This window comes from Chenopodium album, chromosome 8, assembly GCF_948465745.1.
Source record: "Chenopodium album chromosome 8, dcCheAlbu1.1, whole genome shotgun sequence".
In the NCBI taxonomy this organism is placed as follows: Eukaryota; Viridiplantae; Streptophyta; class Magnoliopsida; order Caryophyllales; family Amaranthaceae; genus Chenopodium; species Chenopodium album.
This window is the reverse complement of record NC_137841.1, coordinates 34,884,500-34,956,588: the sequence shown is the minus strand read 5'-3', so window position 1 is coordinate 34,956,588 and position 72,089 is coordinate 34,884,500. Positions and strand designations below refer to the sequence as shown.

The 72,089-nt window shown below is 37.2% G+C and overlaps 2 protein-coding genes, 2 long non-coding RNA genes and 1 other non-coding gene across 5 annotated transcripts in view; 3 read left to right on the top strand and 2 right to left on the bottom strand.

Annotated features, from left to right (window-relative positions):
- LOC145641819 (adoMet-dependent rRNA methyltransferase spb1-like) overlaps positions 1 to 1,376 on the top strand; it is a 9,790-nt gene extending 8,414 nt beyond the window's left edge. Inside the window, exon 11 of the mRNA XM_081692788.1 lies at positions 188 to 1,376. Within this exon, the coding sequence (XP_081548914.1) occupies positions 188 to 1,219 (1,032 nt within the window). The 3' untranslated portion in view covers positions 1,220 to 1,376. The remainder of the gene's footprint in view (positions 1 to 187) is intronic.
- Positions 1,377 to 23,274: 21,898 nt separating this feature from the next.
- On the bottom strand, positions 23,275 to 23,381 carry LOC145557004 (small nucleolar RNA R71). Its single transcript, XR_014092087.1, has one exon. It is a non-coding gene; the product is annotated as a small nucleolar RNA R71 (small nucleolar RNA).
- Positions 23,382 to 35,726: 12,345 nt separating this feature from the next.
- On the top strand, positions 35,727 to 36,741 carry LOC145556020 (uncharacterized). The gene is made up of 2 exons (XR_014091677.1): positions 35,727 to 36,169; positions 36,309 to 36,741. It is a non-coding gene; the product is annotated as an uncharacterized LOC145556020 (long non-coding RNA).
- A 4,357-nt stretch (positions 36,742 to 41,098) lies between these two features.
- Positions 41,099 to 43,237, bottom strand: LOC145556019 (pectinesterase 1-like). Its single transcript, XM_081617709.1, has 5 exons — positions 43,101 to 43,237; positions 42,243 to 42,591; positions 41,738 to 41,944; positions 41,384 to 41,625; positions 41,099 to 41,278 (listed from the first exon to the last, which is right to left on the bottom strand). The coding sequence occupies exons 1-5, from the start codon at positions 43,235 to 43,237 to the stop codon at positions 41,119 to 41,121; spliced, it is 1,095 nt and encodes a 364-aa protein (XP_081473835.1). The 3' UTR covers positions 41,099 to 41,118.
- Positions 43,238 to 46,043: 2,806 nt separating this feature from the next.
- On the top strand, positions 46,044 to 46,715 carry LOC145556018 (uncharacterized). The gene is made up of 3 exons (XR_014091676.1): positions 46,044 to 46,382; positions 46,456 to 46,509; positions 46,581 to 46,715. It is a non-coding gene; the product is annotated as an uncharacterized LOC145556018 (long non-coding RNA).
- Positions 46,716 to 72,089: the final 25,374 nt, after the last annotated feature.

The following is a 72,089-nucleotide window of genomic DNA, read 5'->3' as shown; positions in this document are numbered from 1 at the left end:
GATGTTCCTTTTCTGCAAATCATTAGTTCATTTTTTGGCAACATAATTTATCTGTATTTGGTGGTGAACGAGGGGTGCTTTCTGCGATGTTCCTTTTTGCAGTTGATACCAAAATTTTGTTGCTTGGCTTGTGTGAGTTCATTTAATACTTGATTGACCTAAGATATCTGTACAATTGTTTGTGCAGGGTAGTGATGATGATAATAATGACGTAGATCAGCCAGATGACGATTCTGACAATGGTCAGGTTGATAAGGAAGCGAATCCTCTTGTGGTTCCTATTGATGAAGATAGAGAACTAACCCAAGAGGAAATCAAAAACAGGTGGTATAGTCAAGACATTTTCACTGAAGCTGTAGAGGGGGGAGATCTAGGCAAGGATAGTAGTGATGAGGATGAGTTGCAGATAGCTGTACAAAAGAAGAAAATTGCCCTCAGAAACAAAGCTAAAGATGGGTCAAAGCCTCATTCTTTGGGCTCAGAAGCACCAAAAAATAGGGCTGCAAAGATACAAGATTTAGAGGTTGTTCCGGCTCCTGTTACTGATTCAAGCAGTAGCTCAGATGATGAATCTGAGGACTATGATACTGACACAAAGTGTGAGGTGTTGGCTGCTGCAAAGAAGATGCTTAGGAAGAGAAAAAGAGACGAGATTTTGGATGATGGTTACAACAAACGTATATTTGACGATCAAGGCTTGCCTAGCTGGTTTGCTGAAGATGAAAAGAGGCATAACCAACCATTGAAACCTGTCACCAAGGAGGAGATAGATGCTGAAAAGGCTCGATTCAAAGAGATCAATGCACGTCCTGCTAAGAAGGTTGCAGAAGCCAAAGCTAGAAAAAAGAGGGCTGTAATGAGGACCATGGAGAAGGTACGAAAGAAGGCTAACACTATCGCCGACCAGAATGATCTTCCTGATCGTTCAAAGTCACGGATGATTAATCAACTCTACAAGAAAGCAGTGACACCCAGAAAGCCTAAGAAGGAATTAGTTGTGGCTAAAAAGGGGGTCCAGGTTAGGGCAGGGAAAGGAAAACTTCTTGTGGATAGGAGGATGAAGAGCGATGCAAGACAGCAGGGAATGAACAAGCAAAGTAAGAAAGGTTCAGGCAAGGGCAAGGGAGCAGGCAAGGGCTCCGTGAAAGGTAAGGGCAAGGGCAAGGGCAAGGGCTCTATGAAAGGCTCGAGTAGGAGTGGCGTTAAGGGTAAAATGTGAGCTATATGGGGTTGTGGAACATTGTTTCTAAGGTTTTGACAATTTTGACCTAGATTTGAACTCCCTTCTAGAAAGTAATTTCTTTTGTATTGAGACGTTGAGTGCACTAGTGATATACGAAGTATTTAGTGCTTATATGAGTTGTTCCAATTTGTCACATGAATATCATGCCGCTTAAACAGATTTTTCCCCTATATTTCCCATATATGTTTTGAATAGGTTTTAATAAAGGAAAATGCTATACATAACCCTTAGACCATCATCACACATGGTATAAAAATTTATACCGTCCCTCTCTCTCTACCACTTTCTCACTCCTCTACATCATCTATACCACAATATAATATACTTTCTTCAAAAATAATTGCACCCATGGTATAAAAAGAGTTAACCACTACACTTTCTCTCTCCTATTTTTATTAATAATACACTTAATTTAATTATAATTATATTTCATTTTATTATTGGAAATAACTAATTAATGTTTGTAAAGTTAATTAAATAAAATAAGCAATTCACGTAGTAAAAGCGAATTCGAAAAAATATATAAAACTATATCAATATGGGTGTTTATGTGTAGATTTTGAAAAATTATGAACAATGATAATTTTTTCATAATTTTTAACTTTATAATTTTTTCTTAAAATGCAATTGAAAAAAAAAAATACATAATAACCAGGCCACATGGCGTGACCTGGTTGGTTCATGTTTCACGGGGATCGAAGCAAATGTTTACCATGAGATGGTATATACCATCAAATGGTATACTTTTATACCACCAATGTAGTGAAAAATTGCAAGTTTTTGATGAGTTTTTACACCGTAGTATAAAATTATACCACGAGTGTTAATGCTCTTAGGGCTACATATAAGCATTAAATTTACGCTTGAAAATTGTAAATAGTTAAGAAATCATGAAAATATAAACACTAATTATACTGATTTACGCGTGTTTTTGTCATGCATTCCTAATTTTATACAATTTTAAGAGTATATTTAATGCTTATATATAGCCCTTAGGGCTACATATAGAGGGTTTTCTTGGTCTCTGCTCACCAACCTTTTTGGAGGTATTCAACGAACTTTTTTGTCTTTTTTGTTTGGCATAGTTATTAATGTCGAAGGTATACCAACAACAACCAAGTCAAGCCTAGTTGATATTCTTTTTGGTATCAACGAACTTCTAATTGGTATTTCCTTTTGATACAAACGATCTTCTAATTGGTATTTCCTTTTGATACAAACGTACTTCTAATTGGTATTTCTTTTTGATACCAACGAACTTCTAATTGGTATTTCTTTTTGACGAACTTCTAAATCATGCTATTTATAAATTAATATTAATTAATGTTCACTTGTTACTTGATTAATGACTTTTAACGGTACTAGTTATCACAACTTTACTACTTATACATCAAAATGAATTATTTAAACATTTTAAAAGCCCACCATGCTTCGCAATAAAAATTCTTTAACTAGAGAGTTTTGACCAAAACCTGAACATAGTCAACAATGGAACCTCCGGCGTTCTAAGCTTCTGGCTTTACCAAGGTAGCTAACCCCAACCCTTTCTTCCTTAGATCAGGCTCAACACAGATCTAATTCGTTTTCTACCTTAGACCGTAATCTCTAATTAAACAATCCTTACTGTGTTTATTTGACGGAACTTTTTAAACAGAAAAATAACTCATTTGATATATAAGGTTCAAGGGGATAACGTCGAACGAAACTTTTATTTAATTTGAAAAGATTACAACACTCATATATTACAATAAACACACAAACTGAAAGCTTACACAAACATAAGCTGAACTAGAGTTTTCTTTACTTTAAGAAAGATGGAGAACCAATCTATCTCTTAAGGTGAGTACTTTTCTCTACAGGACTCTCTAATGCTTTCAGAGGAATTATCTAGCTAACTCTTCCAACTCTTCCTTCACTTCTTTGCCTAATGCCCTTTATATAGGGGAAGACTCACAAAGGTCACCGACACTTTCTTGGCTTACAAAAAACTATGACTCAGCAAGTGAATATCGTTCACTACTTTTATAAAGATTCTTTAAAACAAATAAAACGTGCTACAACAATAAAAGTAGAATACATAATTGCTGGTGTGGGCTCAGGACTCTATCATATCTTGTAGACCACCTTTGTTGTCCTTATTGTCTTCATAATGGACATACATTTGGTTGTCTTCTTCTATACCTAGATCCATTACACATTTAGCAGCATAGGATTCATCCCATGCAATAAAGATCTCTAATAAGTGATCTTTTTTCCCTCTAAGGATAAATATCTCCCAGCTTCAACTTGTTCGAGATAATCATACACTGATTCATGATGTGTCTAATTTATACAGTATTTTACCCCCATCCCTTGGTCATAATTAGTAGTGTTTTTGGCTCTTTAGAGCCACTTTTATTACTGATTGGTGTTTTCTAGTGTTTTTGTAGTTTTGCTTGAGTTTTGTTGGAAATTGCATTTTTGGAGCATTTTCCCGGGTTTTCATGGAGCAACTACGGACATTGGAGGGGCACGACCGTTTTTGAAGCCCAAGGCCGGTTAGAGTCATCAAGCCAGTGATTAAGGGCTCGGTATACGTGATACCGGGGCATTTGGACCAAGTATTCAAGACCCGAAGAGGAAATCCGGATTGGGCCGAAGAATCAAAGCCCAATCGAAGTCCAAGTCTCGAGGTGGTATCGGGCCCGATCGGGCAAGCATACGCCCGATCGGGCGGGCGCGCAACTATGTGCTGCTAGCAAGGCGCGCCCGATCGGGTGAGAATTAGCTCGATCGGGCGCAACTGCTTTGAAGAGGGTGCGAAGAAAAAGGCGGGCCCGATCGAGCGGCCCTTCGCCCGATCAGGCGCGTGTTTTTGGAACACCTGATTTGCCGAATTCTTAGTTTCTAATTAGGAATGTTTTAGAGTTTTTTTAAGTACGATTTAGTACTTGATTTTTGTTTACTTCTTTTCTTAGACTTTCTCTCTCTACTTAGATTATTTTCTCTCTCTAGATTTCTATCAACCTTTAGTCTTGTTCTTGACTCAACTTTGTAGTTCCATTGATTTTTGTAACAATTTTTTCTTTATTAATTTCAGCAATTATATTCCTTTATTCTCTTATGACTTGTTTAATTGCTTTATTTAGTTTAGATTTAATTATGTGTGAGTAGTTTTATTTCTAGGGTTTATGGGGATCCAATAAATAATATGAAGGGGTAATTTATGATTGTTGATTGTCAATGCTTAATTATTTTCCTAGTGATTGATTTAATGCTATGCAATTAGATTAGGCCTGGTTTAATTGTATGAGTTTAGCAATATTGATTCGAGATTCGAGAGATGAGAGTTGATGTTTAGGCTTAGTTTCAATAGGCAGACTAATTTATAAATGGTTAAATCGAGATTCGAGAGATGAGATTTAATACCGGTAAATTAACTCTGTGATTGTAATACGTAGCGAAAGCCCTTTATGATCTAATTAATTGATTCATTGATGATTGATTGTTATGTTTTACCCTAGAATATTGTTTATTGGTGAACCTATGCCGTAGGCTTTTATTTCATTGAATTCCCACCTACTTTAATTTCTTCCAACCCTTACTCTTAGTAGTTTAGTTACCCTTTATAATAACAATTTGGTTACTTGATAATTTAGATTAATTAGGAATAATTTAACTCGTTTCCCTGTGGTTCGACCCTTCTTCCCTATCTACATAGTTAGTGGATTTAGGTATTATTTTTTATTGGGTGATTACGACTTGACCATGTCAATTCACCATGTAATACTCCTTCTAAATAATTTCTTAACCATTTTGGTGCTACTATAGTAGTATTTCCCACATGTATTATGACTGGTGGTTCTTCTTTTAACGCTATAAACTGGTTAAGATACTGAACAATATAGAAAAACCCATAAGCTCTTGCCTCTGTAGGATCTTTTACTTGTCTCTGCTGGATACAGATTGGATCTTTAAGTTTGTGATGATGAACGTCTCTAAACATGATCAGGAAATGTGGAGAGTTGACTTTTCCTTCAACCATTTCAATGTTTGCACTTTGCACTTAGTACAATACTATGAGCCATCTCATAAACCTAAGCTCTTTAGTGCTCTGCTACATATGGTGCCCTTCATTCCAGGGAATGTGGATGAATTGACACAGTACCCACTCTGGAATTGGTGTTGAATATTATTCTACTTCCCCGTATATCATAGACATCATACATCTTGTATGACCTTGATACAACTAGATCATACCAAAACCTAAAATTGTTATCTTTTATTTTATTTAGTATGATATCCTAAATATCAGGAATGAGTCTCAGGATAATGACAATCACATCGTACATTAGGAACCTTCGAACTAAAGAATTATTCGATCCTTGTATGTGTTCAACAGTATAAAAAAATTGGTTAAGCCATAATTGCCAGCGCAGGAGTCTTCCTTGCGCTTGCATATTAAACAAATTCTTTTTTAACAAAACCGAGTATGCCTTTGCAATCCGTTCTCATTAAGAACTGTTTAGGGGCTAATAAGGTTAAGAACTTCTCGATCCCTATAATAACTGCAAGGATTTCCTTTAGCATTGTAGCATAATTTAACTCAACTTTATTAAAATTTCCACTGCTATATCTGCAAAGTCTTTCTCCTTCTCTTATTTTTAACACAGCACTCCAGTGCTCATTACTAGCATCTATTTCAAGGATTAAATCATCTTCACTAGTAGGTAGTGTTAGTACAGGAAGACCTTTACATATAGCTTTTAAATCTTGAACAATTTTGGAATTACTTTCCTTCCAGTTCCAAGTTATTTATTTCTTGAGTTTTTGCTGTAATGATTTTCTTAATAAAGCAAGATTTTCTATGAAATCAAAAGCACAGGTCAAACATCCTAGAAATCTTTCTAGTTGTTTTATATCTTCAATTTTATCTAGGAATTTTTCAATCTTTTTTAAAATATGCTTTTGTAATATTATTTGTCATGCTTTAATTTCTAATCCTAGAAACTCAATTTCTTGTTTAGCATAAACACATTTATCCTTTCCAAGGATTATACCATGCTCTGCACATTTTTGAGTTATTGCTTTAAGATCATTCTTATGTTGTTCTAAATCTTTTGAGAATATTAGAATGTCATCTATATAGACCAAACAACAATGATTAAGTTCTCTAAAAATATTATCCATTCTTCTCTGAAATATTTGTGGAGCATTTTTTTTAATCCAAAAGGCATTACTATCCATTCATAATACCATGTTCTCTTCTTCCATTTTAATTTTCCAGTAACCACTCTTACAATCCATCTTAGAAAAACATGTGGCTCCTTGTATTATATTAAATAACACGGTTTTATTAGGAATGTAATAGTCATCAAAAACAGTATTGTCATTTAACTGCTTATAGTTAATGACTATTCTAGCTTTACCTCTTTTTTCTTCTGCATGATTTCTTACCATAAATGCTGGACTATTATGAGGACTCTTGCTATTCCTAACTAGATTTTTATTAAGAAATTCTTTTATTTGTTCATCAAACTCCTGTATATCTTGGTAGGTATAAACCATTTGTCTTACTCTAATAATCTTATTAGGATTTGTTAGAGTTATCTCAGCAAATGCCTTAGCCTTTCCCCAATGTTCTAAAGGATTTGTTGAATATAATTTTTCACATAATTTTTCTTGATGCTTATTTATGTGATCTTTAATGATGAATCACACTCAGAAATTCTAAGTGCAACCTCTCGTTGTGTAGGAGTAACCTTATCACCACGCTGGCTTCACGTAAATTCCATTGTCTGATGAGTATAAGCCTTTGTTATTTTATGTATAGGAACATAATGACCATTAATAGTAAATATTATTTGATCAATGGTTTGAGTGCATGGAGAGTATGATCTTTGAAAATTATTTCCTATTATCATATAATGACTAGGTTGATCTCGATAGGCCCGTATGTCCCCTGGTAATGGATGGACATACGGGGGGGGGGGGGGGGGCACGAACTCAGTAGGCCCAACTTGACTAAAGCAAACCAAAGTGAGTAAAATATCACTTAGGGGCTACTTAGCAAAAGGTAAAAGATGAAAATCATACCGCCGCCTCCTTAGACAAAACAGGGGCCGGAGCTAACAACGGCAGTAGCTCCTCCTCATAACACCGCCCTGGGATCGCATGAGATCGCCAAGGGGTACCAGCCCTCTCCGACATGCTAAGCAGTCTCGCTTCATTGAACATGTGACGCGGTGGAGAAGCAGGGACGACGAAAACATCCTAGAAGTGCTGAATAGCAACCCTCTCTCCCAGGTATGCCACCGCCCCATACGTCCCTAAGAATTAGCGACGCTCAGGAGTGTACTGCGCGGCTAACCCAGGGACAACCAAGCCGTTCCACGGCCGGTACTGCACATCAGGCTCCTGCGAAGAATGCTTATGAGATGAGAATCTACCAAAAGCAATACCAAAGTGTTTAACTATGCAAAAAATCATACCGAGAGAATCTGCTCTCCAACATGGGCAGTAGACTCCCAAACATGGTGGCCTCCCTAGCAGGCGCTCACGGGAAACCCGCGTGGCGATGGTCTCGCCGGCGCGAGTGAAGCAAAGTACTCGTAGAACCAGATCTACAAAAACAAAAAATATCATCAAGTGCTAACAAAAGCTTGGAGCTAACTTTATAGGAGATAAATTATACCTCTACGACTCTCCAGAAGCTGGAAAGAGCGACGTTCCCCGTGTAGGACCGATGTCGACACGAGTCTCGCAACGCCCGAACAAAATCAGCATAGGCCAAGCTGGCCCAGTCGTAAGTCCCGATCATGTGAAGATCACGGACTGCAGGAAGGTAGTAAAGCAGCACTCTACTACCCTTGTCAGGGGAAAACGTCCCTGACAGCAAGATAAGCGCAAAGATGCGCACCCGCTGCTCTCAGGTGGTCGCATTATCCTCGAAAGCTGCCGCCAGAGTCGACCGGCGAATACCCTTGGCGCTGAACTGAGATGACTCCACCTCAGCACGGGCCCGAACAACGATTGGACCCAGAAGCTCATCAACCTCAGGAGAGTAGACGTTGATGTTGCTGTTGAACGGCAACGCAGTAGAGCTGAACTCCAGTCTCGTGATGAGACTAAAGTCGGTTGGGGTGACCATCATCTCACCCCAAGTGTAGGGAATATTTCAAGCATTATCCCTAGCTTGAACCCCACTGTGAACATACACTAAAGTATGGTGGCCTCCAAAGGGAAAGAAGATAGAGCAAAAGAGTAGCCAACAAGTTTTAGGAACTTGTAAACCGTTCACGAGGTGAAGGTTACACCCCTTAACGATCCAAGAGATCGTCAACTCCAATAGGTCTGGAACCATGACTGGTAGTTTGGGAATGAAGGTACAAATCCAACCTAAAAGAGATTGAACCTGCCCTAATAACAGGCCTCTACTTTATTCTGATCATATTCATGTGCGCTTTCTGACTAACATGCAATCAATAGGATTACCCGTAAACCTGTTTATCTATGTTGGTTGAATATTAATGCATAAATAAATCTATTATTGGCGATCACTTGAATTATAATTAAATTAATCCTAAACAAGATTATTAATTATCTTATTAAGCGTGATTACAAGTACAAATTCCCTTTAAACATGCATAAAAGGCGTGATCAAGCAATAACAATAAATATCAAGCAACATAATAATAATCATAACAATTATTAATTATAATAACAATTATAATCATCATCATAAAATAATCATGTTAAAGCATAATAATAGCAAGATCCTAGGCATGATACTAAGAAGATTAATAACAAACCCTAGCATGATACTAACATGAATATTAGAAGAGAAAATAGGAAGCATCATACTTTTAATCATATTTGATATTAGGAATTTTTAGTTGTTATCCTAAACATGATACTAGGAAGATCAAAACACCCTAACATGACATTAGGAATCAAAATAACAATATTTTCCTTAAAAACACTCTTTTATTCTGATTAAAACTCCAAAAAGTTAAAAAAAGTCAATTTATCAATGCTAATTGAATTAAAAATGAAAAGAACCTTCTAGAAGAATCTAGAAGACTAAAATCAATTCTTATTGCATTAGGAATGATAAATCCATATTAGGCCCTCTTCTAGATCATTGGGCCGCATATAAGTACAAACCGGGCCTAGTTTAGTAATTTGGCCATAACTTCCTCATTATTCATTGGAATTGGGCTTATAATATATCGTTGAAAAGCTCTTTTCAAGCCCCATCCAACTACACCATTATTGGATCCATACTATGGACCAAACCAAACTGGATTGGCTGTTTTATTAAAATAGGTTTTCAAAAACAGAGAGAAAAGAAAAGAAATTAAAACTATCCACAACACTAGACTTTCCACACTTTCACTTCATTCGATTATGATTCGACGCGAAAGGTACTCATCATCGGGTTTGGTTTTGGGGAGACACAAATGGGTGTCTACACCAAGGAAAGTGGAAAGTGTTAGTGGTGTCCCAGAAAAAATCCACCAGGGCGCGAGCCACGCGGTGACCCCCGTCAGAAGAAATCATGGCCTTCAAGACCTCGAACAGGGAAGTCAACCCACAAGACTCCCAAAGAAGTCTCAACTCTCCGTCGACGTTGATGAACATCATATACAGATTGCCCAGAGTATCGTTTCCCGAGCCATGGCAACGTGTCCTACCAGCGTAATCCCACGACGCACCCTCTTAGAAATGTAGTGGTCGGGGGAGAAGTACAAAGTCCGCTCATCCCACTCAGGGAGGGGACCAAGAGAAGTGGACGGGTCAGCGTCCTCCTCTACGGGCTCATGCTCCCTTCGTGTGTCTCGGGACCGTGAACCCGAACCTCGCTGTCTAGCCATAATACATTGTGCAAAATCAACATAAATTAAGGTTCTATAGTATCTAAGGATCGCCTAGCCGCATGATGCAATGTTTGCAAAAAAAAAAAAAAACAAAGTAGTACTAAAACAGAGCACAATTTCAATTTGAGCATATACGACATTTTCAAGCATCCAAACAATTTCTTGCAATACTATGATAATTATTGTGACAAATCGGACAAGAATTGTTAACAAAAACATCAAGAACAAGCCACATTGTCTTCCCGACCTCAAGGGGTCCAACAATGGTGATTTATTCGTTTCTTCACCAAATTGAGTCAAACAAGTCTCAAAACACTCCCAAGGAAATATACAAACATAATCAAGCAGTTTCATGGCATAAAATTTGACAAACAAAACGAATTTAGCAATTTAAGGTTTGAATTTTTCTAAATTTGTGAACAAGAATGCCAAATTCATCAAAAACCGGGGTGAGTTTGAAGAAAACTTACATATATTGGAAAATGAGATGAATAAAGCTTTGATTTGCAACAAATTTGAGCAAATTTGGTTGAGAAACGAGCAAGAACGAGTGAAGCGAAGTTCCGCGGCGAAATTTCGAGCAGAGCAGCAACAACGGTGAAATGAGGAAGAAAAGGGAATATATATGGAATTCCCGACTCTGGAGCCAAATGACAGCTTTGGCTTCTTTCAGCGCCTGGCTTTAGAATCCAGCGACCGGCGACAGAGATAAATCGTGGCGCCAGCAACGTTTCAGCGGCGACAAAACGCTCAGCCACTCAGAACGGTTATTTCGACCTCTTACAGCAATTTTGGGTTCCTTGGTACGCCAATTAGCCCCTATAAGCAATTTAACATGATTTAGTAATCGGCTTGGTTACAATCGCATTAAGCGATCGGCCTAATGAATGATCGTCTCACTTAGCTTAAACCGCCTAAACATTGGCTTAGACACCGACATAATGGTTCATACATTGGCTCAGGCACCGACATAATGGTTCATACATAAACGAAAGGCACCGACGTAATGGTTCACAACACAAAAGGCAACGACATACTGGTTCATGATTTATAAGCACCGACATACTGGTTCACAATTCAAAGGCACCGACATACTGGTTCACAAGCAGCAAAAGCGCCGACGCACAGGCATAGTAAAAGCAAAAGATCGACAGGAGTTGGTCTTCGGTGATACTCTTCAGGGTATTGTCGCAATAAATGAAGATAGTTTCAGGCGAAGCAATCTTCGATCATGTTCCCTGGCTTGCGGAAGATGGTCACAAAGCGCTAGAAGGTTGTTTCAGGCGAAGCAATCTTCGATGGGGCTCTCTAGCTTGTAGAAGTCTATCACGGGGGAATTGGAGGCAGTTACAAGGACATCAGTCTTCAGGCGGTATTCTCTATCTTGCAGAAGATCGTCAAAACAAACAGCAGGATGGCATTCCCTAGCTTGCGGAAGGTTGTCACAACAACAACAAATGCAGCAACAAACAGGTTATCTCCAGAGACGTGTGCTCGACGGTGCAAGATACGAATTTCTTAACTCTCTTATCTGTTTAACTAAAGCTAGTTTTGCAGGTATCAACGTTACAAGAATCGTTTAGGATTGCAGAACGTTATGAATCATTCTCCGTCCCTATCGATACTTTGACTTTTGTTTTCGAAACTTGCGTTTTCCAAACTCGGTCAAAGTGGGGGTTTCTGTAGACACCCATTTGTGTCTCCCCAAAACCAAACCCGGTGATGAGTACCTTTCACGTCGAATCATAATCGAATGAAGTGAAAGTGTGGAAAGTCTAGTGTTGCGGTTAGTTTTTATTTCTTTTCTTTCTCTCTGTTTTTGAAAACCTATTTTAAGAAAACAGTCAATCCAGTTTGGTTTGGTCCATGGCAAGGGTCCAATAATAGTTTAGTTGTATGGGTCTTGAAAAGAGCTTTCCAAAGATTATTATAAGCCCAATTTTGATGAATAATGAGGAAGTTATGGCCAAATTACTAGGCTAGGCCCGGTTTGATGTTTATATGCGGCCCAATGATCTAGAGGAGGGCCTAATATTGATTTATTATTCCTAATGCAATTAGAATTGATTATAGTCTTCTAGATTCTTTTAGAAGGTTCTTTTCATTCCTAATTCAATTAACATTGATAAATTGACTTTAGTTGACTTTTAAGAGTTTTAATCAGAATAAAAGAAGTGTTTTTAAGGAAAATACGATTTTTCCCTCTCGTACAGCTAAATTTTATCAAATTAAGAAAACGCGTGGAAATTTATTTCCAGTGTCTGACGACAGGATCAGCGCCTGGCGCCATACCTGGCGTCTGGCGCTAGAGTCCAGCGTTTGGCGCCACGCGTTTGTTTGGCGTTGCTGTCATGTTTTATTCTTTTCGAAACTCTGATTCGTTTTTTATCACATCCGACTGATTTTCTCTATAAATAGCCTCCTAAAACCTCCGTTTTCCATCGCCAACTCTCATCAAGAATCTCTTGATTACTCTCTCTCTCTCTTTTCTAAATTAGTCTTTTGCATACAAAATTCTGCATTCACAAGATCTAGAAACACCTAGCCAAGTTCGAAGTTGCCTTCGCCCTAGACGTGAAAGGTTTTAATTTTCGAGGGTTTGGTCCCAAATCTCTATTTCAATTATTTGATTTAATTGTTTGTTTTTTTATTTTCCTTTAAGTTACTAACGCGTGTATTTTGATACTAGAAAGAGGTACGAGGCATCCAAGTAAGTGCTTTAATTGTTTTATTGTTATTTTGATATAGAAATCATGCTTAGATTGTTATTTTGATTTCTAGTGTCATGTTAGGATGTTTTATTGCTTCCTAGTATCATGTTTAAGAAAAAGGTTATAATATCAAATATGCTTATTATGATCCCTGCGATGCTTCCTATTTTCTTTCCTAATAGCATGTTAGTATCATGTACGGGTTAAATCTTTGATTTTTTATTGTTTAGTGACATGCTAGGTTTTGTTATTAATCTTGTTAGTATCATGCCTAGGATCTTGCTATTATTATGCTTTAACATGATTATGATTTTTATTATTATTGTTGTTGTTGTTGTTGTTGTTGTAGTAGTAGTAGTAGTAGTAGTAGTAGTAGTAGTAGTAGTAGTAGTAGTAGTTGTTGTTGTTGTTGTTGTTGTTGTTGTTGTTGTTGTTGTTGTTGTTGTTGTTGTTGTTGTTGTTGTTGCTGTTGCTGTTGCTGTTGTTGTTGTTGTTGTTGTTGTTGTTAAGCATGTTTAAAGGGAATTGGTACTTGAAATCACGCTTAATAAGATAATTAATAATCTTGTTTAGGGTTAATTTGATTATAATTCAAGTGATCGCCAATAATAGATTTATTTGTGCAATAAATTCAACCCACATAGATAAACAAGTTTAGTGTAAACCTATTGATTGCATGTTAGTCAGAAAGCGCACATGAATACGATCAGAATAAAGTAGAGATCTATTATTAGGGCAGGTTCAATCTCTTTTAGGTTTGATTTGTACTTTCATCCCCGAAGTACCAGTCATGGTTCCAGACCTATTGAAGTTAACGATCTCCTGGATCGTTAAGGGGTGTAACCTTGACCCTGTGAACGGTTTACAAGTTCCTAAAACTTGTTGGCGACTCTTTTGCTCTAGCTTCTTTCCCTTTGGACGCCACCATGCTTTAGTGTATGATCACAATGGGGTTCAAGTTTGGGGTAATGCTTGAAATATTCCCTACAACTGTAAATAAAACTCTTTTTAGGAAATATTCAAAATATTACCGCCACCGTGATAATGGCTAAGGCTATTTTTCAAGGTCACACAGCGGAAATTAAAATAAAAACCAACTTTTAAAATAAAACTTGAGTTCACAACCTCCAAACAAAAGTGAAATTAAATAGTTCATAAGTTGGAATCAATCCAAACATGGTCCTTTTAAAACCAACTTAAAAATAAACATAACAATGTTAGTCCATAAACAATAATATAATAATTCTAAACATAAACTAGGAAAGTATAACAAATAACTCTCCACACTCGTCCCCATCATGCTCTTCATGCTTCAAATATCAGTCACTTCTTTATTTCAACCCTCTACTCACCATATAAATGGGTAGGCCCAACTAAAGGAAAACCAAACACAAACACAAAAATACGATTCAGGAAAAGCTGAGTACATATACACCACACTAACATAAATATCCTATCATCAATAACAGTAATTAAATCATGTTTTTGGATTACGCATCGAAAAGGTTTCCTTCTTTAAAATAACCCATTAAAAATGGAGATTCCATTTAGGGAGGTACCCCAATTGGCACCTACTATGTCACACTTGGTGACGGAATTCCAACGCATTAATAATAAAAGAAAGTACAACGTCCTGTACCCCTATAGAAGCTATGCTCAAATATAAAGTCATATAACTCCCCCCGTGTGTTCATCCTCATGATGTATATGTTCCAAGAGTTTTGGTGAGTATATGATAAGTGACTTTTATGTCACTTTTAGGGTATTTATTATGCTTATTTTTCGGTTTAGTTTCTAAATAATTTCCGTAGTTTTACGCTTTATTTCTCTCTTTTTTCTTATTTTCCTGATTTGATCTTTATTTTATGTATTTTAGTAGTATTTAATTGTTTTTAGTTTATTTTCATAATTTATTTATAATTCTTACTTTATAATGTTCTTAGTCTAGGTTCTTGTGAATATTTTTCTTCTCGCTTTTCTCCTTCTATTATTTTCTTTTAGTTTTCAAGTTTGTTTTCTTTATTTTATCTAATTTAATTTGATATTATTATTTCTTTTAGTATTAATATTTTATTTTACATAAATTTTAATTTTATTTTTTATTTTGTTCCCGATTCTCCTTCGTGTTTGTTTTTGGTTGTAGGTGTGCTCCGGTCGATAATCAAGTTTCAAGTTTGGTTCAAGTTCGAAATCTCGAATTGAGTCAAACATCATTTACGAGTTGCTGCCTCTCACCCCTTTGCGCCGCCTCTAACCTGCACCATACCTTTGCACACCCACAACACACTTCCCCGGCTCCCTCACTTGCTATCACCAACCTCCATCTTAACCTCACAAACACAACCACCATAATCCCCCGTGTTGGAATAAAGAAAGAGAATTCAAGATGTTACTTCCCATTCTAAATTTCAAGTGAACAATTCTCACATAACACCTCATTTAAGTAGAAGTTTAAGGTGATAAATCACCAACGGTATACTCTTGTGTAACTCTTATAACCGTCCCCTTTATGAGAATGTTAAAGGTGATTAATTACCACCATCAATTTGATTATTCATCTCCCTTGACGTTTGATGGAATTCTTCTTCTATGTTTTTCTATAAATAGAAAAAGTCTTTATTATGTTACATACACTTAAAAAATACATATCAAACACAAGCTAAACACATACTCTATATTTGACATACGTTATTTGGCTCCAACCTTCCACCCAAAAGTGCCTTTGAGTGGAAGTGATGTATTAACCTTAGGTAACGTGCCAACGAATACAATTGAGCATCTTGGTTGAGTCGGAATTTCGTTTTCAAGTCAGTGAATTTGCTTCACGACACACCGTATTCACTCCTTTTTTGTGAGATCAATTTTTCGATATTGCTAAATATTTTTAGGAAATTTGGATTTTTACCACCTTCAAATAACGACTTTGTCGAATTTACCACCTCTAAAAAAACATTTACTTTACCAGCTCATAAAAAAAATTAAACATCAGTTTTACCACCAATCACCTCCAACTAACGGATTCCGTCCAAAAATCCATTAGTAGGGCCTACCCTGCACACGTGTCGCCATATTATTGGGTAAGTTTTAAAAAAAATTTAAAAAAAAAATAAATTTAAAAATCCCCATCAAGCAACCGGTGGTTGCTACCACCGTCGGGACCCCCACCACCGGACCGGCTACGACCAGCCCCCACCACCTAACCGCTACACCGTCGAAACCCCAGCCACCGCACCAATTTTGACCTTAAAACCCTAGCCACCACCTAACAGCTACGACCAACCCCACCACCTAACCGCTACCACCGCACCGCACACCACAGCTGCGCCGATTATTTCGACCCCCTTTCCACCAATTTCCAACCTCAAAACCCTAGCCACCACCTAATAGCTACGACTAACCCCACCACTTAACCGCTACCACCGCACCGCACACCACAACCGCACCGATTTCTACCTCTTTCCACCAATTTCCGACCTCAAAACCCTAGCCACCACCTAATAGCTATGACCAACCCCACCACCATCCAAACCCAGACCAGAAACCACCGCCACCCAGACGCAAAACCACCGCGACCCGATACCACCACCACCCAGACGCGAAACCACCGCAACCCACCCCAGCCAACCTAACCCCAAAACCAACCTAACCCCAGACTGGAAACCACGCCACCTAGACGCGAAACCATCGCGACCCGAAACCACCACCACCTAGACGCGAAACCCACACGAAATTCCGACCAACCGAGGTAGTTGATGTTGTTGCTAGTTGGTTGACATGGAAGATCGGGGAAGATGAAGAAGAAACGTCAAAAATGTGGGCCATACTAACGGATTCATGGATGGAATCCGGTAGTTGGTGGTAAAATCGAAGTTTTGGAAATTTTTGTGGTGGTAAAGTAAATCTTTTTTTTTTGGAGGTGGTAAATTCAATTAAGTGGTTATTTGAAGGTGGTAAAAATCAAAATTTCCATATTTTTATACTATTTGTAATAGACTACTCCTTTATTTGCAACACCTTGCTCCCACCTCCAACCACCTACGAGCAGCAAACCACCACCATTTCAACCTCATCCACCCAAAACCAACAAAACAACCCGCAATTCCCTTATTTCAATAAGTCATCTCGCAGACCCTCGTAGCAGCCACGCAACTCCTCATCGAAAGCAAAACACCACACACTCACAACTCCAATTAACCACCTCAAACGCCACCATACTCACAGCGTGGTAAACACCAAATAGCAGCTCGCATCTAAGCTCCATTTCGCCACAAATTCGACCCCCCTGAACCACCAGTCTAACTCCCACAAAGCCCAAATAGAGCAGCCCCAAATTCCACCAGTAAACCTCCACCAAAGCAGCATCTGCAGCAACCCAGGCCGCCGCGAGCGCGGTTGCTACTGCCTCAGGCGCGACCCTGCGTCCTTCCTCCTCTTGTAAAATTTCGGTAGATGCCGAGGAGATGCCCAGCTGCGGCCGCTCCGTTTTGTACGGAATTAATGAGCTTCAACGGTTGAGAATAATTCAATTAATCTAACCGCCATGGTATATTTATGCTTTGATGAGGATTTTGTTGTTTGAAGTTGATGAACGGATGATGGTGAATGACGAAGATCAAAGAGCAAAGCAGCCACTTGATTCGAAATGAAGAAGGTGGAATGCGTGGGTGGAGGGGGGGGGTCTGATTATACTTTTGGGGGGATTTTATCTTGCTTTCTATCTCTTTTTATTTTACTAGAATGTACCCGTGCTACTGCACGAGATATATGTAATTTTAGAAAAAAAATAGTATAAGTAAAAGGTATAGTTTTTTTTTTCCTTGGTAAAGGAAGTTATAGATAAGTGTTTTTTTTTTCATTTTTCATTTTTTTTTTGTTTTTTGACAAGTGTTAATTTGGAGTTGTAGCATGCAATTATTTGGAAGTTATTTTATTAAACACACGCACAAAAAAAAAAAAAAAAAAAAAAGAGGAGTGTATGAGAATTGAGAGTTGGGGGTTTGGAGTGATATGGTTAAGTGCTGCAAAAATGACTCAACAATTATATACTACCTTCGTTTCATTTTAGTTGCAACTTTGGGGGTGATTGCGGAGGCCGAGGCAAAACTTTTAAGTGGTTGATTAGAAAAAGTAAGGGTAAGTAAATAGGGGAGTAATATGGAGGGAATAAATGTGGTCCCTTTTTTTGACTTTTTTGGACCACTTGTACTTTTTGATTTTTAGTGGGAATTTCCCACCCAAAGTTTCTGACAGCATACAAATAGGTGGGAAATTTGTTTCCCACTTAGTTTCCCTCCCACTTCACCCCAAATTCAAATTTTTTCCAAGTTCCCCCAAAATTCGAATTTATCATTCACATTCAAACAAAATGCCCCATATAAAAGGAGGGCATCCTTTCCAGAACCCCATTTCAAAAGAGCAGTTTTAGGAGAATTGGGGAGGGGTTGGGGGGGGGGGGGAGGATAGTTTAGTTAGGTTACATCAGAAATTAAGTTTTGTTAATTCAAAATACAGACAACCCTATCAAATTACATCAATCTAAATCAAGATTAGCATTTTCCTAATTCCTAAAGTTGTGTTAGTAGATGCAACTTCTTTAATTACAGGAATAGGCTCCGTTGAAGACCGAAAAAAAAAACCAGCCGCCACTTCATCACCAAAAAGCTACTCTAAAAAAACAAAAATTGAGGGACTCATGGCAGAGTTCATAGATGAACTTATGGATGAGTACATTCAGCATCAGCAAGCATTGGACGATGAATTATTCATAGAAGATGAACAAATTCATGAAGAATATCCATGGTGGTACGATTCACATGATGATCAAGAGCAAGAACATAAAGCCAATGATGATGAATATGATGCAGATGATGATGCAAACAATGAAAAAGCACAACAGCATGTCAGAGCAATTAGAGAAATGAATGTAGAAGAGAAAAGAGCACTTGTTTATGAGATTATGTTGCACATGGAGGGGGATTCACTACCAAGAGGTTTATTAGCCAATTTGGCTTGAAAACATTCAGTGCACAAATCAACAACAACAAGGTGGTTCAAGGTAATCAACAATCTCTAGTTGAAGCAATTGTAGTTGATGTTAATACCAAAAAATTGGACAGGACAGGACCCAAACCAAAAGTGTACATAAATGAATTTCTAACTTCAGTACCATTGTACAAGAGAGGGACAGAGAGAGGTTATGATGCAGCACTTAAAATACCTAAAACAACACTGCACAGAATCAGACAACAAGGCAGGCTTAGAACACACACCAGCACAAATCATCCAGCTCTTACAGAGAAGCACAAGGTGTCAAGACTGAAATGATTTCTAAGTCACATAGATCACATTCCAGCACAAGGGGACCCAAAATTCAGAGACATGCAGCAATGGATACATCTGGATGAGAAATGGTTCTTCATAAATCCAGAGACAAGAACATTTTATTGGCTGCCTATTGAGGAAGATCCATACTAGGCCCAACAATCAAGGAGATTCAAGATAAAAGCAATGTTCATGCGAATAATTGGGAAGCCCTTGTTTGATGAACAAAACAACATGCTACATGATGGAAAATATGGTCTATTTCCTTTTGTCAAGTATGAAATGGCCAAAAACGAAAAGCAAAAACAGAGATGCAGGGACTCTGGAGACAAAGGTACTTCAAAATGTCATAAAAGAATGCATTAGGAACATGCTACTAACACATGTTATTCCAATATCTATGAGAAGTGACCAGAACAGCTACCAAAGGACATCATCATTCAATGGGATAATGAAAGACCTCATCAAGTTCCAAAGGATGAAGAATTTCAAGAAGCTTGTCATGCACATGGATTCAACATTCAATTCATTTTCCAACCAGCTCAGTCACTAGAAACAAATGTTTTAGATTTAGGTTTGTTTAGTGTCATTCAGTCACTACAATACCAATCATTCCCAAGGAATCTAGATGAGCTCATACAGGAAGTTGCTAGAGCTTTTGAAGAGTTTGATCTAGTTTTGAACAAGTACACATGGAGCACACTACAATCATGCTTGATTAAGATACTAGAGAAGCAAGGTGGGAACAACTTCTCTCCCCCTCACATGAAGAAGAGAAGTTTGGACAGTCAAGGTCTACTACCACATTTACTAGAAGTTAATAGGAATCTGATTGGTCAAGTTGTTCAATATTTGGACTTAGTCACATTAATAAGTGATAATCAAGGACACATGGAAGTGGATGTAGACTGAAGCACATGAGAAGAAGAATGCAAATGGAAGAGGGACTCAGCACATGACTGCCACACATAACCTTTTAATATTCTAACAACTTTTTGAGTGAGTTTATGTCCAGGTTATGTGTCCTTTTGGTAAATAGAAGAACCACATTTATTAAGCAATCATGTATTTATTATAGTTTTAATATTTTGTTTAGTGAAACATGTAATTAACCAACTCTTTGAAATGTTTTGTAACTAATATTTCCATCAGAATAGGTGTATTCAGTCAAAGCTTTAGTGAGTGTTGGTACCTTAACAAAACCTCATAGAGAGGTTTCAGGAGCATCCACACCACCCAAGTAGTTATCAGGTGAGTCCCATCATCATTTGGAAATTAAATATGGTATGCATTTATAGTTAGGGGGACTCAATGCATGTAAGGGACTCAAATGCTTAGGAAGGCCAACTAGTAAATGCTAACATGATCAACTAGGGGACTCAGAAGGGATGTGGTCAGCATTAAACAAGTTACATGGTCCAACAAACATAATTACAACCAATAGCAACCCTAGTTCAAATACTGCTACATCAAATAGAGCACAACCAACACAACACAGAGCATAACCATAGCAGCACATAAGCCACAAGCCACCTGTGTAACACAACACAGAGCACAACCCTAGCAGCACACAAGATAGAGCAGAACCAACACAATCCACTAGCAAAACAGATAAAGCACAACCAACAGAAGCAATCAGAACATCAGACAGAGCACAACCAACACAAGCCACCAGCACATCAGAAATAGCAAATACCCAACACAATACAACAACAATTTTGAGATTTACCAGAACACACAAAAAATAAATAAACATAACAGAGCAAACATAAAACAGAGGACAAGAAAAATAAACTAGGGTTTATAGAGTATACGCTGCGTAATCAGTTAGGAGGAGGGTACAACTGAGGGTAGTAGATCTGCATGTACGCCTTAATCACCTCTTCCCTCGACATCCCTCCTGGTGGATAAGATCTGATCCTCTAAGCTCCGGTAAAAGGGCCTTCACCGTCGTCATGGGACTTAGGTTAGCCACCTCAAAAACCTCAAGATCTACTGGGTTTGACTCACCAGTAGCAGATCTAGCAGCGGAGACTGATGTGTCTATTTTATATAGTATTTCACCCCCGTCCCTTGGTCATAATTGGTAGTGTTTTTGGCTCTTTAGAGCCACTTTTATTACTAATTGGTGTTTTCTAGTGTTTTCGTAGAATTGGTTGACTTTTGTAAGGAATTAAACTTTTGGAGTATTTTCTCGAGATATTTTGGAGCAATCACGAGCATTGGAGAAGCACGACCAGATTTTATAGCCCAGGGCCGGTTAGAGCCATCGAACCGGTGATTAAGGGCTTGATATAGGTGATACCGGGGCATTTGGACCGAGTATTAAAGACCGGAAGAGGAAACCCAGATTGGCCCGAAGAATTGGGGCCCAATCGTAGTCCAAATAGTGGCCCAAGTGAGCCACCCGGCCAAAGAAGCTGGCGCCCGGAGGCGCGCCTGGCCGGGCGGGAGAAGCTAAGGTTGGTGCCCGGTGACGCACCCAGCCGGGCGCGAGATTAGTATTGAGGAAGCAAAAAGGAGCGCCCGATCGGGCGCGTGTATTTATTAGGAGACGATTAGCGTCGTTTTAGTTTGTTTTAGTTTAGGAGTTGTACGGAGTATAAATGCTCCTCCGTAATACGATTTTAGTCTCTTCTCTCTCTCTCTCTCTCTCTTTTTCTTTCTTTACTTTCTTAATTGTTTTCTTAGATTTATTTCTCTTAAACCTTTGTTCTTAATCTACTCTTAATTCCAGATTTATTTTGGTAACGATTTCTCTTCTCTTAATCTTAGTAGTTTATTTTATTCCTTTAATCATGTCTTGTTTTATTGCTTTGAATAGTTTAGTTTCTATTATGTGTGAGTAGTTTTCTTTCTTGGGTTTACGGGGATCCATAAATAATATGAAGGGGTAATTTATTGTTGTTAATTATCAATGCTAGATTAGTTTCCTATTGATTGGTTTAATGCTCTGTGAATAGATTTGCGCTGATCTTTTATGCATGAGTTTAACAATATTGATTCGAGATTCGACAGATGAGAACTGATGTTTAGGTCTAGTTTCAATAGGCAGGTTAATTTATAAATGGTTAGGTCGAGATTCGAAAGATGAAATTTAATACTGGTAAATTAATTGTGTGATTATAATACGTAGCGAAAGCCCTTTATAATCTGATTAATATATGCATTGATGAATGATTATTATATTCTACCCTGGAATATTACTTATTGGTGAACCTATGCCTTAGATCATTTTATATATTATTTTCTCCTTACTCCTGATTATTGTAGTTTAGTTCATTATTCAATTATAAATATTGGTTACTTCATAATCTAGATTATATTAGTTAATTAGGAATAGAAAGATCCGTTTCTCTGTGGATTCGACCCTACTTCCCTATCTACATTAGTTAGAGGATTTAGGAATTACTTTTGATTTGGGGATACGACTTTACCTTTGACAAAATTTGGCGCCGTTGCCGGGGACACGGTTTTATTTTTAGTTATGATTTTTTTTATAGTCTAGGTTATTTCTTTTTGTCTAAGAGAACATTAGTTCTCTGAGGCAAATCTCATATTTGCTTCTAGTTTTTTGTTTATGCCCAGGTGTTCCAGATCAGGGTACATCCCATTCGATCCTGAGATCGAACGTTCCTTCCATAGACAGAAAAATTTCTACAAGCAAATCCTGGTGGATTCTGGTGATAATAATAATAATCACCGCGATCCTCCGACTGGTTCCAGCAATTTAGAGGTATCATCAGACGCAGAATCAGAGATGGCGGTTCCAAAGAAGCTTAGTGATTACTCACAACCAAAGCTTACAGATTTTCCACATCTCACCCCTACTCCGGCTCTTGATGGGGTTCAATTCGAAATTAAACCTCAATTTATAACGATGATAGAGAGGAAGCAATTTAGTGGAGCCGAGGGTGAAGACCCAAATCTTCACATTGCCGACTATTGTCAATATTGCAACACCATCAGGCAAGCCGGGGTTACTGAAGACCAAATCAAGGAGATTCTCTTTCCCTTCTCTTTAACTGAAAAAGCTAAATTGTGGTTTAATGGCTTAAATAGAACTGCACTTGGTATAACTGACTGGGAAACTCTTGTTTTGAATTTCTATAACAAGTATTATACTGCAGAGAGAACAACCGTACTACGGAGTGCGATTCAGAACTTTGCCCAAGAAGCCGATGAATCTTTATATGAGGCTTGGAAGAGGTTCAAGGATTTACAAAGAGACTGCCCCCACCATAATTTAGCACAATGGCAGTTAATCCAAGCCTTTTATAATGGCCTTGGAAATTCTTCTCGAATAATTTTAGATTCTACAGCTAGTGGGAGGTTTATGAATCTTGATGTTGAAGATGCAGGACAGGTTATTGAAGACATGGCGATACACAATTCCCAATATGGGAATCCTAGAGGATTCGCTAACAAAGGGAAGCATAGTGTTGACTCTGTATCCTTTTTGCAAGCTCAGCTGACCTCTATTTGCCAAAAATTAGATAATCTGAGCACTGCTAATGTAGCTAATGTTTCTGCGATTAATAATAATTTTAATGAGGCTTTCTGTGAAAATTGTGGTATTTTAGGTCATTGGGAACAATACTGCAGGAGTTCCGTGGAGCAAGTTAATGCCTTTTAAGCCTATAGGAAGAATAACCCATACTCCAACACCTACAATCCATGGTATCAGAATCATCCGTACCTTTCCTACCGGAGTACTAATGTTCAAAATCCACCACCACAAGAACCACAGGCGCCACAACAACAGCAGCAGAAAATATTATCATCCCAATGGTGGCCGAAGAACCAACCACAACAAACCTCCTCACCTTCTGACCCTTCTCCGCTGGAAATTAGAGCAATGTTGGTTAATATGCAAAAGCACATGGAGAGTAGAGATGCGACAATTGATCAAATTCTAGCACATAATAAAATTGTAGATAATCAAATTGCGCAACTTTCCGCTACTCTACAAGCCCGCCAACAGGGAGCTCTGCCGGCACAGCCGACCAGGCCTACAGATCAAGCATTTGCAATTACTCTAAGGAGTGGTTCAAACTATGAAAGGCCCCCTATGCCCAGATTTGATGAGCCTGTTTTATTAAATAATGCTAATCTTGATTCCGTTAAACCAAACAATGTAGTTGATAGCCCTGCAAGGCTAAAGGATAATACTAACATATCTAATTATACATTGCAGGGTATGACTCCAGAGAAGGTGGCTACCCCAGACAAGAGCAGCAATGCTCAAAAGCCAATTATCAAACTTCCATTCCTCAATCGTCAATTGAAGACAAAGTTGGATAAGCAGTTTGGTAAGTTCCTGGAGATGGTAAAAGATTTGAAGGTAACAGTTCCCTTCACTGAATTAATCACACAAATTCCCTCATATGCAAAATTTATGAAAGAAATATTGACAAGGAAAATGTCTAATAGTGAGCTAGAGATAGTAGCTTTCACTGCAGAGTGTAGTGCCGTACTTCAAAATAAGTCTCCACCTAAATTAAAAGATCCGGGTAGTTTTTCTATCCCTTGTCATATAGGAAATCTAATGATTGATAATGCATTGTGTGATTTAGGTGCTAGCGTTAGTGTCATGCCATTATCTGTGTGTTCCAAGTTGAATATGGGTAAATTAAAATCTACTAATATTACTCTACAAATGGCCGATCATTCTTTCAAATACCCCTTAGGTGTTTTAGAGGATGTCTCCGTTAGAGTAGGTAAATTTTATATACCTGTTGATTTTGTTGTTCTTGATATGGCTGAGGATATGCAAACCCCAATTATTTTGGGTAGACCATTCCTTAACACTGCAGGAGCAATCATAGATGTGAGAAGTGGTAAGTTAACACTATCGGTAGAGGATGGTAAAGTTATTTTTAATCTTAATAATACCCCTAAAAGCTCCATGACTGAGGAAAAATGTTTTAGTGTTAATGTAGTTGAGAATTATTCTAACAAGCCCCAAGCTCTTGAAAAAGATCCCTTGGAGGCGGTATCTTGTGTTGCATCCCTTTCAGATGAGATAGACAAATGGCAGAAGGAAGTCGATGCAATAGAAATAGCACTCTACAATGTTGGTCTTGGTTTTGAGGACGACAAGGTGGAACCGATCAAGCAAGTTGTGCGTTTTGAGCCTGCGGTTAGTGTTCCGCCAAATCGAGTTGCAAGTGTTGAATGTAATGAAAATTTGAAGCAATCCTCGATCAAAGAAGGATCTTTAGTGCGTAGCATTGAAGGTCCCCCAGTCCAAGTCAAGGAGGATCCACCAGATAAGGTGATTTGGCGTCCCAAAGGGTATGTTAGAAAACCGCATCGCAGCCTAAACACCGCTAGACAGGGTGAGAAACCGCTCGATCAAGCGTTAGGCCAAGGGTCCTAGTTGTTATACTTGTTAAGAAGGTCGTGCGGGACCTAGATAAACCAGCGTTGTGCGAGAGGCAACCCGTATTTTTAATGCTTTTTAGACTAGTTTTTCTTTCCTTTTTCTTATGAGAGGAGAGATGAGGGAATTTAACGAGTTTTATGAGTGTTCGTACAGGTTTGAAGGAAAAGAGTTAGCCAAATTTTAGAGAAAAGAAGAAAATAAAAATTCGACAATTTAGTCTCGGGCCCAACCAGGCGAAGCTAGCCCGATCGGGCGCGAGAGCAAGTCTTCAAAATCAAGTAATTTCGCGCGACTGGGCGCGAAACTCGTCGTATACGGACTAAATTGTCCGCCCGATCGGGCGAATCTCGCCCGACCGGGCGCGAGAAGAGGCGAAAATTATCTCATTAGATCGCCCGACCGGGCGAATTCCGCGGGACCGGGCGCGAGTGTTGAGGAAAATCGAGTATCAGATCACCCGACCGGGTGCGAGAACCTCTGAAAATATAAATTCCAGATCGCTCGACCGGGCGATCCACCGCCCGACCGGGCGCGAGTGGGTTCCGCGTCCTCTTCTTCTTTCTTTTATTCTTTTTTCCTTCATTTCTTTTTTCCTCCATTCCTTTCTCTCTCTAAAACTCAAATTCTCTCTACCTTCTCTCTAAGATTTCTCCTTCATTCCTTAACCAAATTCAAAACTTTTTACATATTTGTGATCCTCTCTTCATCCTCTACATTTCCATATAAAAATTTTCATATTTTATACAAATAAATTTTCAAACCCATTTTCTACCATGGCTTCAAAGAAGGCTAGGTCCATTTTCGGTAGGAGCTCCAGTTCGAGGGAGGAATACGACCCAGATTTGCAACTTTCGTATTGGCCGACGATCTGTATTGCTAGCCGAGAGCAAAAGGAGCGGCTGGAACACTTAATCGGTCGTGAGGTAATTCCTTCGCGGTGGTTACACCGCCCTACCTTGGAATCATTTGGTTTGTATGATTTTGTAAAACGATTTTTAAATGACATTGGCATGAGAAAATTTGTTGATATGCACTATCCTACATTCCGAGAACTTACTTGTGAATTCTTGTCTTCTTTACATGTTGTTAGTAGTAGAAATGGGCCAAATTTATTTTTTAGGTTGAACAATAGAAATATCAGTTTAACTTTTATAGAATTTTGTAAATTATTTGAATTAAATTCTGAACTATCTCACCAATGGCATGCGGACTATAAAATGGGTGACATATATTATGCTTTGACTAGTTTTCCCACTCTTTACTCCTGAGCCCCAACATGCTAGTACCAAACCTATTCACCACCTTGTCCCAAAAATCTGGCAAAGATTTGCGGGTTTGTGTTTTTTAGGTAGGAACGAGCCCCATAATGCCCAATCTAACGAACTAGCTATCATAGGACACTATGTGTATGGGTTCGGGAAATTGAACATAGGTAGGTTTATTGTTCACCATTTGAGTAGGCATGCCACGGCCAGCACCACATCAAAACCCCCATCCGTTTAGGAGTCCTTATCACTCGGATAGCAGTGAAAAAGGTCGGTTTTGTAGTGGATGGACCCCACCAGCTGACCAACTGTGGACCAGATACCTATATGACTGCTAGGTATTTTGAGGAGTTGGGGTGGGTTCGACCGGATAGCAAGCAGACACCCTTTTGGTGTATTAGGACTAGGAGCGAGCAACCTTTGCCCATCTTTCCCCTACCTAGTCCTGACTTGACCGCCTTTCCCCCAGGGCAACCATCTTACACTTATGATGTTTTAGTTGCCAACGCTAGGGGGGAAGCACCACCACCACCAGTTCCACCACCCCAACCTCATCCCGAGGTGGCATTCTCTCCACCTCGCATGTCTCACTCCATCCCTCTTGTTGACTCTGACCCAGTTTGGGACCTTCAGAGTATAGGTCAGGCCTTAGGACGTTTAGAGCATTCCCATACTGACCTTAGGAGGATGGTAGGCTCTATAGACCAGAGGTTAGGGTATCTAGAGAGGAACCAGGGTAGAGCTCTCTACCCTATGTATGATGATTATGCTCGTCGAGGCAACATTCCCGACGACGCTATTCACCCTGACTGGTTTCAGCCTCCACCCCAGGGATACGATAGGGATCCCACTGCCCATGGTATCTACCACTGACTATTCTTCCTTCTATGGGTACGGCCAGGACATTCCTTTCGGGGGACCGGCGGGGGGGGGGGGGGGGGGAGGGGAGTTTTCATGCTGATTATTTTGATGGTAGCTCTTCTGGTGCAGGTGGCAGTGGAGGTGCGGACTTCGGATCGATGGATGAGGATGATCAGGACTAGCTATGCTGGGCTAGTTCCCGAGCCAATGAGGACATTGTCTGATTCTGGCTTGGGGGAGATTTTGGTTTGGTATCTTTCTTTTTCCTCTTTTCTTTTATTTTTTGTGTGTTTTCTTAGGTTACATTTCTTGCTTTCTAAATTAGTTTTATTGCTTTCTTATACATGAAAAATACAAAAAAAAATTGAAAAATAAAAAAATCCAAAAATATTTTCCAATGAATTGTAAATTATGCTTCCCTATGCCCCTTACTTGAGAAAATTGTTTTGATTCTTGGTATTTGATGATAAGAATTGTGGATTAGGTGATCATGAATTTGATGTTTGATTGCCTTGAAACCTTAACATGCGTCAATTTTGTCCAACTACTTGTGAATATAGTGCTTAACTAGTTGATTTGGTTAGGAATGTGTGATAGTTCCATAGATCCTGGTATGTCAATGAATTTGAGTATTGGTTTGCAACTATAAGTAATGTTTATATGATTCATTATTATGCACATTGAGGAGGACGAAGGCATTTGTTCTTTTAGGTCGCCTCCAGATATTGTAGATATATTTGTTCCCTTCTTGCTACCCATGTTGTTGCCTTGACTTTTTGTTGTTTTATTAGCCATATTACAATCCTATTTTGCCCCATTGGTTACTAGTCCCAAGCTTGGCTTGGGGGAGCTATTAGTGAGTGAGGTGAGGTGAGGGAGTTTGAAGTGTGCTTATTATTTGCATAGCTTGGGTGGGCTTTTGAGAAGTTGTTTTGTTGTTGATCATGTTTATTTTTAATGAGTTTGAGAGTTATATTTTCTTGAAAAAATAAAGCATGATGTTATAAAAAAAAAGAGAAGTTCAAGAAAAAAAAAATGTAAAAAAAAATAATAAGTGAACTTCAAAAGAAAAGAAAAGTGTTCAATGTTCAAATGTTCTAGTTGGAGGTTGATCAAAAGAAAAATAATAAAGCTTCAATGAAAGATTCAAGTTTGGAAATAAAGTTTGTTTATTCACTCCACTTCTTCATTATTATATCTTATGAGTGATATGTAAGAGTTGGGATTGTTTATTATGATTGGAGTATATTTGGTTGATGTTAGAGTTGGTTATGTAGGAGATGTTGATCATTATTTATTTTGATCGTGGGTTTTGATAGGATTTGCTTCTCTCACTTGTTCCCAAATGATTCCTACCCTTTACCCTAGCCTTACATTACAAGCTTTAAAGACCTTCCGACCTTTGTGCATAGAATTGTATGAATCTGAAAGTGTTGTTTATCAATGCAAGTTATGATTTGACATATTTTGATCGACTAGTAGGATTGAGCGTTCATTGTTTTATACACACGAGAGTGTGAGTTGGGAGGGCATTGTTCACATAAGGGGTGGGATGGAGAGCGATCGAGTACATCTTTTACTCGCCACAAAAATGAGAGTTGAGTGCGTGAGCACTAGTCTTGAATTCTATATGCTCTTGTGGTTTGCTCTGTTTGACAATTGTTAGGGAAGATTGGTAATTAGATGGATTTGATTGGTTGATTTTGAAGCATGTTTATTTGATTTACCCTGGATCGTTTGTGCTTGATTTTTTTTACTTTTGGGGTGAAGCATATTTATTGATTCATTGATGAGATCTTTGCTTAGGGACAAGCTAAGGTTTGGCTTGGGGGAGTTTGATGTGTCTATTTTATATAGTATTTCACCCCCGTCCCTTGGTCATAATTGATAGTGTTTTTGGCTCTTTAGAGCCACTTTTATTACTAATTGTTGTTTTCTAGTGTTTTCGTAGATTTGGTTGACTTTTGCAGGGAATTACACTTTTGGAGTATTTTCCCGAGATATTTTGGAGCAATCACGAGTATTGGAGAAGCACAACCAGATTTTATAGCCCAGGGCCGATTAGAGCCATCGAACCGGTGATTAAGGGCTCGATATAGGTGATACCAGGGCATTTGGACCGAGTATTCAAGACCGGAAGAGGAAACCTAGATTGGCCCGAAGAATTGGGGCCCAATCGTAGTCCAAATAGTGGCCCAAGTGAGCCGCCTGACCAAAGAGGCTGGCGCCTGGAGGCGCGCCCGGCCGGGCTGGAGAAGCTAAGGTTGGCGCCCGGTGACGCGCCCGGCCGGGCGCGAGATTAGTATTGAGGAAGAAAAAAGGCGCGCCCGATCGGGCGGTGCCTCACCCGATCGGGCGCGTGTATTTATTAGGAGACGATTAGCGTCGTTTTAGTTTGTTTTAGTTTAGGATTTGTACGGAGTATAAATGCTCCTCCGTAATACGATTTTAGTCTCTTGTCTCTCTCTCTCTCTTTTTCTTTCTTTACTCTCTTAATTGTTTTCTCAGTTTTCTTTCTTTTAAACCTTTGTTCTTAATATACTATTAATTCAAGATTTATTTTGGTAACGATTTCTCTTCTCTTAATCTTAGTAGTTTATTTTATTCCTTTAATCATGTCTTGCTTTATTGCTTTGATTAGTTTAGTTTCTATTATGTGTGAGTATCTTTCTTTCTAGGGTTTATGGGGATCCATAAATAATATGAAGGGGTAATTTATTGTTGTTAATTATCAATGCTAGATTAATTTCCTATTGATTGGTTTAATGCTCTGTGACTAGATTTGCGCAGATCTTTTATGCATGAGTTTAACAATATTGATTTGAGATTTGACAGATGAGAATTGATGTTTAGGTCTAGTTTCAATAGGCAGGTTAATTTATAAATGGTTAGGTCGAGATTCGAAAGATGAGATTTAATACCGGTAAATTAATTGTGTGATTATAATACGTAGCGAAAGCTCTTTATAATTCGATTAATATATGCATTGATGAATGATTATTATATTCTACCCTGGAATATTATTTATTGGTGAACCTATGCCCTAGATCCTTTTATATATTATTTTCTCCTTATTCCTGATCACTGTAGTTTAGTTCATTATTCAATTATAAATATTGGTTACTTCATAATCTAGATTATATTAGTTAATTAGGAATAGAAAGATCCGTTTCTCTGTGGATTCGACCCTACTTCCCTATCTACATTAGTTAGAGGATTTAGAAATTACTTTTGATTTGGGGATACGACTTTACCTTGTCAGAGACCTCAGCCTCAACAACTACAACAGCAGGAATAGGAAGCACCTCAGCAATAGGAACTACCTCAAGTGGTGGTTTATCAACGACCGTACCAATAGGGACCACTTCCTGAGGCTTCTCCTCCTCATCGCTCACATACTCAGCCAGTTTTGCACCACGCATCCTCCTCCTTGCAATAACTGAAGCACAACGAACGGGTTTCATGTTTCCCGTTCCTCGCTGCGGCTTATAGGTTACACGCCCAGATCGGTGCTTAGATCCAGCTAATTCAAGGGTCTCATGGAAAAGAAGATTGAGTTCTTTGTCCTTTGAAGTAGACATACTGGGACTCAAGAACAAGAAGAACAGAACTGAAGAATGAAGGAAGGAGAAAACCCTGATCGCAAGGAGAGAGACAGAGTAAGAGAGAAAGAGAGAGAGAGGAGATCTTAAACGGCGAAGAGTGAGGAGTGAGAAAAAGATGAACTAGGGTTTTGGAGGGGTAATATATTCTGGAGAATTCTCCAGAATAAATGCACTCAACCATATTCATCTGATGAATTGAATGTTGTAGCATTCAATTGAGTTGGTTGGGATGATGGTGAATTTAAATAGTTGGGGTTTTTTTTGGTGGGAATGATTAATCTAATTACTCAGTTAGGTAGTGTAATTATATTAGGTTAGTAGTATAATAAGGTTGGTTTAAAAAATAGTAAGGGTAGAATTATTTTATTCCCTATAAAAAGTTACTAAATAAGGAAAAAAATGGGAAAGTTGCAAGTAATGTGGACCGGCCCAAAAAGGAAATAGTGGCAACTAATTTGGACAGAAGGTAGTAATAGATTTATTTTATTCCCTTTTTATTTCTTTTATTTAATTGTTATTTTATTTACTTTATGGGAATTTATTAAGCTTTGTATTTAAAGACCCATTTATGGGTTATGGCCTTATGGGGGGGGGGGGGTCTGTTTGGTATTTCGTGGGTTAGTTTGTTTTTCCTTTTTATTTTCTTTTTATTTTTTTAGTTTTGTTATTTAATTATTTAAATTAGTTTTATTTTTCTTTTATTTTATTATCTTGTAATATTAATACCCTTTGGGGGTTTAATACTCTCAAAACAATTATTCACCTTAGATTAGTTTTTAGCCTCTTTTATTTTATCTTTCTTAGGGTTAGATTAGGGTTCTTTCTCTCTAGTTTAGGAGTAGTTTTAAAGAGAGAAAGCTTGGATTTTTCATGGAGTTTCGAGAGGTTAAAGAAGAAATTTGTGAATTTTCTTCTCATATATTAAATGAGTCTTCCTAACTTTCTCTCATCTTTATTGCTTTCCTTTATTTCTTGTTTTTGTTTAATTGTTTATTGATTAGAGTTGTTTATTAGTTTAACAATTTAATTTTAGCTTTAATTCTAATTTTACTTTGTTTTTCATGTTCTTCTTTATCATGTTAGCTGATCGAGGTAAAGTAGGTCGTTGAACCTACTACCCTAATCAAAATAATTATTTATAAACCTAGACCTTGAATAAACTAGTAAGTGGAAAGTAAGGGTCGAACCCAAAAGGAAGCACACTAGTTAAACACCAAATTCACTAAAGCAAGAATAAACGAGAGAATATTTTTTTGTTGGTTTCTTTGATTAAGGACACTAAAGCAATAAAGAAAGAAAAAAAGGATTAAACCAAAGATAAACAACGCTAGGGGTACGGGGGTGTCAAACATGATCAAACAAAGATGGACAACGATAATTATCATGAAGAACATGCCATAGAATGCTAAGCTCTACTCAAACAACTCACTTTCATGCAATTGTTTAAGCAAATCAATGAATTAAGTCTTGGCCTAATTAAGATCACTTTCATGCATCCAATTAGTCACTAATCATGGCTAGAGATTAAGAGTGCACAATACATAAAACTCTAATTAAACAATTCCTTTTCATGCAATCCTTAAAGTAAAGGTGATCTGAATCTAATTCAAGTTACTCTCATGCATCTAAATTATGGAATATCAAATAATGTGGTACATCTCAAGATATCAAAAATCATACATTCATCAATTTATGGCATGAGTTCAATCAAATCATCATCAATCATCAATATTAACACATTTTTTCACCCCTTCCCCTAGCTAAAAACTTAGCCTAGGGAAGAGAATAACTAATTATCATAGCAAAACTAAACAAGAATTCAAACTAAAGAGATAGATAAAAATAAACAATAACAAAGCAAATAAATCAAACTAAAAGAAAGGATTAGAGATTACTAAAGAGGAACTTAATTAAAGATGAAAGCTTGAAACTTTTGCTTTGGATTGAAATAACCTTGACCAAGTGTTGAATACAATGAAGGAACTTGAAGAATAAACTACATTCTTTCTCTAAAATACTAGATCTAATGTTGATTGAAAATAAGATGATTACAAAATTCAATAAGAGGGCTATTATATGCATCTAACCGGAAATAAAAACCCAAGGAGAGGCATCTCTCACATTACAGCGCCCTCTCATGAAAGGGTACGACTATGTCTAGCCCAGAAGGCAGCACCCGCGGGTCGAAGATGGAGAGGCCTCTTCAGCCGAGGAGAGGTCGCGGCTTGGGAACAAGATAGAAGCCACCCTCAAAGTACCGTGCTCGCGGCCTGTGGTGCCGAGCCTATGGGTCAGTGAGGAGAGACCTCTTTCAAGGCGCGGCTAGGCATCTACTAAAATTTTTAGCATATGCAAACCAGCACACCGCGCTCGTGGTCTATGGTTCCGCGCCCGCGGCTCTTGTATGGCTTCCACCTTCTCCTTGAGCATCTCTTTTCCCTTCATAGCGCAATATGCAACTATAGGCTTCTCCAAAAGGGCTAACAATTTACAAAACAAAGAAGAAAAACTAAGAGAATATAAGAAAAGGGAGAAAAGGAGGGGAAACACGAGAAAGGACAAAATATCACAAAAACGAAAATAAAAAGCTTTTAAAAGGATCAAAGAATTGCAAATGAGGGGAAAATCTTTAGAGAAAGAGGATAAAAGAGTGGCATAAATGCCACTTATCATTAGCCTAGATTTTATTCTATGGAATTGGATGAAGATTATGTTGATGAATTGCATGATTGATTGTGGTTTGTCTAAAATTGATTCTTGATTATTGTGTATGGATGATGCTTATATGGATTAGAATCTTTCTAGCTAATTGATTCTATGTTCTTAATTGTGCTTTCAATCTATTGTGCGAAAGGGAGTTGTTTTAGAGTCTAAATTCCTCCATACCTATGCAAGGTTAGTTGCACGAGAGTGAATTAGCTTAGTAGGATAATTAGCATGCTTAATTGCGCGAGAGTGAGTTGCGTGTGTTGCTTGTTCCTAATTGAGTTCATTTTCATATCATTGGAATGTTGTTGAATGAATTAATGTAACTGGATTCCACTATCCTAGTTTTAAGTAGTGTTTTAGTTGTACCTCTCTCCCTATATCTCGAATATCCTACTAGTCTAATTAACATAAATTAATACACTTAGTCTTCGTGGTTCAGTCGTTCAACCCTATACTTGCCACTAACTAGTTTGGTGTAAGTCTAGGTATTATAAATATTTAATTTGGTTAGGATTACTAGTCCCAATGACCTACTTTACCGCAATCAATATCCTCTTACACTTTACGTGATTTACCAATTTAACATGTGATGAATCCAACCAATCAATCAAGAATAAACATAACAACATTCAATACACACTTCCAATTCATTCTTAATTAATTAGTGAGCACATGCTATTTATTTTAATTAAAGTTCATTGCCTAGTTTTGTGTACAAAATTGCACGATTACTACCTTGATGCATAGAATGCTCTAATAAACTTCCTTAACTTAATCTCAACTTACTTGAGCGATTAATAAATAAACTAACTTCTTGACTCAACACCAATAACAAATGGATGAGAATTAAATTCATAAATCATGCTCAATAATTCTAGTTATAACTCCTTTACGCATACATAAAACTTGCTTATTAATTTTATGCTTTCTTGATACTTGAAAATAATGCATACTTTCATGATTCATACATATTCAACTTGTATCATGCTTCAAATAACATATTCACATGCTTGCGTAATAATTCATGTTCATCCAACATCAATTCCAAGCATATAATCAATCAAACATGCAACTAAATAATCACTTTAATCATATTTTACAATCCTAGCATGATAATACGCATAGACAAATATTCTTGTGCACATACGTACCTTAAATATTGCCTAAAATCGGCCACACTCGCTAGAAATCACCTAGCTCGAAGCTTGCTACAAATAAAAATACATAACTATAATTAATCCACTATTCTCACAAATTTCTAGCAACTATAATACTCTTTAAACCTTAATAATCAACCCAGTTTAATGACATAAAAGCCATAAAACCTTTTCTTTAAATGGGTACTTTAAATCCTGTAAAAAGGATTTAGTTTTCTGACTTAAATAAAGTTCAAGCATACTAATTTAATATAAAACATCACTTTTAGACAAGAAAATCATATTTAAATCATTAAAACCTTTTTCCTTTTTATGTGAAGTTAAACCCTAACTCAATAATTAAAGAGTAGTGTGTATAATTAAATTACAGTATTAAATTGACCGCTTTAAATTCATTAAAACATGTTTAAACCATGAATTAATCAATAACAACAACTTAGCATCCACTACAAGAAAATAGAGTAAATTTTGACGCTTAAGCCTTGACGCTTTTGTAATGGGTCATAATTTTCCTCCGTCCACGAATACGTAATTAATATATTTTGACGTTTTTTAGAGCTAAATACATTGTGACCCTCAAAAGCGTCATCATATCGAATATAGTGAAACGTGTCACCCAACTATCAATAACATAACCCGCTGAAATTAAAATTTCACCCAAATTAAAATTCTAATATCCCGGGATAGTGGGATACTGTACCCACATCCTCACTATCAGCTCCAACATAACCACCTTTTGCTCCCTGCTCTGAATTTTGCCTAAAAACTTTGAATCTTCAAAAAAAAAAAAAAAAAAAAAAAACTAATCCCTAATTCAATTCCTTGATTTCGGTTAGCATATAATCATCTCAACCCACTTCTTACTTACCTCTTTAATTTTTTTAATTTGTATATTTGAAGCGTATGATGTGAATTTCAGATTGATTTAATACTCTTCATAATTTGACAAAAAGGTTCTCTTAATTGAGTTTTGGGGTTAATTTGTATTGTGACTTTGGATTCATCGTTGCTATTATTTGTTGGAATTATCAAGATTCAGCCAAAAGATCTCGTAAGTTTTTTTTTTATTTTTTAATTTTTTCTCAAATTTTTTCTCTAATTATTATGGATGTTGATAGCTGCATGCATGATTATAATAATCTCCAATTATATTTGAACAATTGGTTGAATTAATTGAGTGATTGAATTAGTTTCAGATCACTTCTTGGTTCCTCCCTTTGCCAAGCATATCTATGATGAAGATTTGGGAGTCTCTTCTTCTTCTGGATATATAGCTTCTTGCTAGGTTGGAATTCACTGTTGTGGATGTCTGCTTTTGTTGCTAGTACTAATGATAGGGTTGATATTAGTCTAGTTGTTTTATTTAGCTTTAATTACTATCTAGATTTCTATTTCTGTTTGTATTATAATTATGATAGTAGAAAGTTCTACAGTACCTATCCCTATGATGGTGCTGATAGTCAGATTTGTACTAAGTTATAATACCAATTTTCCTTTCCTAGCTATGTATTTTGGTTTGTTGTTGATTTGGCTGGGAGGAAAATGGCTTTTGTTGTAAGAGATACTTTTAAGGCTTTAAGCCAGTAATATAAGTTCTTCGTTCTGTGTTAAAAAAAAAAACAATTGAGTGATTGAATTGGTTAATTATATTCTAACTTTTTTATTGGTAAAGAATTGGTTACTCATTTGCAATTGTTACTCGAATTATATTTTAACTTTTTTATTGGTAAAGAATTGGAAGTTCTATCCTATGTTATGTTGTGTGTTTGTCTTGATTGGTAGTGTCATAGTATTTTGTTGACTGCCAATTGCAATTTAGCTTTGTGACTGTAGTGTTGTTTGAGCCTGTGGACTGTTTGAGAATTTATATAGTGTTAGTGTGAACTCTCTGTCTAGTTTTGTCGTGATCTGTTTGATGGGCCGTATTGAGAATGAATTTTTATGTACTTTTGTAAGGAAAGACTCATATCAATGTCTATGGTAATGATTGTCCCTCCATCAAGACCCCAAGTATATAATCGTCATCATAAATTTTTCTCATCATTCATGACCAACTAGGATGTTTTAAGACTCTCATTTGCTGCCTTTCTAGGCTTTTTTTTACGTCTCCGGTTCCGGTTTTGGCTTCGAGTTGTTTGTTGTATTCTTCAAGCTCTTTCTTGTATTCTACCATGCTCTCAGCTGCCTTCTCATTCCACATCTTTTTCTCTTCTTCACATAGATCTTGTGATAACCACATAATAATTAATCATCAATTTGTTAAGTTACCGATTAAAAAGTATGCATTTTTTCATGTAAATTACATATGTTATGAATTTTTCATGTCCATTCACACATGTTATGTTGTAAGAACTGAACATGTGAAAATTTACCTTCCATTTCAAAGAAATAAGTGCATTGATGGCAGAGAGTTAGTTTCAAACTGCTCCTTAGTTAGATTTTCCTTCTCTTAAACCATATTTAACATCAAATCTCAAAGCTAGTTTTCTTCTCTTAATCTTCAACAACGCGAGCTCGAAAAATTATTCAACTGAGCAGAAAGAAAGAAGATGGAGGCCTTTTAAGCTTGTTTGGATCAGTGACTTTCTCTTCCTTGTTCTTCTTCTTGATCTCCTTAGTTTTATACAATCATAAACCGGAATTAAACAAAACCCTCAAAGCTATAGTAATTTACCTTGATGATGTTCTCAGCCTTTTCTTTCTTCTTTAGCAACTGTAAAGCTTCAAATTTCTGAATTTTCATGAATTTATCCTCCTCTTTTTTCAAGCTAGCACATGGAAAGATAAGTGAATTCAATCCTTAGTTAAATAAACCAAGGAATAACTAAGTAACAAGTGTCACATGGTTAGGTGAGGACCACTTCCTCACTGGCTCCCCAAGGCAACTCACATGCATTGTGAGCTAAACATGTGTCACCCAACCTTGAGCCCCAAATTGGGTTCGGTTGGGCCACTACATTTTGGCCCGTGTTCATGATCATCCACCCTGGTCTACGGGGGCCATGCCACATGGCGCGCTGCCAACGTGGCACGCTGCCACTTGGCGGCTGCTAACGTGGTTGCTGCCACGTGCGCTGCCACGTGGCACACTATTATTTGGCGCGCTTCCCCAGTCTTTCGCGTGACTAGGGTTTTAATAGTTACTTGAAGCCTTTTCCCGTCTTGCAAATTCCTAAATTTTGGCTTCACTTTCGATGCTCGGATTCGATACTCCAAGCTCGAAATTCCGACATCTAAATATTTATTACTTGGGTGACTCATTAATTCCTTCCGAATTAATTTGTCGCATCGGTTTGTTAGTTTGACCTCATTGACCTCATTGAATAATTAGCTTTCTAATAATTCCGAATCCTCTATCGGAATAATACACTTGTTCGAAGGCGAAATAATAAGGCAACAAAAAATTCAACAAAGTATAAAACAATATGAATAGATTAAAGTGTGAATAATCTCACAATAATTAACTTACATATTAATTAGAATGAATTAAGGCATTACCACAAAATCAAGTTCCAAAATTCACTAAAAAAAACTCAGCAAAACAAAATAACAAAAAAATTGCAGTTTAAATTATGGTACAACTAAATAAAATCTACAATACTTAAGACATTGCACATCATACCTGATTTTTGAGCAAAAACCCAAAAATTAACCTAATTAGAAAAAGATCTATTTAACATGGAGCTAATTTGAAGACAACATATAATTAAGTTCTTTATCGATGAATTTCCGAGATTAGAAGCAAAGTTATGTAGGAAGAATCATAGATGAGAATCGCAATTCAACCAAAATCGTTCAGGAGAAGAAATTATAAAAACAAATTCGCAGGAAGACAGAGATTATGAAGGAGGAGAGAGAAAATGTAATGAAGAGAGAGAAACTAGAGTTCAGTCATACTTTTTGTCCCAAGTAGAGTTTAAGGGATAATTAGTATGAATCATAAGTTTACCCACTAGTACTAGAAATGAGTTCGGGAGCGAGGGTACTAGGAAAATGTTTTTTTTTTTTTACAAGAATCGCAATCCTAGCCCTAGTGCGACCTCCACTAGCTCTCCCTAATTTCATTACCAAACAATATATGCAACGTGATACCTAAAACAAAGTTAGCTGATTTTATTTACAAGCAAGAATCACAAAAGAATACATTGCAACGAATTTTATTATTCTTTTTTGTTCAAAATTCGTGAAAGGAACAAGAAATAAATAAACAATATTCGCCTTGACTAGGTAGTCAAATGGTGAGATAAGGAGGATTCGTGTGGTGGTGAGCTGGTAGGGTTTTGGGCGTGATTGGTGGGGTCTTTGATGTTTGATGATAGTGGGCTGTTGAGGGTGGGTTTTTGTAGTGGTGGGTTTTGGGGGTGGTGGGGTGGTTTTGGTGGTGGTGATATATGGTGGGTTTTTGGGGTGGTGGGGCATAATTTAAATGGAAGAATTTATCCTCTAAAAAAGGAAAGGGTGATTTATGGTGGATTATTAATAATCACCAATATCTCTCTCCTCACTGAATCACATACTTTTTATTTTACTAATCAACTCTGAAGATTTTTCACCTAGGATTATGAATTTTTCACTTTGATGCATCTAAAAAGTAACGAAAGTAGTAGAAAGGATTTTCTTCTCCTACTAAAACTAGGAAGAGTTGACTTTAAAATTTAAATAAGAAAATTGACTTGACTTTGCTTAAAAGTCTTTTAATAAAATATAATCAATCTAAAAACTACACAATTAATAAAAGCAATCCAAAAAAAAAATTTATATATTAGTAAATTAATTTATAAAGTGTATAAAAACATTCGGTATGGTGCTATATATTGGACGTACAATTAATATTTTTCCCATGATATATAAAAAGAAATCAGGAAATGAGCCTCACAAATAGAGTTGTTGATGAAATTCATTTGTGGGGTAATGCTACTCAAACCTTTTTTTTTTGGGTGGTTGTTGTTATTGTTTTTTATATTTTTTTTTGTGTGAGAAAATGTAAAAGTTTTTAGTAGAATGTTTCCAAAAGTCTATATTTAATAGGTAGTTTTAGAATTAAAAAAATCCTTATGGGAAAGATAAATGACTATCAATAGTGCAATTTCAATAAGAATCTCCTTCATACTTAATAACAACCGACAACATTTCTATATGAATTTTATTCTTTTGAATTCTAAGATAAAATTTTCCTGTAAATGAGTCTTTTGTGGCTATATTGTATTCCCTCCATATTTTAGGCACAAAGTATAGGAGGAAAAATATAATACAATAATTTGTTGTTAAAGTGGGGTATAGGTAATACAATTAAAAAAATCTCAAAAGGAAATAGTGGGTATAGTGGGGAGGAGACAGAACCTAAAAATATAAAAATAAATGTGGGGACAACTAGTGAGGAGGAAAATAATAATATTTTTATATATTTTCATAAGTACAAATTGAGCAATATTTAAAATGCGACCGATAATGGAAAGTGGACCCCTTATTAAAATACAGAGGGAGAAATTGGAATTGTAATAACTCAAATTATTTCCAAATTTAATATATATATTTAATCAAATTTTAACAATTATGTACTCATCGCACAAGAAATCAAACAATCTCTTTGAAGTAAATTATTGTTACAATAAAACACCCTAAAAATCAATGCATATGATCATGTGAAACACCCATACTACAAAATCGAGGCTATAATAATGGAAATCATAAACAAAATAATCTTAATGTATAAGTATTACATAATTTAAATCTCCCCCGTAATTTTGTTCAATAGGAAAATTTAAACAATTTCCAAAAAAATAAAAAAAATTAAATAAATAAAAAATAAATAAATAAATAAATAAAAACTATTTTTAATTAACTATGTAATAGCTATATTACAAACTTAGTTGTATTAAAGCTTATACATCTACTTGATTATAAAGCACGCATCATTCATTATACAGATGCTTTTATAGATTTCTCTAGCATTGTTAATATAAATCTATTTTACACTTTTTGTCATGAAATTATAAAATTTCACAATTTGGGAGGTGGAAGTAGCCATTTGCCTGCATCTATGTACTCCAAACTGATAAAGGTTGTAGCTTCTACAGCTGTCAACTTCTTAGTAAATGGAGCTCTTTTAGCAAGTGATGCGCCTGGACCCGTGTTCATATACTCTGCAAAGTAAATTGTCCTACACACAAAATATTAAAAACTTACTCCATCATTAGATCACTTGTCAAACTGATTTAAAGTGTATAATTTGAGAAAAAAATGAAACATGAAATGGTTAATTTACTTTTGTGCTTGTGGCTTGTTATTGTCGGACCAGCCCTCGGGTTTAATAACATCACTAATGGTACAATAAGAGTATATAGCTCGAGCTGCTTCAAACCATACTCTGCCTAAGACTGCATGACCACCTGTTCCAGTAACTGGACAATGGACAAATGAGTATCCACCCTCTTCACTTGGATTTTTCCTTGCATGAGCTACAATCATTGCTTCATTATCACCCGACAGAACATGCAACTCGGTATTCTGTACATGATACTTTTTTATTAGTTTGTGATCAAGCACATTAATAAATTATAATAAACTTATAAAACTGAATATATGTTATTAGTTAAAGCATGCAAAAAATTTGTTATACCAAATATAAAGATCTAGCTGCGCCAAAGATAAAATCAACAGTTCCTTCAATATAACAATCTTTGAAGAAATGTTTGCCTTTATCATCACAAACTGTATCTTGAAATCCTGTAAATTTACAATCATAAAATGCAGCTTTATCACCAGATATTCTCAACGCTACAGCTTGCTCGCCCTTCTTCTTTCCATTCGGCCTTGGAGCAGAGTTCTACAATAACAATTTTGTGAACAATAAGTTGGTTTTCCTCGAATAACTTAGAATTTTACTTATATGTCAAATAATGGTAAAATTACTTCCCATAAATTCCATATAATATATTATATTATAATTAATGTTCGAATATTTAATTATAATCAAAATTAAATTAAATATTTATATATATTTTTAATTTTTAGATTATTAGTTCGAGATAACAATAAAATATAATGAATAAATAAATAAACAAAGTAATACTCCGTATAAATATAATAAATAAAAAAAGGGATGAAGAATAAGAGTTGCATACCGAAACAATAATGTTTTTAGCAACAAAGTAATCAGACTCTACAATCAATGTTGCACTGTCTACAGTCCCATACTCAGCAGCTGTTCCAGCAAAAGTTATTGTTGGTCTATTCTTGGGATCTATCCCGTAAAATGTTACAAATGACTTAAATCTTTCAACTTTTACTTTCTCCCTGTATTCACCGGGACCAATTTTTATGATAACACGTTTAGTATTCCCTATTTTAACATGCTTTACAGCATCAGATATTGTTTTAAATTTTCCCTTTCCATCTTGGCTAACTTCAATGATTTCGACCCTAGTGTTTTCGGCTTCCATTAAACTAGGATCTAGTGTTCCATTTATTTGGCTGCCAAAAAACATAAAATGAAATAGAAAAGTTATAATGGAGCTATGACTCACTTTTATGTAATTATAAAGCATAAATGCATAGAAAGATATTTATACATTTAATAAAGTAATAATATAAAATTCTCAAGTTTATAAAAATGAAATAAATAATTAAAGTCTTCGTATAGGGTCTTCTTTGGAATATACTTCACTCTATTAATTATTTCTCTTATTTAATTATTAACTAATGATATATAATTATCAGTCTTGACTTAAAGAAATAAATGTTACTTTAGAATATTGCACCATAACAAAATATGTAACAACGCCAAAGTTATAGAATACACGGACAAACTAGTTAATACTATTGCCAAGAAATTTATGAGTATACAAAGACATTTTGACTAAAACTATTGAACGTTAATAATTATTTACATAATTATTTTTTTTTTATTTTTTTTTGTGTCAAAAAAAAAAATTATGTAAATAAGAATAAAATCAATTATTCTTTACTGGTAGTTTGTATACCTCATTGGTTTGATTACATTTTGAAACCATGTATTTATTTCGCCTTTATTTGCTGGAATCTGTGTTTGTGCAGTACATGTAATTGCTAAGCTAATAAGAAGTAAACTTGCAGAAATAATGCAAACTTGTCTTGCCATTTTTATTTATTTATTTTTTCTTTTTTCTCTACCTTATTCCTTTAAACAAAAGTTGCCTTTTATATAAGATGAAGATAGAGAAAACCAAATTGAGCAAAAAATGGTTCTTCACCAAAAAAAATGGGGCTATGAAAGAAGCATTAAAATTAGGAGGTGTATTCCTTAAAATAAACACGCTTCTCATTATTAAGAAGGATGTTAATAACTCAGATTGATTGAAATATAGGAAAGTAGTTTAACTAATATAATCCTTAAAAATAATTAGAATTTTTTATTATTTTTAGCCAACCCCTACCTCTTAAACTATTTTCTTTTTAATTTACTTAGTATCTTAATTTTTTTAATCTAAAATTTCAATATATTACAATAAATTAAAATAACTTGGTTACAAGTGGTGTAAAACATTTTTTTTAGGTCGTTGAGATGTGGGTAACCTTTTACTAACTTTAATAGCTTTTAACATGCTTTGTAGAAGTTATAACCTATTATGATTTTATTTAGGAAAATTTGTAATTATTAATCCTAACTCTGGGAGATTTCTTTTCATTAATCCCATTTATCGATTATTTTTAAATAATCCAAACTTTGGGGGGCGTCTTCTTTTATCAGGCCAAAACCGGTCAATGAAAGTCAATCACCTGTTATACTAGGTTATTGGACACGTGTCAACACTTAATTTGTCAAAAAAAAAAAAATCAAAGTTTAAAAAAAAAAATCAAAAAAAGAAAAAAAAAACCTCCCTTCCCACGCAGCCCCACCACCTCCTCCCTAGCAGCCACCCAAAACCACCATCTCTCTCCCGAACCCCACCGAAAACCACCGAAAACCACCAAACCCCACCGAAAACCCCCACGCAACCACTGAAAGCCCCCACGTAACCACTGAAAGCCCAAGTTCTTAGCCCCCGAAACCCCAAAACCCAGCCACCGAAAACGAGAAACAGAGGGAAGGGAAATCAGCGGCGAAAACGAGAAACAGAGGGAGGGGGAGGGGGAATCAGCGGCGAAAGGGGGAGGAGGAATCCGCGGCAAAAGGGGGTCGAGGTTTGCGCGAGATGGTTGTAATGGGGGTCGGGGAATCGTGTTGCTGGTGGTAATGGGGGTCGACGTTCGCGCGAGATGGTGGTTGAATTGTACGTGTTGCGATTGGTGCGGGTGGTGGTTTTGGGTGGTTGTTGCGATTTTGGTGGGTGGTTGAGGGGTATTGGCTGGTGACCGTGGTTGGTGGTTGAGGGGTATTGGCTGGGTTTTTTTTTTTTTTTTTTTTTCTTTTTTTTTTGTTTTTTTGTTTTAAATTTCTAATTTTTTTTACCAATGAAATTGCGACATGTGGCATTTAAGGAAAAAAATAAAAAAAACTTGTTAAACAGGTCACCGGTCATTTGACCTGATAAAAGAAGACGCCCCCCAAAGTTGGGATTATTTAAAAATAATCGAAAGTTGGGATTAATGAAAAGAAATCGCCCAAAGTTGGGATTAATAATTACAAATTTCCTTTTATTTATTGTAAATTAAAGATTTTTTTCAAGAAATAATTTTTAAAAGGGTAATTTACCTTTATACATATAAGCTAAAGGAGGTTAGACAACATAATAAAAATTAAGACAATAATAGCTACTTTTAATATAAAGCAAGGAATCCAACTTGAAGACATTAAAAAATGTAGTGGTCATTTACTATTGGATGGAGCTAGACACTCAAGGGAGGATTAAGGTAATGACTGCTAAGGACAATTTAATTCACCCGAAGATCATAAGCAAACTTCTAAGGGAGCATGAATTTGTAGTAGAATTCTCGAAACGTAAGAGACTACCCAAATATATATACTTCCTCCGTTTCTATTTAATAAACGCGTTTGATTTAGGCACATATATTAAGGAGAGGAGAGAGAGTGAGAGAGAATGAAAAAGAAAGTGGGGTAGCTTGTAAATGTAAGGTAAAAAAATTACCCTAAATGGAAACATGTCTACTAAAAATAACATCCTAAAAAAGAATACGTGTCAACTAAAATGAAAAGGAGGTAGTATTAGTTAGTAGTTCGATTTACTTTTTTTTTTCCAACCAACAATGGTTAGGCTTTTCTCATATATTTCGCAAGTTATAAAACCCTATTTCAAAGGAGATGGAATAAGTATGCAGAAATAATATCACCAAATTTAATGTACCTAATTACATATAACCTTTGATATTTGTTACTAACTATTCGTTATTAACATGTCAATGGACTAAAAGTTTATTTAGAAATGTGTTTTTTTCTTTTGTGTCTAAATTTATTTTGTGTCTTTTTCTTATGGTGACCTTTGAAAATTTGTTTCTCTAGTGAATAGTCATCAAAGCTAGATAGTTAGAGTGGATAGTGAGAATAGGTTATGCAAGTTAAAGTAGATTAAATGTTTCGATCACTTTTGTTTCCTTTTGATTGTATATATAAATAGCTTAATTTATTTTGTTAATTAAGTTGTATTAGTCAAGACTTTGAATTTCATAACAATTGACATTGTTATCATTTGTGCTTATGGTACTTATAATTTTTTTTAGTTTAGAACTATGTCTCCATACAAATTTAAATTTACATAAATTAAAGGAAAAATTGTCATTAATATTATTACCTTTCAAACATCTTCCATAAATAAGATAACCTTTGGTTTATTTCCGAATAATATGACCTTTTACCCCCATCTTCCATAAATAGGACCATTTACTGGAAACCGGCTAAAACTTTTTGTGGTGGTCAATGTTAACTCTTGACTTTATTATTCCCTCCTAAAGTAGCCTACGTGGCATTAATTACCCAACTACCCAAAGAACCCCCTCTCATTCAATTTTCTCTCTCCTTATTTCTTCCTCTCTGCGAACTCCATTAAAGAAGCTCAACTTCTTTTCTGAGCTCATTCCATTATTCCCACCAACCTAATTGTAATTGAAAAAGGACGAAATTGGGTGCTCTAGAGAACGGTGCAAGCTGAAGTTGAACTCCATTAATTTGGGCTAGAGCAGTAAGCCAAGCTTCAGTCAGTGGTAGGGGCTCAACTTCAGCTGAGTCCAGTGCTGGAAGAGGCCAAGCCAGGGGGAGAGGAATAGGGCAAGGCATGGAAAGAGGTTCAGGGCAAGGCAGGGGAACAACTAGGGGAAGAGGGAGGACTCAGGTATTAAACAGACCCCATCAATTTTGATATGACTAAATGAATTGCCATCTAATCTAACTTAATGCTTCTGTAGTCTCCCATTGGAATTGAAGTTCTGTTCAGCCAAGATGGGACACCATTAACTGAGGTATAACCACTCCTGAATTACTTATGGTTTAGTTATTGTAGTTTAGTATCTTATGTTGTTCTTCTATACAGAGACCTACTACAAGGAGGATGCTCAGAAGTCAAGGTCTTGGAACACAATCAAGCCACACCTCCACTGTTGATAATTGATGATGCAACTTGTTTCTCTTTGTGTAATTAATCAACTTTATGTAATAGTTTAGCAACTTATAGACACATAAAAATGTCTCCCCAAAACCAAACCCGATGATGAACAACCTTTCACCGCCACTATTGGTCGGGTTTATTATTTAATCCCGAAAGTGCTTAAAAAATCGTATTTTATTAAATTCATATTTTTGAACAGTCCATGGATTAGTCTTGATGTTTGGTAAAAGCATAGTTTTAATTTCAGCCCAAACTTATTAATTAATTTTTAGCCCAAACCTTTTTTATTTTATTGTTTTATTATTTATTTTTGGCCCAAACCCTTTATTTATTTTTATTTAATTATTTTCTTATTTTAGCCCGAATAATAAAAAGTCAGAAAAGGCCCGAAATTATCAATCGGCACTTAAAATGCCGGAGGAAATTAGGGTTAAAAATGTATTTAGACGGAAAAACAGGCTGGAATTTCCTGCGCCACGGCAGGTACCTACCGTGTCATGGGAATCCTTCCCGTCTGACGGTGGGATTTCCCGTGACACGGGAGGTCTGCCGTGACACGGGACATTCCGTGTCTTTTCCGCGTAAACCCTTAACGCGTTTTTTATCCCGTTTTCTGAAAAATTCCCGCGTCACACAAAAAACGTACCGTGTCACGGGAAAGTGTACCGTCTGACGGTGGATCAGCTTCCCGTGACACGGTACAGTTTGACCGTGTCACGGGATACTTTTTTAGGGTTTTTATCATTTTAGGGTTCCGTGTGCTCCCTCAGCACATTTTCCCTATAAATACCCCCTCATTTATGATGAACGGGGCACCGAGTAATTCTCTAATTTTATTCTCTCTCTTCTATGTTTTAGCCTAAACACTAGCCTACCCTTTTCACTTCAAAATTCCTTCTTCAAGCACTCAAAGGAGTCCATATTTTACTCGAGGTTATGTCCTTAAACCAAGGCGTGAAAGGTAGAACTGTTTGAGGGTTTGGCCCCAAAATCAACTTTATTTTATTTTATTTTATTTAATTATTGTTTTATTATTTCCTTGAAGTTACTAACTCGTTTATTATTTTGTAGTTGCAAACAAACAGAATCAAAGTAAGGATCATGCTCCTTTTATTTTTATTATTTTTCTAACGATTTTATGTTGTTGGAATTGTGATTAATTTGGTTTTAATATTAATGTTATTCTATTGATCACCATGTTGCATGTTAAAGGGAATATGTAATTGAAAATCACGCCAAATAAGATAATTTGGACAACCGGTTTAGGATCCTTTTAATCTTATTATTAGTTGAAGTGATCACCAATATTTTAGAATTATGTGTGCATTAATATTAAACTAATTTAGTTAAATAATAGTTTGGAGCGAATTGAATTATTGTTTGTATGCCTTTGAGATCATAGGAATGCTTTTCAATATAAGAATCGAGTAGAGGCCAATACGGGCGAATGTGACTCCATGACTCACTTCGTACCATCATCCCCGATCCTCCTTTCTTGGTTCCGAACCATATGGAGTTAGTAATCTCATGGATTATGAATGGGGTGTAACCTTCACGGGTCAATCGTTGTTGCCTATCGTTGTCCCTTATCGTGGTTGCCTTTTATGATCCGTGAACGGTTTACAAGTTCCTTAAAAACTTGTTTGCGGCTCCCTACTTCTCTTGTCCCTAATCGTATATGTCAATTCCCACTTCCTATGAGTGCCAAGCATATTCACCACATGCTTTAACGTAGGCGCACTTCGAACGACGCCTACAATTTGGGGACTCCACTAGGAAGGATTCTTAATTATTTATCAATTTGAGTGATCGGTATTTAATTAAGATGAGTGGATGAGACTTGAAAGATTCTTGAAAAAATATTCCTGTGATTAATTTGGCATTTTTGCATTTGCATAGACGTTTTAACGTCGCATTCAGGTCTGTCCCGTAGGAAAATTGGAAAAATTGGTTGCGCGCGAAGGAAAACAGGGCACCAGTCAGATCTTCCGACTGCCGTGCAACGACAGAATCTGCCGTGTCATGGTACAGTGCACCGTCTGACGGTGCACAGTACCGTGACATTGGAATTTTTGCCGTGTCACGGCAGTCCTAAAATCAGTCCGGTAGCTTATTTTCTTTCCTCACAGTCGACTTCCTTCGATTTTTCCGAAAAAACGTATGTGTTCTACATACGTCTTAGCCCCGGGGGATTTAAGCTCTATCAACCCAAAAACGCTCATGGCAATAAAGGTTCATTCGAGTTATTAAATCCACCCAAACCATGGAGTCGAGTTCGATTTCATCACGAACTCGCGGAGCCGCCCGTTGGCATACACCCTCAAGGGAGGCTGCCTTGCTAACGCGTCCAAACTCTTAACCATGGTACCCTATTGACACCAAATAAACTTGACCATAGTCGAACATAGAACTTGACCTTAGGTTGCGAACTATTCTTTGCATCATTGTGCCTACATGTTTTATGTTTGGTCGTTTTGATCCTAACCTTAACGATCTTTCTTTGTCTATGGTGGATTATTTTATGACTAATGATTGCCAATGGACCGTACTCACTAAGTAATTAGCAAAAAAAAAAAATTTGCCGTGTCACGGTACAGTGCACCGTCTGACGGTGTGCCGTACCGTGGCACGGGAAAGTTCACCGTGTCATGGCAATTTCCACCGTGGCACGGTGGATTTTCCATAAAAAAAAAAAATTGCCGTGTCACGGTACAGTGCACCGTCTGACGGTGTGCCGTACCGTGGCACGGGAAAGTTCACCGTGTCACGGCAATTTCCACCGTGACACGGTGGATTTTCTAAAAAAAAAAAAAAATTGCCGTGTCACGGTACAGTGCACCGTCTGACGGTGTGCCGTACCGTGGCACGGGAAAGTTCACCGTGTCACGGCAGTTTCCACCGTGACACGGTGGATTTTCCCAAAAAAAAAAAAAAAAAAAAAAAAAAAAAAGCGTCAATCAAGTCTTCCGTGTTAATTTGGTCCTCGCGTCAGTCATTTTGGTTATTGTTCACATGTCTAGCCATACGATCATACCATGAGTCTTATGACATCACTTAGTCACTCACGAGTCAAGTATAGTCCACACACTTTCTTTATGTTCCAACTCGAGTCGTGCACCAGGTCGTTTATGATCGTATATTAGGTTCATGCACCCTTTTTTCGTCATAATAAAAAATGAATGGAGTTTTCTCACCTGTTTTCAAATGTCTATTTTTTTCCTTCCTTTCCTATCTTGAGCAATGAGTCAAACAATTAAGTGAATTATTTTATTTCACAGTACTTGGTCAAGGAACAGGGATAGATTAATACGGTTCGAGTCATTACCGCAACAATCTCTCAGATCTAATAGGCATTCAAAGAGAACTTTGCCATCTCCATTACTCATCATCTTTCAATGGCCACTAAAGAAGATATTGAGAACATCAACAAATCCATCGAGGCACTGTCTGCCATGATGCAAACCCTTACTACTAGGGTCACTACCATGGAACAAAACAAGGTCACTGTTTCCACCCTTGACTAACTAAAGGAACAAATGAGTAAGATTTCTGAGGATTTCACTTATGTGGAACGGCCTCCCACTCCTTTGAATGTGAAGGACAGACTCCCTGAAAAGTTCTCCACTGCTGATATTCCAAAGTTCAAGCCTACTGACAATCCAATATTCCATTTGAAGGCATTCTCTTCAACCATGGCTCTTAAGGGATTGGACGTAACACTCTTCCCTACGGTGTTCCCTCTCTCCTTAGAACATGCTTGCCAACAATGGTTTTATTCCTTAGATGTCAAGCATAATGCGACTTGGCAAGATGTCACCGAAAGTTTCATGAATCGTTACAAGTGTAACATTCAAACTAAAACTTCTGAACGTGAACTCTCCATTCTCAAACAGAAAGAGAATGAAGGCTTCACCGCTTACCTGAACAGGTGGAGGGAAACAGCTTCACTCTTGGTAGATCCCCCCAAAGAAAGAGAGATGGTTCACCTCTTTATTCAAAATCTGACTCATAAATATAGGGAACATCTCAAATTTCTTCCACTGAACACTTTCGAAGCTATATACGACATCGGCATCAATATCGAGGATGAGCTAATAAAGACTGCTGGTAGTAACAATAATAACACTTGGAAAAACAAGAAGAACGACCATCCTTCTTCTTCGTCTTCTAAGCACGAAAATACTACCAACAATATAAGCCAAGTTGATCTCAATGAAGTGTTAGCTCTTGATACTCCATTGCCCAAGAAGAAAAGAACTTACACTGCTTTAGGAATGACTTATGATGCGGCCTTTGATCGCCTTTACAGTCAAGGCTTGATCACACCTATCGGGCCATTTCCAGAGCCAAAACCTGAAGAAAGGAGCGCCAAATGGAATCCCAATGCCTATTGCAAGTACCATCAAGGAAGAGGCCACACTACGGAGCAATGTTGGAATTTAAAGGACGTCATTCAAGACTTGATGGATGCAAACAAACTTCCTGTCCCTCCAGGCGGCAAGAAGTAATGAATACAAGGCACACAGATCCTTCGTGCAAGATTTCATGATTTCTTTCTTTATCATTCTTCTCCATTCCCCCATTCATGTCTAGCATAGGTTTTCCACTTTGAATTTTTTTATATGTTTCATGTGTTTCGTTCACCTTTTCCATTAATAAAATGAGCAATTTTCCTTTACATCTCGATCATAGAATTTTTCATAAAAAAAAAAATAAAAAAAAAATAAAAAAAAAATCAATTACCGAACTAAACCCAAGGTACACCAATGACTTGAGGCACCTTTGCAACCATGTCATTCCCTGTTAATCGTTCAATCACATTCCATTTCTTCATCAACCATTTTGAGCCTCGTCTAACGTTTGACCTTCATTTCTTCAACCCACATTCACTTAACCCTGGGATTGTAAGATGTGTAATTGTATAACATTCAAAAAGCAAGTAAAAAAAAAAAAAAAGAAAGCAGCAAAGCAACAATAAAACAATGTCTAAAGGCAAGTGTTCCAATGTCTTTGATATGAACACGTCTCAAATTGCGTCTCTCATCGAGTGCTTGGTACCGTGCCTGAGAAACATGAATGCTAAGTGAGTGATGGACCGCATGATATGAGATTGTCTACATTGATTCAAAAGAATAATAAAAAAAAAGAGAAAAAAAGAGATTAAAAAAAAAAAATTGAAAATAAACTTGCAAAATTCAAAATTTTCAAATTCTAAATTACACATCTTGGGGATTCTATCGGGTCTCGAGCCTTTTACCCCTTTCTTCCTTAAACCATCAACTTAACCACATTACAACCCTTGAAAGACCTTTTTGAGGTGTACATACACTTGTGCAAAGTTCGGTTAGAGCTACGTTCGGCCTGATTCCTAACGGATATGTAGGCAACCTCACATCGAGGTGCGGCCACATTCATATTCATATCCATGCATGATCGAGTCAAAGAATATCCAATGCTTATCCCTACCCATTTAGAGCTAGACTTGGGGGCTTGAACCCAAATCACATTAGCTTACCCAACCTGAAGAGTCATCATCTTTAACTCTTCTCACATCTCTTTCCATCGCTATAACCCTTGCAGCCAGCCTTAGTATCACATTCACACACTTCACTCACACATCCATATCCATATCAATCATCCTTCCCTTTAAGAGCCCTTTATCATGAAATCTTCATAAAGACAACATTCAGTAGAAGAAACATTGCATACTTGCTTAGCTTCCTGACCTGAGCAATGTTCATTGTTTCGCATAATGTGCTAAGAAACATTTATATATCAATGATTTTTAATCATACAAAGCATATTTTGCTTAGCTCCTTGACCTAAGAAACGTTCATTATGCAATAATCACTATACGTGCTTAGCTTCCAGACCTAAGTGACGTTCAAAATCGCTTCTTTACACCATATATGATGCTTAGCTCCATGACTTAAGTTCATTCATCTATTGTGTCACATGATGTAATTGTCCTTAGCCTCCTGGCCTAAGAACATGCATCATGCATACATTATTTTCAAGACAAGCAATTCAATCCATACGATTCATTTCGTCTTGCTCAAAGAGGAAGTTCAAAACTTCTCTCCCTTTTCATTATTTTATTTTGGGGAAGTTCAAAAAGCTTTTTCCAAGTTTTCATCGAAGGAAGTTCGAAAATAAAAGTTCAGTTTTCACATCTTTCTTTTTCGGGAGAAAGTCGGTACCCTCCACTCATGACAAAAATTGACGGAATTTTTTTGCTTTTGCATCTTCGTTTGCTTGTGTCTGCACACACACATATACACACACACACACACTCACAAGTCATACACATGTCATGTCACATCAAGTCAAACTTGGTCAAGTTAGTGGTTAAGTCAATCACAGTATATACGAGTCCATTGGCAAATTTATTTTTGCAGGTCTTATCTACAGCCCACGTCCGGGGACAAGCGGACCATCTACAGCCCACGTTCGGGGACAAGCGGACCATCTACAGCCCACGTCTGGGGACAAGCGGACTACCATCATTTCGTGACGCAAGGTTCTCGATACACAGAGACTTGCAATCTCATCATCTTTCAACTTTCCTCAAGCATGGAAAGTATTATCCGGTGGATTTTTCTTCAAGTATAGAAAACCGCCAAATCGGATTTCCTCAAGCATGGAAAGCATTATCGGTGGAATTCTTCAAGCATAGAATGACACCATATTCATCAGTCGGCTTTCCTCAGGCTTGGAAAGCGTTATCGGTGGATTTTTCTTCAAGTATAGAAAACCGCCAAGTCGGCTTTCCTCAGGCTTGGAAAGCGTTATCGGTGGATTGTTCTTCAAGTATAGAAAACCGCCAAGTCGGCTTTCCTCAGGCTTGGAAAGCGTTATCGGTGGATTTTTCTTCAAGTATAGAAAACCGCCAAGTCGACTTTCCTCAGGCTTGGAAAGCGTTATCGGTGGATTTTTCTTCAAGTATAGAAAACCACCAATTTCCTTTGTCGGCTTTCCTCAAGCATGGAAGGCATTATTGGTGAAATTCTTCAAGCATAGAATGACACCAAATTCGTTCATCGACTTTCCTCAGACATGGAAAGTATTATCCGGTAGCTTTCTTCAGGCTTAGAAAGCTACCAAACTCTTCAGTCGGCTTTCCTCAAGCATGGAAAGCATTTCAACAAACGTCATCCGGTGGATTCCTTCAAGCATAGGAAAATACCAAACTCATTTGTCACCGATACACTGGTGTCAGATACGTATTCTATCCCTTTACTCCTTTTATATGTAGAACTAACATTTTTCTGCAGGTATCGGCGTATACAGAGTGATTTAGGATCGCAGAACGTCTTAAATCATTCTCTGTCCCTATCGGCTACTTTGACTATCGTTTTCGAAACTGACATTTCTACAAACTCAGTCAAAGTGGGGGCTTCTGTAGACACCTAAAAATGTCTCCCCAAAACCAAACCCGATGATGAACAACCTTTCACCGCCACTATTGGTCGGGTTTAGTATTTAATCCCGAGAGTGCTTAAAAAATCGTATTTTATTAAATTCATATTTTTGAACAATCCATGGATTAGTCTTGATGTTTGGTAAAAGCATAGTTTTAATTTCAGCCCAAACTTATTAATTAATTTTTAGCCCAAACCTTTTTTATTTTATTGTTTTATTATTTATTTTTGGCCCAAACCCTTTATTTATTTTTATTTAATTATTTTCTTATTTTAGCCCGAATAATAAAAAGTCAGAAAAGGCCCGAAATTATCAATCGACACTTAAAATGCCGGAGGAAATTAGGGTTAAAAATGTATTTAGACGGAAAAACAGGCTGGAATTTCCCGCGCCACGGCAGGTACCTACCGTGTCACGGGAATCCTTCCCGTCTGACGGTGGGATTTCCCGTGACACGGGAGGTCTGCCGTGACACGGGACATTCCGTGTCTTTTCCGCGTTAACCCTTAACGCGTTTTTTTATCCCGATTTCTGAAAAATTCCCGCGTCACATCAAAAATGTACCGTGTCACGGGAAAGTGTATTGTCTGACGGTGGAGCTTCCCGTGACACGGTACAGTTTGACCGTGTCACGGGATACTTTTTTAGGGTTTTTATCATTTTAGGGTTCCGTGTGCTCCCTCAGCACATTTTCCCTATAAATACCCCCTCATTTCTGATGAACGGGGCACCGAGTAATTATCTAATTTTATTTTCTCTCTTCTATGCTTTAGCCTAAACACTAGCCTACCCTTTTCACTTCAAAATTCCTTCTTCAAGCACTCAAAGGAGTCCATATTTTACTCGAGGTTCTGTCCTTAAACCAAGACGTGAAAGGTAGAACTGTTTGAGGGTTCGGCCCCAAAATCAACTTTATTTTATTTTATTTAATTTAATTATTGTTTTATTATTTCCTCGAAGTTACTAACTCGTTTATTATTTTGTAGTTGCAAACAAACAGAATCAAAGTAAGGATCATGCTCCTTTTATTTTTATTATTTTTCTAACGATTTTATGTTGTTGGAATTGTGATTAATTTGGTTTTAATATTAATGTTATTCTATTGATCACCATGTTGCATGTTAAAGGGAATATGTAATTGAAAATCACGCCTAATAAGATAATTTGGACAACCGGTTTAGGATCCTTTTAATCTTATTATTAATTGAAGTGATCACCAATATTTTAGAATTATGTGTGCATTAATATTAAACCAATTTAGTTAAATAATAGTTTGGAGCGAATTGAATTATTGTTTGTATGACTTTGAGATCACAGGAAAGCTTTTCAATATAAGAATCGAGTAGAGGCCAATACGGGCGAATGTGACTCCATGACTCACTTCGTACCATCATCCCCGATCCTCCTTTCGTGGTTCCGAACCATATGGAGTTAGTAATCTCATGGATTATGAATGGGGTGTAACCTTCACGGGTCAATCGTTTTTGCCTATCGTTGTCCCTTATCGTGGTTGCCTTTTATGATCCGTGAACGGTTTACAAGTTCCTTAAAAACTTGTTGGCGGCTCCCTACTTTCCTTGTCCCTAATCGTATATGTCAATTCCCACTTCCTATGAGTGCCAAGCATATTCACCACATGCTTTAACGTAGGCGCACTTCGAACGACGCCTACACAACTGTTGGGCCTTTTTTTTGGTCATTGCTTGGCCAGCAAATATTGTCATGCACAATTTATTTTGGAACAATTTCAAGTTGTAAAACTTTATCTTTATGTAATGACCTAAAACTTACTTCAAATTCAAACAATGTCAAAGTTTACTTAAACTTTTGCAAAATATTGGCACATAGTAAATCTACTTATGATTTGATGAACTCCAAAGTACAACAATTTCATTACAATAACACACATTAATTAACATAAAACAAAATTACACCAAAAAATATCCAAGACAACACTAAACCAATCATAAGATTTTTTTCTGCCCTTGCAGCCTTCATAAGCTCAATTCTCATACAAGACACTTCAAATTTCATCTCTTGTACATCTTCTTCCAGATTATCCTTCTTCAACTGCAGCTTTTTAATTTTCTCATCCCTAATATGTTGTGCATGCTCCATCTCGCTAATAATAGTATCCTTCTCTAATAGCCTCATTGCAAATTCATCATACTCGGTGTTAGGATTCACCCATCTAAACATGTCACATTGGGTATCCTACACAAAACAAAACATATACACACAAAATCATAACTAAGGCAATTCCCAAACAAATTAAAAAAATTAACATAAACACAAACAAATCTAAACACTTATCGGCCACAATGGACAACCATAGAATTTATTCCCCACATTTGATCCTTGTCTCACAGTACGAATCACAGCTTCCCTCCCACAATCGCAGATCCATTGCAGTCTTCTGATTAAACAGTATTACATACTATAGTGTTGTTTGAGCCTGTGGACTGTTTGAGAATTTATATAGTGTTAGTGTGAACTCTCTATCTAGTTTTCTCATGATCCGTTTGATAAGCCGTATTGAGAATGAATTTACATGTACTTTTGTAAGGAAAAGGCTCATATAAATGTTTATAGTAATTCTTGTTCGTTACTCAAGACCCCAAGTGTATAATCGTCATCATAAATTTGTGTCATCATTCATGATGAATTTAAACGTGTGTTGGGTGGTTACGAAAATTCGTGTAGAAAAACACATTGAATCAAGTTATTACTAACAAAATATGTCATTAGCACTTCTTAAGGTGGTTTGAGTTTCATGGTAAGACAATTTTTGTCCTCAATTTTAATGGCGTTTAAGTTTGGATAATTGAGCTACTGAAAAATCACTAGGCTTTTATATTTTGCTTTGCTCCTTTTTTCTAAGTTTTGATGATTCTGAACTGTATGCATTAGGTGTTAGTGTATTTTAAAGGCTTGACCTTGTACTCACTTGAGTTATTGTTCTATTACTAAGAGCATTATGCCTGAGTTTTGGTAGGAAGGAATGTCGTAGTAAAATCTCATGTAAGACGGAAAAAAGACTTTATGTGGGGAAATGTTGTTTTATTGCATTCCCTATGTTATGACTAGGGGTGTACAAAAATTGGCCCAGACCAGAAAACTGACCTAAACCGGATCTGTTGGGACCAAACCTATAGATTCAGGTCTGGTCCCTGTAGATTCAGGTCCGATCCCGATCCTTGAAATTCAAGGATTCCAGGTTTCAGGTTCGGTCCGGGTAAAGCCCTGAATTTTCAGGTCCGGACCTGAAATCGGTAAAACTACCTTTTTTTTATTTAATAAGTCTAAACAAGTCCATAAATAGGTCCATATTAGGTCCAAACAAGTCTAAATAGGTCAAAACAGGTCTAAACAGGTCTAAATAGGTATAAACAGGTCCTAACAGGTCTAAACAGGTGTAAACAGGTCAGTAATTTCATATTATTTTAAAAGAAAGGAAAAAAAAATCAATAATCAGGCCTATTCAGGTCCAAACCCGGACCGAACCTGATTTTTCAAGCCTGGACCGGAACCGCACCTGTTAATTCAGGTCCGGTCTCCGGTCCTTAAAAATTAAGGATTCAGGTCCCGGTCCATTCAGGTCCGAGTCAGGTGCAGTCCGATTTTTGACCGGTGTACAACCCTAGTTATGATTATTGTTCAATCAGTTGTTTAATTAAATGTTTACATATACATTGCATTCAAACTTGAGATTCTTTTTTAAATTGAAACAAACTGCACAACTACAATTAACCAGCAGATTTGTTTTGACCTCATTAACGCACAGGTCATAAGAGGAGAAGTTGTGGTATTTGAAGTGCAAAGAAGTGGAAAATAGAAAGCTAAAAAGGAGGAGAAACGGTTGCAAGAATTGGAGGTAATATACATAAGCACTGCCTAAATATAATATCGTTCTGGATGAAAATTTCGATTGTGTATCTCTAAATGTCTATAGTTGGTTGTGAGTTTTGATCTTAAGCTATTTCTTGATCCATAATTAATGAATATTAATTCGGCTATTTCACCAAATGCCACTGATTACTTACAAAATTCACCAAATGCCATCAAAGTTTTCGAAATTCACCAAATGCCATTGACAAATAATGTAATGACACCTCGTGCCACTAATAGCATATGGACGTTAGTTTTCCGTCAATGCAATTCTTATTTCACCAAATGCCATTACTTTAGAAAATTATTTAACCAAATGCCATTACTTTTTAAAATTAATACACAATAATTATTTATTTTAGTGAATAAAAATAATACTTTTTTTCAATTTTCGTGATGAATAATATTCGGGTAAAGTTTTGGGGGTCATTTTTACCCTTTATGGGTTTAAATTAAACTCGAAATTGGCTAAAAAAACTTAAATACCTCGTTTCGCATTTTTTTTCGAAAAAAAATTACGGCTATTTCACCAAATGCCACTAAGTACTTACAAAATTTACCAAATGCCATCAAAGTTTTTAAAATTCACCAAATGCTACTGACAAACAATATAATGACACCTCGTGCCATTAATAGCATATGGACGTTAGTTTTCCGTCAATGCAATTCTTATTTCACCAAATGCCATTACTTTGGAAAATTATTTCACCAAATGCCATTACTTTTTAAAATTAATACACAATAATTATTTGTTTTAATGAATAAAAATAATACTTTTTTCGATTTTCGTGATGAATATTATTCGGGTAAAGTTTTGGGGGTCATTTAAACCCTTTATGGGTATAAATTAAACTCGAAATTGGCTAAAAAAAACGTGAATACCCCGTTTTGCATTTTTTTCCGAAAAAAATTACGATATTGACATAAAAAATGGGGCATATATGTTATTTTTCGTCGATTTCGAGCTTAATTTGTTACCATAAAGGATCAAAATGACCCCCAAAACCTTACTCGATCAATTTTGATAGTTAAAAAATAACGACATGCTAATCGAAATATTTTTCAACACACAAAACAAGCATTTACGTTTTTTTTTTTTTTTGTCAATTCCGAGCTTAATTTGTACGGGATTGTACCCATAAAGGGTCAAAATGAGCCCCTAAACCTTACCCTAACAATTTTGATTGTTAAAAAATAACAACAAAGTAATCGAAATATTTTTCAACACACAAAACAGAGCATTTACGTTATTTTTTTTGTCAATTCCGAACTTAATTTTGTATCCATAAAGGGTCAAAATGACCACCAAAACCTTACTCGATCAATTTTTATGGTTAAAAAATAACGACACGCTAATCAAAATATTTTTCAACACACAAAACGGAGCATTTACGTTATTTTTTTTTGTCAATTTCGAGCTTAATTTGTGTCCAAAAAGGATCAGAATGACCCCCAAAACTATACCCGAGTAATTGTTGCCACGAAAATGAAGAAAAAAAATATTATTTTAACTAATTAAAATAAATAATTAAAATGAACCAATCATATTATGACACGTGTCAAGATTTAATCTTAATGACTAACGTAGTTAACGGTCGTTAGTAATTAATGGCATGTGGTGAATTTTAAAAATTCGATGGCATTTGGTGAATTTTGAAAACCTTGATGGGATTTGGTGAATTTTTTAAGTACTCAATGGCATTTGGTGAAATAGCCGAAAAAAAAAATTATTTTTACTACTTAAAATAAATAATTAATATGAAGCAATCATATTATGACACGTGTCAAGATTTAATCTTAATGACTAGCGTAGTTAACGGCCGTTAGTCATTAATGGCATTTGGTGAATTTTTTAAAAGCTCGATGACATTTGGTGAATTTTGAAAACCTTGATGGCATTTGGTGATTTTTTTTAAGTACTTAATGGCATTTGGTGAAATAGTCAATATTAATTTGATGATTCATAGTAGGTGATGGTCTATTACCTTCTTCGGCTAAATGGGATAACTATAAAAATAGAGAGGGGGGATAAGCTGCTTGAACAAGATGTAGTTGAGGATGGACCTTGTGATGTCTTTTATCTCTTTGTTTTATTAAAAAATCTGGCATGATAAGTATTTTTGTTTTCCCTATAACTTTTTTTTAAAGACGGGAAAGGGAGCATAATAACCACAAATCAGATTACATCAAGCTCCGCCAAGGACAAGACCCCTAGCGGAAAAGAATTTACAAACAATTGCCTCACCCCATTTGAAGGAGTAAGTCTATCAGAAAAGTGTGCCACTGTATTACCCTTCCTTTTCACACGATGGCAAGAAAAACTATCAAGATTGTCCCCCAAGCTACATATATCTTCCACCAGTAGATCAAAAGCAGACCTCCCAAATCACTTTAAATTAATTGCACCTGATAAATTAGTAGCATCACATTCTAGTTCCACCTTTTGATAACTAAGACTTAAGGCAACATGTAACCCCAATCTAACAGTGAGAGCTTCAGCAACATCAACTGAACTTCTGCACACTTCCCTACGCACCACCATTGTAAGAACACAACCTGCCGCATCCCTAAAAACCGCCCCTAACCCCACGCCATTCTCCTCCAACATTGCAGCGTTAATATTGATTTTTATAATACCCAGAGCATGAGGAAGCTAATAACTTTTAAAAAATCATAGCTCTAGTAGCAGGAAGCCAGGAACAGAGCAAACTCTCGAATTATATTTTTTAAAATCGAGAACAAGTCTCACAAAACCCATAGCTCCTACTACTTCATTACTCCAAGTCTCACCAAACACCACTGAATTGCGAAAAGCCTACGCACCCCACACAAAAGCCACTTGAACTAGCATCTCATGTGTATTTTTCTAACAACTTTAAACTCTCCCAATGAGTATTTTTCTAACAACTTTAAACTCTCCCAATTTGATTCCACTACCGATGTGTATTTTTTCTATTGTTATCTCCCATTTAAACTTTGCATTTGAGTATTGAATTTTCATATTTATTTTTGTTATCATTGTTTTGAATTGAAGTGTCTTTTGAGTTTTCTCCCCCACCCCCTTTTTTTTTTGTTTTTTTTTTTTTTTTTTTTTTTTTGTCATTCGAACATAATTCGTTATATTATGTAATATATCATCTAATGTATGGATATTGTCTGTATTTTTTTTAAGCATTTATCCTTTTGGATTCTTTTGGTCACTGCTTGCTTAGTTTAGCAGACTCTTGAAGACAGCTATACCAAGGTATTACCCACATCTTATGTGCTACTAGTTCAAGTTATGACGGTTTAGTTTGAGATTAAGCTTTAAGATTGTAATTATTGAGTAAGCATGTTATAATTTTGTTTGTATGGTTTGTAATGACTTTGACAAAGAAACTTAGTGATTTATAACTATTTGGTATCTCCATTAGTTCATCATCCTTGATTTTGTTAGTTTAATTGTATAATTGTGGGTGTGTTTTTTTAATTATTATATAGGGAGTTTTAAATAGTTTTCAATGAAAATTGCATCAATAGGTTATATTTCATATAGTAAATCCTATACCTATAACTTTTATTCCCGTTGCATGGCTATAATGATTGACCTTTCCTCAGTTTTATGAACAAAATATATGAACTAAAAGTATGCTACCACAATATGCTTTGTTGTGTATTTTAGTTTGTGAAAAAATTGATATTTATTCTGATAAGTATGCTTTAAAATTTTCTACTTATTTGGTAAAAAATTATAGTTCCCTTATTAAAGTATTAGTTATGTATAGATATGGATACAGTTGGGTAGAACTTCCAGTCTTCCACGATGCCACACTAAATATGTCAAAGGTTGTATGCAATTCATTAACTTTGCTAAGGTACCTCAGGTAGAAGGAAAGATTCGTTGTCCATGCAAGACAAGTAAAGTGGATAAATGGCTTTGTGTAAATGATGTAGAAAGACATATCTTGTTTTATGGGTTTTATAAATCATACTAGAAATGGTTTTTCATGGTCAAGGGGATTTGCTTCAGCGTATGATTGGGTGTGATGAAGGGAGTTCTATCCAAGGATCCCCTCTAGATTAAACAAGATTTGAAGGTCGAGATGATATGGGAGGCTTATTGAGATATGCTTTTAGTTTTGAAAAATCCTTAAATGACCAAACCTCTGAACCACATGAAAATAATGAAAATAACGAGTATATTGAATATGAAGAGGAGATTGATTTAGAATTTTCAACAACGGAAGATGAAGCTAAGTATAAGAAATTACTTGATGTTTCTGATGAGAAATTGTATGACGGGTGTACTAAATTTTCCAAACTGTCTTTTCTTTTACACCTTTTTCACATAAAATGTGTGAGCCATTGTTTTGCTGAATCCTTTAATATGCTACTCGAGCTTCTCATAGATGCATTTCCCCAAATACTGGAGTTCCCCTCGTCTTATTATCAAAATAAGAGAATAATAAAAGACCTTGGCCTTAGGTATGAGAAGATTGCTGCTTTTCCAAAAAACTGTATGTTGTATTGGGGTGATTTTTAAAGGAAGACAAGTGTCATGTTTGTGGTACATCAAGATGGAAGAAAAATAAGGGTACAAATGATAATGTCAGAGATCAAGATAAGACTATTTCTAGGAGTGGTGAGCTAGCTAAGGTAATGTGTTACTTCCCTCTTATCCCTAGACGGAAGAGAATTTACATGTCCTTAAAAACGACAGAAGATCTGAGATACTCATAATGATAAATTGAATGATGTTGATAAGAAGATGCTAAGGCACACTTCGGTTACATTAGCTTGGAAATCATTTGATCAACTTATGAGGATTTTGCCTCAGATCCTCGCATGACCTTAAGCCACTTCCTGAGTTGGAATTTACCTAAAGCTTGCTTGTAGGGTATATCTTCTAACTATTCTAATAGGAAAATTTTAGAATCCATCTTTTCTCAGAATTTCAACAAATTGTTTGTTTTGATTCCAAGTTATCTACAATAGGTATAAGCAACAATAGAATTATTCTTTATAAGTCTTTGAAGCTTTTCATTCAAGTAGGACGATAGAAGCCTCGCTAGTTGAATTTGTTGGGTTTCGGTGAGTCCGACCCACCACAGGAAGAAACCCGACCCAAAACCAAACTCACAATAATTGTAACCATAAAGCTTAATTAACTTAAACGCAAGACTAAGTAAGATATTAATACCTTTGTAGAATGCTTCGCTCACTTAAATGAGATCTTACTTCTAAAGCTCTTAGCCCCTCTCATACAAGGACCTCCAATGAAGTCCACCAGTAACCCGAGCACCAAAAACGGTCTATTACTTAGGAGTTAGCTAAGCCCGACCTAAACACGAGTAATTAATTGTGTTCGAAGGTTTTCACAATGGTGATGCCTTTTTCAACACTTACTCAAGTGAAAAATCCTAAGACATGCCTTGGGTATATATAAGGAAAGCTTTCTTGTGAATTCCACTTATCTTTCAATGTGGGACTTTTTCACAAAAATATCCCACATGGAAAGATTGGTGAATTTAATTTTTAGTTAAATAAACCAAGGAATAACTAAGTAACAAGTGTCACATGGTTAGGTGAGGACCACTTCCTCACTGATCGCCAAGGCAACTCACATGCATTGTGAGCTAACCATGTGTCACCCAAACTTAATCCCCAAATTGGGTTCGGTTAGGCCACTCACTTTTTGGCCTGTGCTCATGACCCTTCACTCGTGTCCACGGCCCATGCCACATGGTGTTGCCAACGTGGCACGCTACCACATGGCGTGCTGCCAATGTGGCACGCTGCCAATGTGGTTGCTGCCACTTGGCACTGCCACGTGGCGTGTTTCCACGTGGCACACTCCTATTTGGCGCGCTTCCCTAGCCTTTCGCATGGCTAGGGTTTTAATTATTACTTGAAGCATTTTTCATGTCTTGCCAATTCCTACATTTTGGCTTGACTTTCGACGCTCAGATTTGACGCTCGAAGCTCGAATTTCTGACGTCTAAATATTAATCAATCGGGTGACTCATTAATTCCTTTTGAATTAATTCGTCGCATCAGTTCGTTAGTTGCTTGGGTGTGACCCGAAGGGTTCAGTCAAGATTAAGCTGTAATATTAATTACTCATTAACATTATCGTTCCGATCACTTGAACTCACAAAATAATTAGCTTTCTTATAATTCCGAACCCTCTATTAGAATAATACACTTGTTCGAAGGACACCATTTCTTTCAATCTCCCACTTTTCCTTCAGAACAAGTGTGCTTTTAGTGTATAGCTATTTTCCTATGTCACTTGATGTCTCTTCATGAACTATCAGGTAAGATTTATTCGTCATCTTTATTATGTCCAGAAGTGTTTCTCAATCCCGAGTCTGACAGTCGATAAACAGATGGTTTCTAAATTACATCTGAGCACGACCATGCATTTTATAGTCTCGCTCTTGAGATAGATATAAGTGCAACATTCAAGTTGAAACAGACCATAAACAACTTCAGATGTTAAGCAAAAGGAAAACAAAGGGTTCACTTCTTTCTTTAACAAATGGAGGGAAACTTCCGCAAATATGGTCAAAGTCCCTACTGAAAAGGAGTCTGTAAGGATGTTCATCAAGAACCTTCAAGACAAGTATTCGAAGCATTTGAAATTTTAACACAACTTGAATACTTTCAAAGCTGTCAATGACATAGGTATTGAAATCGAAGATGACCTTGCAAAGCAAAAAAGCTACTAACAATAGCAACAACAGTGGCTGGAAAGGAAAGAAGAACGACAATCCTTCTTCTTCTAAAAACGCCTACTCTAGTAACAATGTTAGTACAGTTGATCTCTATGCATTCTTAGCCATGGAAAATCAAGGATATAAAAAGCAACTAAGGAAAGATTTCACTCTTATTGGGATGAGCGGACCTTGTACTTTTCTCCCGTCCACCACATTTCTGAGAGGGTGAGACGGGGTATCACCGTTGGGAGGACGCGCTGTCATGGTTCTGGCTGTGAGGGCTTGGGCGATCTGTACAAGATGTACATCACCAGAGATGATCAGACGAGACTTCTATGGGAGTCTTGTGGTCTTACTGCGCTGTACGAGACCTCCGAGGCAATGGTTGCCTCCAGCGGGGGTCACCATGTAGTTTGTGCTCTGGTGGAGTTCTTTTGGGACACCACCAACACTTTCCACTTTCCTTGGGGTGAGATGATGGTCACTCCTACCGACTTCAGTCTCATCACAGGACTGGAGTTTATTTCCGTGCCACTGCCGTTCGACAGCGGGATCGACGTCTTTTCCCCTGAGGTCGAGGAGCTGTTGGGTCCGATTGCTATTTGGGCTCGAGCTGAGGTAGAGTTGACTCAGTTCAGCGCTAGGAAGATTCGCCGCTCGACTCTAGCAGCGGCTTTGGACGATGGTGCGATATCCCGAGAGCAGCGGGTGCACGTCTTTGCACTTATTTTGATGTCAGGGACGTTCTCCCCTGACAAGGGTAGTAGGGCGCTGCTTTACTACCTTCCTGTTGTCCGCGATCTACACCGGATCGGGACTTATGACTGGGCCAACTTAGCCTATGGTGATTTCATTCGAGCGCTGAGGGACTCGTGTCGACATCGGTCCTTTTGGACGAATGTTGCTTTCTCAGCTTTTGGAGGGTCGTAGAGGTAAACCTTATTCCCTATAAAGTTTAGCTCTACATTTTATCTAGCTAGAATTACTAATAACTTTAGCTTCTTGTAGATCTGGTTCTACGAGCACTTCCCTTCAGCTGCGCCGGCGAGACCGTCGCCGCGCAGGTTTCCAGTTAGTGCTTCCTAGGGCAGCCACCGTGTGGGGATGTCCACTGCATATGTCCGAGATTGGATCATCTCGGTATGATTCTAGTCTTTTGACATTCTGAGATGTTTTAGATAGATTCTTGCCTGATTGACGTTCTTTGCAGGAGCCTGAGGTGCTGAACCGACCGTGGGACGACCTGGCAGTCCCTGGGTTAGCCCTGCAATATTTAACTGAGCGTCGCTATTTCTTAGGGACCTATGGAGCGGTCGCGTATCTTGGAGAGAGAGTTGCTATTCAGCATTCCTCCGATACCTTCGTCGTTCCTGCTCCTCCACCACGTCACATGTTTAACGCCGCGAGGTTGTTGAGCATGTCAGAGGGAGCTGGTACCCCTTGGCGATCTTACACAATCCCTGGGCGATGCTATGCGGAGGAGCTACTGCTGTTGTTAGCTCCAGTTCCTGTACCGGCTGAGGATGTGGCGGTACGATTTTTTAGCTTTTACCTTTCGTTAAGTAGCCCCCAAGTGATGCTTCACTGACTTTGTTTTGCTTTATCCGGACGACGCTGCCGAGTTCGTGCCAACCCGTATGTCTATCCATTATCAGGGGACATATGGGCTGATTGAGGAGATGATTCCTTCGGCTCCTGAGGACGAGCGCTTCGTAGAGCGGTCGATTCCTCGCCACCAGACTCGGGTAAGCTTGTTTATTTGCAATTTTTGTCCATATATATTATGCATGTTTACTTACTTATTTCTTTGACAGTTCTCACGCGAAGTGGTTTCGGCGATGGCACGATGTGTAGATGCCTTCCAGAGCTAGCTTGTTTGGATGAGGAACGTGGCTACCTGCCGTCGAGATGACGCCGTTCAGGAGGTAGTCTTCCCTTCATATGTTTTGTATTACCGCTTCTATTTTGCCTGTTTCTGATTTTAATTTCTTTTGCAGGGTCAGGCCATTCCTTCTCGTACCCGCACGAGACTTGAGGTGCGGAGGGATCCGACGAGGTCTAGCTCGAGACGTCGCCGCACTACTTCGGGAGGTAGGGGCAGTTGCTCTGAGGCTGCCTGTACTGAGGCGGTAGAGGGCTCAGGTTCTTCCTCTGAGGGTGCACATGCTGCGCCGGTAGGCCAAGGATAGGCTACCTCAGCTCTTAGAGGTTGTGGGATGTACGAGGTTGGCTCGTCATTGCAGCAGCCTCCGCAGCCTCAGGTTGATCTCGGGTGGACGGGTCCTACGTTGAGCTTTCCTCCTCCCGCGGAGACTGGAGCTGATGCTGGAGCTGGAGCCGGAGCTGGTGGAGAGGTTACTCCTCGTACAGCGGAGTTTTATGCGATGATGGGTTTACGTCCCCCGGCGCCGTAGTTTATTCCTGCGCTTTTTATTTATTTATTTGACTTTGTATAGAACTTTGCCTTTTAGTTAAACTCATTTTTTTAGACATATTTTGTATATATATATATATATATATACTATTATGAGTTTATTTTATTTATCATGTTTTTTTTTTCATTTATTATTATTACTATTATTATATGCATGTTTGTGTGTGCAAGAAAATGTGACAAATAATTTTGCGCAAAAATTCCGTCATTTTTATTATTGATGGAGGGTATCCGACTTTCTCCCCCAAAAAGAAAAAATTGAAAAAGGGAAAAGTCAAATAAAATATTGGATTTATAAAACCTTGGAATTTAGTCTAAATAAAATCCAAAAAATAATATAATTAATATAATAGCTATATTAATTAAAAAAAGGAATAAATGAATATTTAGAAAAATATAAGGAAGCCGTAAATTCAATAGCAGACTCGAATTAAGTTAAAAACGCGGTTTTTAGAAAGCGCGTACGATGAGGCAAATTAGCGCCAGCTGGCGCCACGCGTTATGGTGTAGCGCCAGGTGCTACACTTAGCGTTTGGCGCTAAGCTCTGGCGTCAGGCGCCAATAGTAGCGTCTGGCGCTAAAGAGCGCTGATCCCGAATCCTTCCTAGATTAAAAGTGCTCCGTTTTCGTGCATAAATAGCCCCCTTCCCAGCCGATTCTTTTCATAATTTCAGCAAATAAAATATTTCTTAGCTTTAGAAAAATAATATTATGTCTCTAGTCACCAAAACTTTTACCAATTACACCCATGAATGGTGTCGGTCTCTTAACTCCAAAGAAAGAAAAGAATTAGATGTGTTTCACTTGGGGGGTATTTATGGTATCAAAGGGGTAGATCTTGACTTCGATTTTATTCATACCGCACTAGAATATTGGGACGTAGATACTCATTGCTTTAGAATAGGGTATGATGAAATTAGCCCTTTGCCAGAAGAATTTGGTGCTATTTTAGGCTTCCCTGCAATAGATCTTTTAGTAATCCCTAGAATAGATGCATATTATTATAAAGATTTTGAACGCTTCTTCAATTTAAAAAACAGAGATCTATCAAAAATATTAGATGGAAACATAGTTAATTTGAAAGAATTTGCTCGCCAGTATTTTGATAAACCTTACTCCGAATCTTTTCATGTTTATAGAAGAAGGGCTTTCTTATTGTGTATGCTTAATCAATTTTTTTTCTTACTAGTGGTAAAAATAATGAGGGTCAATCAATTATAACCACCGTATTAGAAAAAATTGAATCAGGGAGAAATCCAATGCCTTTAATAGTTGGAGAGACTATGATTAGTCTAGATGAATTAAAGAGGAATCCAAAAGCACCTTTTCGGGGCTCTCCAATTTTATTACAGGTAGAAAAATAATATTTTTAATTACAGAAATCAAAAATACATTTTTGTATAGTAATAATAATTTATTTGCATTGCAAATTTTTTTTTTTTTACAGATGTGGCTAATGGAAAGGTTGGAATTAATTAGCCCTCCAGACAACATTGAGAAGCACACTCCAAATTGCTTCGTGAGGAGGAAGAAACGCTTATCTAAGATGGGGCGCCACGAATGGAAGAGGGTCTTCGAATCCTGCAATTTTGCCATCAAGTGGGTCATCCCTTGGTGGAAAATAGAAAGGATGGTTGGTGTCAACAAGCAATCTTTCTGCCGTTTTCCAAGCTTGTCTCGTATGACTTTTTATTATTTCTGCAGGGTAAAAAGACAATACGACCTACTTCAGACTATTCCTTCCGGAGATCTTCGTCCTCCCTATGAGTTCCCTGTCTCCCAGGAAGTAGACAAGTTTGATGCTTATTGGAGTGCCAGACCTCTATGGGAAGTAATTACCCAAAAGGTTCCTCCTTCCTTGCCCAATGATGTGAAAAAGTGGCTGCTGAAGAAACCTTCAAAGGACTAAAAGAAAAATTAGAGTAAAACTGATGTGAAGAGTTGTCTAGGTGACAAGATGGTTCCTGTTAGGGAACTCTTAGGTGAAAGAATTGAATTCAAAACACCTACAATGCCTAGGAAGAAAAGTACTGCAAAAGATAAGGGAAAAAGGAAAGCTGACACCACAGAGAAGAAAGCTTGGGTTGAAAAGAAGCATGGAGTCCCAGCCGAGGGGGAAACTATCTACTCCAAGATTGAATGTAGGTCCTCTAAAGGATGCCTACTAGCTAAGGTTATGGATGAGGAGGAAGAAGCAGACAAAAATTGGAAAAGGGCTAAGAAAGAAAAAGAAGATTAAGAGCAATGCTTAATTTCCAATTATTAGACTTAGTTTTTTTTTTTTTTATTTATTTAAAGTTAATTTATTTAAGCTTTATTTAAATTCCACCAATAATGTAATTTATTTTATTAATGAAATTCCAGCTTTTAATTAAATTATTTACTTTAAATTTATTTTATTAAAGCAATGAAAACCGAAAAAAATTATTTTCCAGAAATTTTTCGAGTACGGAAGTAAAAAATTTTCTGAAAAACACTGAAATGTTCCCAGAATTTAACTGTGAATTGGCTCCACGATTTCGAGACTGGCGCCGGCCGTGGCAGTCTGGCGTCAGGCGACGAACGCCGTCGTCTGGTGCTAACGGTCATCGGCTGGCGCTAGAGTTTTTTCTGTGACGCCGATGTTCCGTCGATCTTCTGTCGAATTTTTAATTATTTCTGGGATGCGAGATTTTTAAAAAAATAAAGTGGCCGCACCCGTAAAGGGTTGCCTACGTATCCTTTCTTAAGGAATCAGGGTGAACGTAGCTCTCTTGAGTATCCTACTCAAGTAATTATGGGTAGTATTTCTTAAGTTGGTCAAGATTTGTCATGTTCGAGAACTCATTGCCATCCATATCAGTTAACTTTGTTGCACCTCCTGACAGGATTGTTTTGACAATGTAGGGTCCAGACTAGTTAGGTCTAAATTTTCCCCTTGGATCTAAAACATTTTTCCTTAATGCTTTTAACACCAAGTCTCCTACTTTGATGTTTCTTGTCTTGACCTTCTTATTAAAATGCCTAGCCATACGAGTTTGATAACACTGAGTGTGATGCAGAGCTTCTAGTCGCTTTTCATCGAGTAGAATTAGCTCTTCATATCTTGCCCTAGTCCATTCAACTTCATCGAGTTTGCTCTCTAACGCGATGCGTAGAGATGGAATTTCTAGTTCGACAGGTTGTACGGCATCCATTCCATATACCAAGGAAAATGGCGTATTTCCTGTTGATGTGCGAATTGATGTGCGATAACCCCACAATGCGAAATGAAGTTTGTCAGGCCAATCCTTATAATTTTCCGTCATTTTCTCGATGATAGTCTTTAGATTCTTATTAGCTGCCTCGACTGCTCCATTCGCTTGAGGCCTATTAGGGGAAGAATGATGATGTTGAATGCCATATTTTTGTAACAATTCTTCACATTCGGCTTGAAAGTGAGTTCCATTGTCACTTATCATTTCATGTGGGACTCCGTATCGACAAATAATATTTCTCTCGATAAAGAGTGCTACATGTTTTGCAGTGAGTTTAGCGTATGATTGCGCTTCAACCCACTTTGTGAAGTAATCAATTGCTACTAGGATATATTCGTGGCCTCCTGTTCCTGGGGGAGTGATTTTGCCAATGATGTCAATTCCCCATGTAGAGAATGGCCATGGCGACGTGTAGGTGTATAGCAAGGACGGAGGAATATGTTGTAAATTGGCATAGATTTGGCACTTAGGGCATCTTTTTAAGTATTGATGACAATCCCTATTCATCGTAGTCCAATAATACTTCTCGCATGATCTGTTGGACTAAAATTTTGCCATTTATATGAGTGCCACAGATTCCTTCGTGGACTATCCTCATTGCTCTTTGTGCATCCTTTTTTCCTACACATAAGAGAGCTCGACCCTTAGGTACCCTTTTATGTAGCTCGTTGTCTATGAGTACGTATTGGGAAGCTTAGAGTCTTAAAGCTCGTTTTGCTCTTTTTGTCAGCATGGGGAGGGTATTCTCCTTCGGTGACATAATTGAGTAAATCTGTGTACCACGATTCTTCTTCTTCTTCTTCTTCTTCTTCTTCTTCTTCTTCTTCTTCTTCTTATTATTATTATTATTATTATTCTTCATCTTGGACTACTTTGTCATCTTCTATAGCCTGGATGTATGCTGGTTTGTGCCTTTTTTCTATAGTTAGAGGCATTTGCTCGATTTCTGTGGGAATCCTAACCATCGAGGCTAGTCTTGCCAAAGCATCAACAAATTGATTTTCTTCTCTAGGTAGATATGTGTATTCTACCTTCTCTAACTGATTAGTAAGAGTTTCCAGATAGGTTTGGTAAGGGGCTAGACTTTCGCTCCTTACTTTCCACCTTGTAGATATTTGATTGATGATTAATGAAGAGTCTCCGAATGTCCGTAACTTTTTTACTCCCAATGCCAAAGCTGTTTCAAGGCCTACCACGCAAGCTTCGTATTCAGCAGCGTTGTTGGTAACGTCGAAATCAAGCTTTATGGAAATTGGGACGTGATCTTCTTTCGGTGATACTAGTAATACTCCAACGCCACATCCCTTTTGGTTTGAGGCTCCGTCGAAGTACAAGGTCCAAGTATCATCTTCAGTGACCATTAAGTCTTCATCTGGAAATTCATTGTCTTGTATCGGCGTCGAGTCTTCTATTGGAAAATCCGCTATCCATCAAACTAGGCTAAATTGACTATCCATCTCGATATGCGTCCATTGAGTGTAGATTTCTCGAATAGATACTTCAGTGGATCTAATCGGGATACTACAAAGACGGTATGCACTAGCATGTAATGTCTTAACTTGGTTGTGGCCAACACCAAGGCGAGGCACAACTTCCCAAGTGGTGTGTAACGTGCTTCATATTTGAGCATTTTCTTACTTAGATATTTGATTGCGTTTTCTTTTCCTTCTACTTCTTGTGCTAGCATAGCTCCCATTGTCTCTTTGGTAACCATCAAATACAACCTAAGAGGTATTCCGGGAAGTGCTGGTGCTAA

Excerpts from the sequence above, each read along its gene's own strand:
- LOC145556019 (XM_081617709.1), bottom strand. The coding sequence starts at position 43,237 with ATGGCAAGACAAGTTTGCATTATTTCTGCAAGTTTACTTCTTATTAGC. Across the intron at positions 41,626-41,737 it reads CAGCTAGATCTTTATATTTG|AATACCGAGTTGCATGTTCT; the intron begins GTATAACAAATT and ends TATCATGTACAG. Across the intron at positions 41,279-41,383 it reads AACAAGCCACAAGCACAAAA|GACAATTTACTTTGCAGAGT; the intron begins GTAAATTAACCA and ends TTTTGTGTGTAG.